Source organism: Mus caroli, unplaced genomic scaffold, assembly GCF_978045245.1.
Source record: "Mus caroli unplaced genomic scaffold, Mus_caroli_1 scaffold_6, whole genome shotgun sequence".
Lineage (NCBI taxonomy): Eukaryota > Metazoa > Chordata > Mammalia > Rodentia > Muridae > Mus > Mus caroli.
This window is the reverse complement of record NW_028227261.1, coordinates 122,529,447-122,601,535: the sequence shown is the minus strand read 5'-3', so window position 1 is coordinate 122,601,535 and position 72,089 is coordinate 122,529,447. Positions and strand designations below refer to the sequence as shown.

Genomic DNA, 72,089 nt, shown 5'->3' with positions numbered 1-72,089 from the left:
ACCAGGGATGCAATTCCCAAAGTAAGATTTGGACAAGAATGCACGAGTCAGATCTGCTGCAGTCCTGGTTAGGGGCTATGGATTTTAGATTTCAAGTCTTCTGAGTGCCATCTGGCCCAGAATTGGGGTATCAAGCCTTCCACAGAACACATATACAAGGATATTAGTCCTCAAAGTTATGGTGTGTGTGTGTGTGTGTGTGTGTGTGTGTGTGTGTGTGTGTGTGTGTGTGTTGCTCACTCTGTTCCACAGGTTTGCAGGAGCTCAATATATATCCATGGAATGAAGAGTCTGTCTCCCAAGAAAATAGTTACCCCCCATGACTGTAGACTTAGCTAATGCTTACACATTCCTAGCTGTGCTTTCATCTAAATGGGGATTCACAACATAGGACATTTTTGCCCCACAGCAAGGAAAAGTGCAAATGCCTCATGTGTGAGCCTGAAGGTTCTTAAAAGAGAAGTCCACTTCTATAGGAGTCTTGAGGAGGGAGAGAGAACAATGGAAAGTCCAATCTCTATAAGACAGGTAGGAGACCTTGATTTCACATGAAAGAAAGCAAACTATTAAGGGGTTGTATTGCTAATTTTATACCACACCCGACAGGATACAGGCAGAAGCAACCCCGGGGATGGGGGTGAAGTGATGTTGGTTCATAGTCTCAGATGGTCTCAGTTCATCACAGTGAGCAAGGCAAGGCAGAGTCCATGACAGGAGTGTGCTGGGGATGGTTATCAAATCATGGAAGTCCAAAAAGAGCAGAGTAGAACCAGGGGCCAAGCTAAAGCCTTTAAGGACTTTCAGAAGCTCAATCTCACCTCTGAAAGGTTCCACAATCCCCCACAATCGTGTCACCAGTTGAAAGGAACAAGTGCTCAAAGCATGAGTTTGGGGGTGGTAAAGATTTTAGAGTCACAACGTAACAGGAGAGTATTGGTAGAGCAGCTAGACCTTAAAAGGCTCAAATGAAAACGGGAAGCTCATTGGTTAGGATCAGTTGCCACTTTTGCAAAGAGTTAGTTAGGGTCAAGTTGCCAAAACCATATGGGGGCTCACAACCACCTGCAACATCAGTTCTGGGAGATCTGATCCCCTCTTATAAAGTCAGTGGACATCAGGCCCGAACACAGTGCACATACATAGAAGCAGACAAAACATACAAACACATGAAATTAAATAAAATGGAATTACCTCAGACAATTGAAAGCTCATAGAAGGGTATAGAGTGGCCGCCTAGCAGCGCTGGACCCATGTGCTCAGGCTTTGATGCTGCACTCTGTCCCTATCCGTGTACAAACTCCCTTTATGTGCTTTGTTCTCCAGCAAGCTCTCCCCACGTAGTCCCAGACATGACTATGATTATCCTTACCGTACAGATTTCCTACTGATCCTAGCAGGAATAAAATGCCTTTCCACAGAGTTCTAGCCAAAGCCTATCGGCTCTAATGGGCTTGCCTTGGCTTACGCCAGGCAGGGCTTCTTAAACTTTTTCTTCTCACAACCTCTTTTCACCCAAGAAATTTTTATGTGACCCCAGTTATACACGTATATAAAAATAGGAATCTAGACTCAAATTTTTGCTGATAGAAAACTATAAAGAAGTTTATCCAAAGACAATGCTTTGATATGTTCAGAATCCAGTCAAAATGAGTGAACATGCAACAAGGGGACAGTGCTGCCACTATTGTCTTAGATTCATCTATTCTTCTGAATTTCAACCACATCATGATTACTGTGCACTGAGAGATCATTCATGCTTTCTAAATGCTTTGCTGCTCCCACATTCAACTATGAAATGCTGGGGTCATGACACACGGCTTAAGAACATGTAAACACACTGGTTTACATGTGTACTTCTGAACAGCCAGCAAAGAAATGATGGCAGACACATGCTACTTCCTGCCTTGATTGCTGTCAGAAGACACTGAAGGGCAGCAAGCTTCTCCTGACACCTAAGCACTAAAGTGGCTTAATAAAAACAGTAATAACAGTAATATTATTCCTACTTACGCAGTAAAAATAGTAGTAACTTACCTTTAAAAAATGAGGTTTTGGTCCAGACGGGTTATTTTCTTTTTACTTAATAAAAATAATTTACATTGTTACTCATTGTGTGTGTGTGTGTGTGTGTGTGTGTGTGTGTGCACCTGCCTACACAGGTACGTGTCATGGTGCAAAGGTGGAGGTCATAGTACAACTTACAGAAGTCAGTCTTTCCACCATTTGGGTTGGAAGATCAAGCTCAGGTGAGGTTAGGTGGCAGTGATTCTACCCACTAGGCCTCCTCACCTGCTCCCCCTTATTTTCTTAATAAAAAAAATATTTAGTTTTGGACACATTTTGTACTTAAAGCATTTTATACTTAATTTTATACTAAGAAACTCCCCTGAGTCAAGTATGAAATGTTAAGAAATGCTGTTCTTGATGAGACATTAGAAAAGTAACAAGACAGAACTTAAAACACAATTCTACAGCTCAAGGTCCTTCTTGAACAATGATGGAGAGGGGAAAAGCCATCGAAGTGGACATAGCAGACGTGCCATGAGGCTACAGTCATTACAGAGAAGAATAGCAGAGACAGTGCCTTTCCACTCTGAGTTTACAGCACAAAACCCAGGGGAGCAAACACAGTAAGCACACTCCAGGGTCTCTTCCTAACAACTGGGCCACTTAGTGTTTTGTAGCTTGTCTCTAGCTTGGGTCATCTGGGAAGAGGTCACTTCAATTGAGAAAATGCTGTAGACAAGTCGGCTGGGCATTTTATTAATGATTAATGTGGAAGGGTCTGGCCCATGGTGGGTGGAATCACCACAGGCAGGTAGATCCTGGGGTTATAAAAAACAGCAAGCTAAGCATGCCACTGAGCAGAGAGCCAGTGAACAGAACTCCTCCACGGGCTCTGCGTCAGGTCCTGCCTTGAGTTGCCAGCATGACAGACTGACTTATAAGCTGTAAATGGAAATGAATCCTTTCTTCCTCAAACTGCTTCCTGGTTATGGTGTTTAATCACAGCAATAGAAACCTAACCAAGGCAACCAGTAAGATCTGTAAAAGATGTTGCAACAACAACATAACTTTGCAAGAATACCATGTAAATATATCTGGGCACAGCAAAATCAGCTCAATTTAAACTTCCACAAAGGCCAAGACTTTAAGCGACCAATTATTACTCTTTGCCACTGTTGTGTGTCTAAAGGCTAACACAGTACCTGGGACATTACAGTCATTCAGCAAGGTTTGTTCAAATAAGAACGGCACATAAATCACTTCATTCAGTTCTTTCTGAGCCAGTTTGCTATGCGTCCCAGACTGGGCTGCAGGTTCTTCTATAGCTCCCAGCCCTTCTGCTTCAGTCTTCTGACTACCAGAAATAGAGTGGTGTACCACCATATCCCATATTTCATCAAACTAGAACTGATCCTTTGGGGGATGTTTAGTGATGTCAAAGTAAAATCAATCAATCAAACACCAAAGTCACATGAATGTAAACTGTGTACACATGACTTTAATATACCAACATTTACTTACCGACAATCTGAAATCTATTATTTCACTCATGGAGTCCTTACTCCATGTAAGGACTTGGCCTAAAAGTGAAACAGCATTCCTACCCACTGTCTAGATTTGGTAGAGCTGTGTGGATACAAAACTTCTACCTGGAATATCTGTACAACACAAAACTCCTACGTGTTTTTCCTAGAAACAATCCCTGAGGCATGGATTGCAGAAAAATATAGACAGAGAACACAGGAGGAATTTTTAAGTCGACTACCCCCAGGAGATATAACAGATCTGTACAATTATTCTGGCAAGGGAAGCAAAAATTTGGGAATTCTTTAAACTTTTATACCGCAGGCCACTGGCTTAAGGCATCATCTGGGGAACACGCATTCCAATGGCCTGCCTATGTTATAGGTAGAAAGTGGATTTTGGTAACACAAAGATAGCACTCATAAATACATAGTTGATATCTCTGTGTGTTAGGGCTTCCAATACCGTGATGAAAAAACATGGCCAAGACAACTTGTAAGGAAAGGGTCTATTTCAGCTTACACTTCAGGATGACAGTCCATCACTGAGGGAAGTCAAGGCAGGAATTCAAAAAGTGCAGGAACCTGGAGACAGGAGCTGATGCAGAGGCCATGGAGGGGTGCTGCTTACTGGCTTGCTCCCTCTGGGTTGCTCAGCCTGCTTTCTTAAAGAACCCAGAACCACCAGTCCAGGATGACCCACCACAAGAGGCTGGGGTCTCCCCCATCAGTCACTAAGTAAGAACATGCTCGCTCTGGCACACAGACCGATTTTACGGAGGCATTTTCTCAATGGAGGTTTCCTCCTCTCAGATGGCTACAGTTTGTGTCAAGTTGATATAAATGTGGCCAGCATACTGGCCTAGACAGTCAAACCAACATGTAAAAATAAAAACAGAATCTGCAGACATAAATGTTGAACACTTGGTTGTCTCCTAGAGCAGACAAGTCATGACAATTATCATGTCATTATATCAGGGACTATGTCTTAAAGTAAAACCAGAAAATCTGAGAAAATGTAACTGCTAACTTCTTTTTAGTGCCAGGCTGAATAACTCATATTTAAGAAGACTACTGTATGCTAACTATTACTGTGTATATACAGCAAATGATGCCTGCTGAAGGAATAAATACATGACTTAGGACTGAGCTGTTCAGAAACAGACACATGAGAACAGCCACAGCAGCCCCCTTGAGTTCTGCACAGGATTATATTTCTTAAAGTTTATTTTGATGAAGTCGCTTTAATGCAGGACTTTTCTCTGTAAGAGGCATACAGTCACAAACGTCATTTTCTTAGCTCTAAAGGATCAGAATAAAAAGAATTCTTAGCCATAACAGTTTTGTTTAATACAAAGTTAAACAGCCAATTAAAATGTAAAGCAGAAAAACACCTCAAAGCTTCAAAGCAGAGGCGTCTTTCTCGTTTTGCCTGCTGAATCTTTCACATTCTTGGATTGAACGGCATCTCAAGGCTAAGGTGTCTGCTGAGTCTATGTCCTATTACAGTCCCGCGGCTAAATTGTGCTGGTTTCAGAAATATTTCTTGGACCAGCTCAATATGTTTCAGTGGAGGAGAATTCTCAATTCTGATACTATCTATTTCTCTACAAATTAAGTTGGAGACCTAGGATATAATATATTCTTCGTTTTCCAAAATGGATCAATTCCTGGCTTATTAAAGTTGATAATGAGTCCTTTAGAAAAGGCAGAAATCAATTCTATGCAGCAGATTTAGTTAAGCAACCTCATTAAGACCAAAGGCAACTCTATTTTTGTTAGTTTAATAAAGATCATATGTCAATTAAAATATGCTATTGTTTTTCTTTAATAGAGATGGCTTATATTGACTGATAAACTTTTGGATTCTGAATGTACTTGTAGAACTTACTGAAATTGATTACGAATTGCTTAATTTAATCTCAAATTTAAATTTGCCTTTAGGCTGTGAACGTCATCCAACTTTGATTAAGATAATAACTTACTAACCTTAAGCAGTCATCATTTATCAAGAAGCCAGAAAGGTGTATGTATTAGAATAGTCAAGAAATGAAAAGATTCAAACTTTGAAGGCAAAATGAGTGATGCTAGCATTTGTAGGCTCCTCTCCCCAGGCTACCTATGCCTGCCAATGGCAATGCATTTGAGCTACTCATTGCAGCAAGCATCACCTTGCTAAACCTTCCTGAGTCATCACCAGATATTAGTGAGACTGCAATCGCTAACAAATTTCACTTTGCTTCTGTTTCAACTTTGATCCCTTCCCCCAAACCAAAGTTTCTCTCCACTTTATTCTACAAGGTTCAAGTACACTTGGTTGACAAATTAGTGAATGATCATAATAAATACTAAAAGTAATTCAAAGTATATTATCCCCTAAAATAAGTCAATGCTTTTTCCTAGGGAAGAATCATACTCAACATAACATTCTTCAAACAACAACAGAAGGTTTACAATCAGTCATTTGCCTTAAGGGAAGCCAACAGACCTCCAAAGATACCATCGATAGCTCAGTTGAAGACTACAACTGTCTACAACCTATCTCTCCGACACTTTAAAAAGTCAGTCTGGAGATTGAGAAAAACCTGAGAGGATTAAAATGAAATATCTTCCTATGTATATCAAGGTAGTTGATATCTTTCAGCAATCCGGTTAATCTGATTCGATGCTTTTCTAGGACAGTGAGTCCATCCATACCTTTACCGGGGTCTTGATATGCAGATCTTACTTCAAGCCTTTTTTTCTTCAGCAGCCTAGTTATTTATAACTCTCTCCAGATTACGGGAATTCCTTTCTGCAGCTTAGGGGCTAGAAAGATGGCTCACTAAGTAGAGGGCCTTGCCACCAAGCTCAGTGACTCGGGTTTGATGCTCAGCCCCACATGGTGGATGGAAGGAATCAACTTTAGAGTTGTTCTTTAGCTACAACGCATGCACACTGGGCACACACAGAGACAGGCAGGCAAGCAGGCAGGCAGGCAGAAAGATGTCATTTAAATTCCTCAACAAAAGATTGGTACTGACTCTGTACTTCATATGATCAGTAGTTGTCTGGGCAAGAAGGAATTAAAAGCCAAACCATTCTTTAAACAAATCAATAGAACTAAGCCACTAAAATTAGAAAACAGAAGACTGCAGCCAAAAGAGAGTGTCCATAGCAAAGTCCTATGGAGCCAACTGGAAATAAGTTTTAAACTTTAATACAAAGAAACATATTACAAATCAAAACAAAGTTGCTAATGCCAGATTTTTTCTTCTTTCAGGAAAAAGGAAAATAGACCCAAGATTAAAATGTAATCAGCAAAATTTTGTTCTTCAAAATGATAAGTCAACTTATTTAATAAAATAAATGTTATGGCTGTCCTGGCTGCTATGTGACCTCAAGAGTTAGCATTGACTAAACTAGAACATCTAAACAAAGACTGCCTGAGACTTAGAGGATGAGAGTCTGTAAGAATACTAACTCACTGATAGGATTTGGCCAGCTTTTGTGTTGAGTTCTGTTACCTGTTTCTGCTTCTCTATAGAGAACAGCATGTTAAGATTTTCGAATGTCATATAAAATTTCTGACACTAACTTCACATACCACCTCTTATATATTAAAAGATTTAGAGACAGACATTTAATATTTAGCATAATTGCTACAATGCCTACTGATTCCTGTCAGTCCCACTAAGAAACATTTTAATACCGATAGGAATAAGCAGAGTTCATGTAGTGTTGATTCTTAAAGTTAACATAGTTACTCTGGCTTCAAATATCAAAAGTATAGCTTCTGTTTCAATCATAGGTTCGATGTAAAGCTGCATGGCTTTAATAATCCATATTGAGATTGTCTTCTGCACTTTCGTTAGGTTAGTAATGTCATTAAGGAATGCATGATACAATTCCATTTCTTGACTTTCTTCTTCCACTTCTAATTCTTCTGTAAGCATCTGGATACTAGTATTTCTTCCCTAAACTCATCAAGTGTGAAAGAAGAAGTAGGTACTGAAGATGGAAATAAGACACTGCTCAGGGCTGATTCTCCCATTAGAGTATTTCCTTTAACTACTTGACTGCCTCTGGGCATAATTAAAAGACTCTGTTACTTTGCCTATATTGCGTGTGGAGTGTGTTACATAATTGAGTTGATTAACAGTCAGATAGCTCCTTTCCCTCTTAGAGCATGTTGGGCTCCCAGAGATGACTCTCAAATGGGAATGTCTCACTCTGTGGAGCCTCTCACTAAGAGAGCAGCTCTGTGGGGTGCTGGGGAAGCAGAGGTGGGAAGTGGGCTGCTTAGGAACAAGAATGCAAAGTGGGCCTCTCTGTCTCCAGCACTCCAATCCCTTACCCTGACTGTGTGACTTTGGCGGGTTGGGGGGAAGTGGTGTTTGTTGAAATAATGAATGGTAGATGATGTGGTTAAAATGGAGAGTTTTAATCTGTGATTCCCCGAGGCTATGGGAGATGAAACACCCTTATTTATCTCTGAAAACAGCCAGCTTGCTTCCAGAATCTCTTCCAAGAAAGATCATCTAAAACATTTACCTGACATATTAGCCTGTGAAATAAGGTTGATGCCCCACCATAGGGGAATGCTAGGGCAGGGCAGTGAGGCAGGATTTAGGTAGGTGGGTGGGAGAGCACCCTCATAGGAGCAGGGGTGGGGGCTGGGAAAGGGGGGTTGTGGAGGGGAAACCAGGAAGGGGGATAACATTTGAAATGTAAATAAATAAAATAACCAATAAAAAATGTTAAAAAGAAAAGAAGGCATTTACTTAATCAATGCATTTTTAACAAAGAACACAATTTCCATGAAGACCCTTTTCCTTTCTAAAGCAAGTTCTTATCTGTGTAGCTTCCCACCTTTAAAGATAACAGAGATGTTCATCCACAGGGTGATGCCTCAACCTGCCTGGGAGGCTCAGAAACTTAACGTGTTAGTAAAAACACCAGGCATTTCTGAAAACAACAATTAATGTCACAATACTAGGAAATTTTAGCAAGCAATCTATCAAACCAGGCTAAATAGTATTAGTATTTGAAAAGAAGGTTTAACTTTGGAAACTAGGAAGACATAGTCCCCTAAACTGGCCACTGGATGCTAAAAGAGGAAGCATTTTTAAAACTCAAATAGATTAAAAGCAAACCATTTTAAACTACTGGTATGCTAACCACACATCCATTTTATCTACTTATTAAGTAAATAATACTTCTCCCAGTGATGTCCTAGAAAATAATCAACCTTTACATGTGAAATTAACACAGTATTTATTAGGAATTATACGCCTTCACTTTCTTCGTGTTTACTGCACTTCAGGTACTGCTCTAAACCCTGATCAGCAGGTGTTCTAGTCTTCCCTTTTGTGGCTGGGATAGGACAGTTGGATCAAAAGCGATTTAGGGGAGGGCAGAGTTTTTATTTAGCCTATACTTCCAGGTCACAATGCATCATTGAGGGAAGTCAGGGCAGGAATCCCAACAGGAAACAGAGAAATCCTGCTTCTGCCTAGCTTTGGTATCTGGCTCCGACTTAGCTAGCTTTCCTCGGCAGCTCAGGACCACTGCGAGGCAGTGGCACTACCCACAGCAGGCGGGGCTCTCCTATATCAACCATTCGACAATTCGATGAAGGCAGCTACTCAATGCAGACATTCTCTAGGTGATTACAGACTGTTGAGTTGACAGTTAATGCTAACTAGGACAGTAAGGTTGAGAAAAGAAACCAGGAACAAAGTAATTGAAGATGGCAGGTGTAGAATTAAAACAGTAATGGAAAGAAAGTGAAAGGGTAGGGTAGTAAGGAAATGCAACATCATTATCTCCAAAGTCGTGATTGGGCAGAGCTCCAAGTGACAGACATTCCTGGGGAATTCACAAAACAGGAAATCCAAGTTATGAATATCTGACTTATAACCTGCCAGCACATAGGAACAGAAATCTCTCTCTCTCTTTCTCTCTCTCTCACACACACACACACACACACACACACTCACTCACATTCACACTAGACAAAAACCAGACCTAATATTTGAGGGCGCCAGATCACAAGCAGAGGCCAATATACTAAATGTCTAAACACACATTCCAAATCAAGATAACAAAGTGTTCAAAGAAATATATTACATGTATTCCATCCTACCTTGATAACAGACGTCACCAGAATATGGTAGTCTGAGCAAAGCTAGCCTAGGTTCAAACTACACAAGGGACTTACACATCCCCACATACGAGCACCCCAAACTGTTCATCCCAGCTCATCCGTATGCATCTTTTTCAACCACTTACCAACCTAAGCCAGACTCCACTTTCAAGTGCAAGCCAGTCAGCAGCTAAGTATTTCTGTGACAACAGAATCTCCTGGTCACTAGGACCTAGTGTCTGTGGTAGATTGTTTTTCTCAGCCCTGCTTCAATATTCACCGTTTCCCTACTCATAGGGACCTGACTCTTGTGGTCACAACCAGTGTGAAGAAAATAGACTCTGGGCTTCAGGGAGGAAGGTCTTTTAATGGGAGGGACAAAGGCTTTTTAAACCTTTGGGGTAAGTGTACATCCTTGGCCAGGGACAGGGTGCAGGAGGTGCCTCATTTGCATAAGGAAGAATTCCAGGTGCTGCTGGTCATGACCTTATAAGGAAAGAAGAAATGTAACCTGGCTACTGGATTCCATGATCTTCTCTGGTGGGGGAAAGGTGGGGGCACAGGGCTATGTGCACAGACATATGGAGGCCTGGGGCAGATGGGAAAGAGTCCCACCCCCACCAATCTCAGGATGAGATTTCTGGAATCTGGACATGCCTTGACCCACTCGTGTTCCAGGCCTGCTCCCTACAGCTCCCCCAGCGCCACAGTGGATAACTGTTTCCTCCATTATCATACCCAAGGAAGGAAAACAGTAAACTAATAATTATTTCAGAGTTCATTAATTTTATTTATCAGTCACTCATCTAAATTTTTTCATAATCCATTGAGGTTAGTATTAGGGAGACATTAAAGTTGAGAGTTTAATTTATTCAAGAGATTATAGCAGAATTGGAACAGGAAATTATAACAGAATTCTAAAACCTGTGCTTTTAAAAGACATACATCCTAACAGCAATTAGTTAGCACATTTTTTTAAAAGCTCAAGCAAACTAAAAATATCCCAGAGAAAGTAATTTGAAAATCAGAAAAGTTTTTGCCCAACAATATCCTAACTTTAGATTTAAGTATATGATGTTCATCTCAGTAATATTTATTACTAGATAAGAGAAACAGCAGATAAATGAATAATGCCCTCTCAAATATGCCTTGTCAATTCCCAGATTCTCAGTTCCAAAGGCCTAACTTTCTTTGTCTCAAAATCATAAACCAGATCAGAGTCTCACCAGAAACTTCATCACCTGTGAAACAGGAGATTCAAATACGAGACAGGCTTTCTCTGTGTAGCCCTGGCTGTCCTGGAACTCACTCTGTAGACCAGGCTGGCCTCGAACTCAGAAATACACCTGTCTCTGCCTCCCAAGTGCTAGGATTAAAGGCGTGTGCCACCACTGCCTGCATGATTCAAATATTTTAATCCTGAATCCCAACCCATACCCACCCAGCCAACCCAGAAAGTTTCATCCCAGGCATTCATAAGCCTCATGGTGAATTACCACTCTGATATTCGAGCTTAGGCATTTATATTCCATCTTTTGATAGCTACAGGTGCCCAACAGGTCCAAAACTCGGTAAAAATTTAGTATTCAGGATACATCAGAAATCATTGTTGTAACAGTGATGCTGAAGGCCAAGACCCTGGGTAAAACTGCCTAGAAAGTGTGTGCAGCAGGAAGAAACTATTCTTTGTCACTGTGACTATGACTTAAAAAGTGAGAATGGTAGCTCACAGTAGCTTCCTGTCAAATACAATGATCTACTTGCAAACATGTTCAATTTACTTTTTTTTTTTTACATTATCCTAGGTTGTTGGTCTATGAGAAAGCTCCCGTGTAGTGAAAATGGGATTCCCCCTCTCTCCCCTACTTTCAGCCCGTTAGGAAGCGCAGGACTTGACATTCTCAAGAGCGCATCCTTGGTCACTAAATGTAACTCCAATGGTTCCATTGGTTTCCAGTCAAATCAACTAAAACTCATCACCTAGCTTAAATTTAAAATCGTGTTGGTCATACAACATGGACAATACCTGCCATCTTGGGGTTCTCTGACCTAACTTGTGACACTCAAACTTGAATTGCCATGCTACTGCTGAGTACTTAGTAAGCATACAGCACTAGCATTAAAGGCAGGAAAGGAAGTTATGAGACCATAAAAAGGGAAAGGTGCCCCTTATTCGAAGTTGAAACTCCTCATCAGGTTAAAATAAATAATCCCAGTACAACTAACATTTGCTATAAACTCATCAGGTTAAAATAAATAATCCAGTACAACTAACATTTGCTGTGAAGACTGCCGACACAAAGGCAACAAACATTCCTTCCTATAAAGGTATCTTAGGTTAAACTAGCAGTGGATCTTTGCCTAAGGTTCAAGCCTGTGCCCTTCGTCCTTTCCTAGACATTAGACTATTAACTTTGTTTCTAATTAAGTTATCTTAACTCTAGTAACCCCGGAATATGGGGCTTTACCGTATCAATCCTAATCTTGTTGGGTAGTCTTCAGGAACCACCCTATGATCTCCCTTAAACTCAACAATCCTTCAGAGACATATTAGTCCCTCAAAGACAATGTCTTCAAAGATCGCCAAAATGCTGTACATAAACATTAAGGACAATGAAGCGTGACTCTCCTTCCAGCTCTGAGGCATACAGGCTCCTCTTAAAAATCCGTCGTCTTGGTGTGTCCTCGGATTCTCAAAACAAACCCTCGGGGCTGTTGTGGACGACAGCCTCAAGAACGTGACAAAGTGAAGCCATCTGAACTGCCTTAGGAAGTGTGTAAAACGCCACTGGTGTCTCACCACGATGCTAACGTCCATTAGTGAGCGCTCACGCATCACGGTGCTACCCCTGATGGCGCGCGCTAACCGCTGCTCCCGAACCCCCTCGCCAGCTCGGGGTTCCGCTTAAAAAAGTAACGGGCTCACGGCTGAAACCCGACATGAAGATGCGCCCAAAGAGCACAAGCCAAACCCTAGGCCGCCTGACCGCAGGCCGCCCAGGACAGAGCAGGGGAAGGCACGACGCGGCTCAAAAGAAACAGGCAGAAAGCGACGGAGTTCATCTTTCCCGCTGGATCCCGCAGGACCAACCGGACGGCCTTCGGGCTCGCTCAGCGCCAGTTCCGATAGCGCACATTTACTACGTCACGGCGCCCGGTCTCGCGGTATCCTCCTGCCGCCGAGGCCCTTTCGCAAAAGTCTCGCGAAGCCTGCTCCTCGGGCCCACGGCTCCGCGCTCGTCCTCCTCCACGCCGCCCCTACCCCGGCTTCTCCCTCTCTCGCTCCCCGGGTCGGGAAATTCCCCGCTCGGGTCCCTCAGGCGCGCCTCCTCCCTCCCAGTTCCGAGTTCAAACCGGAACTGGAAGTGTAGTGGGCGGGGCCCGGCGACGGAAAGCGCTGAGGAGCGGAAGCCGGGACTCGGCGGTGGCCCGGGTCGGTCCCGCGCCACGGAGCGCCGGGCGGCGGGGCTGCGGGGCTCCGGGCTGAAGGGCGCTGCGCGGGCCGGAGGGCGGGCGCGGCCCCCCGGGCGCCGCGGGGGATCATGTCGACAGCCTCCGCCGCCTCGTCCTCCTCCTCGTCTTCTGCCAGTGAGATGATCGAAGCGCCGTCGCAGGTCCTGAACTTCGAAGAGATCGACTACAAGGAGATCGAGGTGGAAGAGGTGAGCGAGGCCGAGCCCTGCTGCCCCGCGCCGCCTGGGATCCCGGGTGGGAGGCGGCTTCCCGATGGGCTTCGTGGGTTGAGTCTGGATCTGTGATTCTCTACCTGATTCATATGTGGTCGGCAGTTCAATTATCCGTAAATAAATTGAGCAAAGTTTGGTGGCTGCGGGAATTCAGCTCGCTGGTAGTGGTGTTAGAGTCCAGGATATTTTGTGTGTGTGACTGTCTGTGTGTGTGTGTGTGTGTGTGTCTGTCTGTGTCTGTCTGTCTGTGTGACTTCTAGCGCGGTGTGTGACACGAAAGGATGCTCGGGACAGGCTGGTAAAGAGAACGTCGAACGCCTCACGGTGCTTCTCCTGGTCCCGGATTCTTCTTTCTCTGATACCGTAGGTAGTTCTGCCTTCTATTGCGCTAATGTAGATGAATTTCAATCTCTAGTAACGTTAAGTCTGTTATGAAAACATGTTTCAAGTAGCATAGTCTGAAAAGGCAAGTAGTGATTGTGGTGACAGTCAGAATATTACGCTACACCAGAAATCGCTGTTAGAAAAACCGAATAAATTCAATGTTCAGGTGGAAGGGTGTCTTCTTCATCGCCTATTTTTAGATTCACAGTGGGGCCAGTGACTTCTAAGAGTCTTAATATTTACTAAAGAGAAAAAAATCTGTACATATATTCAAAATGCCGTTTAGAACTCGTTGAAGCTTTGGTTAGAAACGCGTTCACGCAGTTTCTATGAGTTTAACCGCTTTTTAAGAGCACTGCATTTTCTGTACCTTGATGTGTGGGTTTTTGATAGCTAGACTGAATTGTCTTTTCATTTTTAAAGCATTGTAGTAAGGAGTTAAAAGATGCAAGCAAATTAACACTCAATAAATACATCTTTACCTTAGAGGACTACTAAGTCATATCTTTGTATCACAAAAACTAACCAGAGATGGGTGTGTTCATTGAGAGCATGATTGTCTTAGAAAAAGTGTGCTGGATAGGGGAAGGTTTGAGACAGAGGAAGACGCTTCAGAGATAGACAGAGCACTGTGGGACTTGGTTTCTTACTGCTTTCTGTGTGTTCATTTCCTTAACTGTAAGATGGGAGTGATTGCTACTTTATCAGTGTGACAAATCCAGTTAAGCAGTGTGTGCAGAAAATCCAATATAGTGCCTGACATATTGTTAGGAAGCAAAGTTCCAGACAGGAAGGGTGACCTGCTTTAAGGTCATATGCTAAAAGAAGGCCTGTTTTTTAAGAGGAAAACATTTTATATGCCCCCCCACCCCCATTGAAGCTAAGATAAATTCCTTTTTTCAGAAGCGGGTAGTTGGTCCAGCTTTCATGGATAACATTCTTTTTTAAGACTAAAACTTCAGTGAGTCAGTATACAAGAATCGCAGCTTTTAAATAAGCATTTACGTGTACTCTCATGAATTGCTGTCCTTGTAGACTACTAATTGTTATATAATAATAACTTGTACTTCATGGTCTACCACATGTTTCCGTGAGCTTACTTTGTTTGGTTTTGCAGCCTTAGTTTTTTGCACACAACTTTTTAAAGTTTTCACATTCTTGCCTCATTGGGGCCTTCCAGTTGCTAAGGGAGACAATAATCAATTTGAAGCCCTCAATCCAAAGCTGGTACATTTTTGAAATTTGTTTCGTCTTAGAACCTAGTTTATTTTTATAGTCCCGATTTAATTCAGGCCTTTCTGATGTCAAAACCATTACATAATTTCCATTATAGTCTTCATGTGAGCATATTAAACAGATTGTACAGTCAGCGATGCATCATGGGCACTCAAGCTATTTCAACTTACATTCCATCTCTAGTTTAAATCATAAATAGGAAAACAGAAAGATGACCCAACATGAAAACTATCTTACATGCCTTCAGTGTTTTATATGGACAAGTATATCACCCTATAAATTAAGAAAAGAATGGCTTGGTGTATAACTCAGTATTGAAGTTCTTGCCCTTTGTGCTTGAGGCTCTGGCTTCAATCCTAGCACCACAGAAAGCAAAACAGTAAGTTGAGAAAACCACATTTTTTATTTCTCAGCCCATAATATAATGGACTCAGTGCTACACAAAGATAATTAGAAGCTGTGGCGGGAAGACATCTAGCTCCAGGCAGATGGGGAATCATTTCGTAGATACACATTTCTAAGACAGTAGGTGTTTCTGTCATTGCAGTATCAGGGTACTGTGGCTCTTCACTTTCATGTCAGATTATATCAGTTTTCTGCCTAAGAAATCTACATGGGTACTTAACTTTTTATAAGTCACTCAGTTTTTAACCTTCAGGATTGGATGGTTTGGTGGAAAATGTACTCAGATTTAGAAAATTAGATGCTGTATTGTGTCAGAATATATGGAGGCAGGTCATTCAATTTGGAGACCTGTGATTTCTCTCTTAAATTGATAGATTAGACAAAATTATTAGAAATCTATTCCTGTTGTAAAAATAAATACCTCGTTTCCAACATGAACTATCTTGTTCTCCACAGTAAGTTTGGGCATTCTTAGACCGTAGTCATAATCTCCCAGGAAATGTAGTTGGGTAGACAGACAAATGATATCCCCATTTTATAGATACTGACAACTGGTCACGGAGTTTGGTTTGCCAAAAGCCTCTTGTCTCAGTCAGTGGTAGAGCTGGAATTTGAACTTCCTCTCTCATGAGTCTGCGTCCTGTAGGTATATGTGCAGTGTCACTGCAGTAGTCTACAGTGGAACCTAATTCTAGGAAGGAAGGCTCAGAACACTCCTTTCCTTCCTAGAGGTTGGGCCTACACATTTCACATTTCTTCTCTGTACAGTACAGCTCAATGCAAGAATCCGAAGATTGGTTACTTTCTCAGAGTCACAATGTTAAACCTGTAAGTAAGTAGAGACAGGATTGCAGCTACATACCAAATAAATTTATCTCATTGGCTCAAAATATCACTAGTGAATAATTGCCTTGCACGTGTTCTTCTGCCTTTGTGCTCTTCCTCCAAAATATCACGTGACTAGTTCCTTCTCACCATTCAAGTCCCTCCACAAATGTCCCTTCCTAAGAGAAGCTTTTCCCAAGGAACTTGGGGCATAGTATTTCTATTGTCCTCATGGCTCCTAACTGAATTGTGTACCCATCTCAGCCAGATGTAAAGTAACTTATTTACATTTCTAATCAAAGTGCATAGCACCTAAAAGTTCTCTAAATATTTGTTAAACCAGTAAATAAAATGATCACAGCATAATTATGAGAATTGGATGCACGTCTGATTTTCTAATATTTGGTAAGCCAGGGTTATTTTACATAATTTGACTAAGCCAGAATTTACACTGGAAATGAGATCTGGTTCTTCCCAGTCTTGATCCCTTCTATTCCATTATATTTAATAAATATTTGTGTCTAGCAGGAGTCACTTAAGTACATAGACTGTATCTATAGGGATTACTTTGTAAAAGAGTCCCAGAATGCCGACCACAGCTAAGCATATTGGCATGTACAGCTACTCTTTGTACATGTCTGTTTATGTTTTATTGAAGAGGCATGGAAAAGATTTTGTTTTTAAAGCTAAAATATACTAGGATGGGACTAGGTAGAAAGAAATTTAACAGTGACTATAAACTATTAAGTAGCTTATACTAGAAGAGGGCCTGAAGTTATAGGGCCTGAATAAATGAGTCTATGGGATTGTTAGTTATGAATATCCAAAAGTAACCAGTGAGTTCTTCTATGTGAAATTGGTGGCCACTGATCTCAGTAGACATCTGGAATGGTTGCAGTAAAGAGATGGCTACAGAGATTATTTATGTGTCATGAGCATGTAGGGTGACACATAATCCGACGTACATTTAAAGGAAAGGCTAGTTAAGTGAGTCAGGTGAGGTATTAGTTGTCTTTACCAATGATAAAATATGACCAAAAACAACTGACGGAGGAGTTGATGGTGCCTTACAGTTCTAGAGAGTTAGATGTCGGTGGCAAAGATGTTTTGTGGGAGGCTTTAAAAGCCTGTAGTAAAGCGAAACCCGGAGCTTTGCTTGTGTGTTATCAAGTCTGTCTTGTCAGCACTTCTACTCTGACAGTTTATTAATAGATATTGAAGCTCTGAATAGTTGGAGACGCCACATCCTAGCTAATGACTTTAGGGTCTATGCTTTTCTGTTATGTTCCAGATTTCTATGATGGCAGCATAGCTGGGGGTCCATTTACACAGTGCCTAGAGCAGAGCTATACTAAGTCGACAGCCATAGCCACTGAACTAAATAAAGTGAGTTGGAGACAATTAACATGAATCATTTAATAGTAAATTAAGAACACGCTCGGTACAGCTGTTTCCATATGTTAGTTGCTGTTTGTTTGTTTGTTTGTTTTTAATTTTATTCACATGAAGGGAAGGAGTAATATTTAGTCCTTAAGGAATTAGGCTGCCTGTGTGCATGTTAACCTCTGTGTAAGTGCACCTGTACACCCGTTTGTGGAATCCAGAAGTCAGATAACCCACTGTGTTCTTCCTTGAGTGCCAGCAGCTCTCTTGCTGGCTTGAAACATACACGTGGGCTAGCTAGCTTAACTGACCAGGGATCTGCCCATCTCTGCCTCCCTAGTGCTGGAATTATAAATGTGTTCCACTTCACCAAATGTTTGAACTTGAGTCCTCTTGTTTGTGGAGCAAACATATTACCAGCTTAAACTAGAAATGAGGTAGCAAATAAAGTATAACTTATTTCATTATTTTGTAATTGTCTCTGCCAGTTCGTAAATTCTTACAGTTGTGGAAATTACCTCCATCAGGAAAGTGTTGTTTTACATTCTGAGCCTGAGAGACAGAGACAAGGTGGGCCTTTTGTTATTACTTTTATACCATTTTAGGAGTATGAGTGTTTTGCCTGCATATATGTCTGTGTACTGTGTCTGTTGAGGGCATCAGTTCCTGGGACAAGAGTTATTAGATGGTTGTGAGCCTCTCTAGAGGTGCAAGGAACAAAGCCTAAGCTCTTTGAAAAAGCAGCCAGTACTGATCACTGCTGAGCCGCCTCTCCGTCCCTAGAAATAGACTTTCTTAACCAATGAGTCCTATAATGGCAATAGTCTACGTTGTTTGGTCATCTCGTTGGAGTGAAGTACAGCTCGTTCTGGTGTGTGTATACTGTGGTGTGTGGCCCATTAGAGAGCATGTGAAGATACGGTGTGCTATACAGCGAAAGATACAGTAACACCTGAACTGAACTTCCAGCTCTTTACTAGCATCTGAGGATGGCTCAAGTTGTAATAAATTCTCTCCAAATAAAGTTTCTCCAGAATGTGAGGGTTGGATAAATTAGAAAAATAACACAATTTGCAAATCTTAATAAGGTCAAAGGAAATGTGATCCTCTGAAAGTAAGGGGAATGGAGTCGGTGTTTAAATATTTATTTATTTATTTGCCCACAAGTGCACACATTTTCACCACAAACACCTGACAACTTTCAGGAATCAGTTCTTGCCTTCCATTTTATTTGCGACTGTCTCTATTTCTATCTCTGTTGCTATGTTGCATACTTCCAGGCAGTTATCTTCTTTCTGTTTCCCATCTCACTGGATGGGAAGTGCTAGATAGACATGCCACTGCATGTATAGACATGCCACTGCATCTTGCTTTTTGTAGGGGTTCCGGGATTGAACTTGGGCTGGCCAGAGAGACGGCTTATTGGGTAAAGCACTAGCCATGCAAGCTTCAAATTGGTATTTAACATTTATTAGTTGGTGAAGAAGACCAAGATGGAATTATTCTTAATTTGTCTTCTAATGATTAACACTGGTTTCTAATTCGTAGTTACTATAGACACACACTTCTTTTCATACCTGTCTGTTTCTTTGAATTCATTCCAGAAGTCCATGTAGTGATAGGTTATTTCTTCACTGAGGAAATGAGCCAACTCAAGCCAGATTAGATTATATATAGGCAGGCTTATTGGGAAGCTGCTCTCAGACAAGTTCACTGGCCCCAAGGAACTAGGCCAGGGAAGTCACCATGGGAAGAGAGAAGGATAGAGGGAAGAGCTCAAGGAGGAGGGCAGAGTATGCCAGGCAGGGACTGAGAGTTGCTGGGAGAACCTGGAGGCCAGGTCTGCTTTGATATGTAAAATAGGCACCTCAGTCCCTTGCCCCTGGGTGGAAACCAAACAAGTGCCTTGATACATATTACCATCACATGGAACAGAGGCATCCAAGGTTGCTTCTTCATGCCTGACAGAATAGTGTCTCTGTCTGCTTGGTCATCAGTTATACTCAGCAAATGCCCAATCATCCTCCATGAGGCCTTTCCGTAGCAAGTGGGCCTTTATCTCATGATGTTGGGTTCTAAGAGGAAGAAAATAGAAATTGCTAAAGCTTCTTGAGCCCTGATTTTGAAGTTCCAGGAAGTTCACTATACTACTGATAAAAGCAATTCTTGACCAACTTGACTCAAGGGGGAAAGCCATGAACTCCTCAGTAGAGTAATGGTAAAGACAGACAAGGATGGAAAAGATTGAGGGCAGCTGTCTTTGGAGACTCCCCCTCACCCCCTTTATGTGCAAGCTTCTATCATCCCACTCACTCCTGTTTCTGAAAGGGTGAAAACCTTTTATAAATCCCTTCTCCAACAGTTAACCTGTTGAATATGATGCTTTGAGAAATAGATGGTTGTGAGCCATAGCTTATTTTCTATTTCTGAGGCTCCTCCACTTTGGTACTGTCAGTTTAGCTAAAGAACATTCAGTCCCTCAGAAACAGCAGCTGGATGTACTAGGTACTCAAATATTTCAGGGTTAAAGAAATGCAGTTTGCAGTTCAGTTGTATCACTGAAGAAAGACCTTCTTCATGCTTCCTGACTTGGCTTTCCCTTTGGCTGTCATCAATCCTCAGAAAGTCACTTTAAGCACTTTGCATTAAGGTCTGTGTTTGAGCAGCTATGAATCCATTTCAGGTCTCAACCCTCCCCACAGTAGCCTCCTCCCTGTGGTCAGACTTTAATTTCACTTACTCCTTTTGCAAGATTTTTTCTGAATCATTGTCATGTTCAACTGGGTCCAAGGTAGCCTGGGGTAAAGCCTGCTGTGTGTTCTTTATCAGTGTTCTTATGCCTCTGTAGCTGCCCATGTTTATAGAGCACAGTCTGCCAGGCTGTCTGCCTCTGCTAATCAAAGGAAAAAGTGGGGGTGGGAGAAAGTTTGAACTGCTTTCTACCATTGAATCTCCAAGCCTGTTGGGGAAAGAGAGGCTGCTGAGGTCTTTAGTGTATTGTGAATGCTTGCCTTTGGCATTCTGAAGTGTTAAAAAAAAGTGTTAGAAAAAAAAAATCTAAGTAGTCTTGTTGTATAGCCTTGGATTTCTTCCCTGTCTCATTTTCATCTCACAAAAAGTCAGTTTTTGCTTTTTACTTCTAACAGCTAATATTTTACTCCTAATAATGCCATATGTAAAAAAAGAAGTCTTTATGATCTAAAGAAATATAATTCTTTAAGCACTGGCTCCATGCTATTAAACTGACTCCTGTAAAACTATGACGGTTATTTCTATCAGACATTTCAGCAACTTCGACAACTTGCCTTCTTGTGTTATCATTTAGGATCTGTTAACCTCAGTGTGTTTATGAAGTAACTTATGACTCAAATGAGAATGGAGATTTCTTGAGGCCATGGGTTCTCAGATAGGAATGTGACCATTTTTATTTCAGATTATTTTGTGAAATTGATTTCTCACAGCAAAAGAGAGTTTATCGTGTATTTATTTGCTCACATTTAGTTCCCCTGGTTTGAAGTTGAAAACTCAGGGTGAGTCGTCATTTCATCACTAGATGGCACCTGTGGATCACAGATGGTCATGCTTACTCGGCATAGTTATGACAAGTACAGAATCCACAAATACAAATAACACTCAGAGCAGACGTTCTTAATAATGCTAAGTACTGCTTGCCCTGATTAATCTGTGGGCACATGATTGAAGTGTATCGAATGTCTTAATACTTTATCATCATTCCTTCATAGTTAGTGATAATGTCTATAGGCAGACTGATCTGTGTGTATCGTCTAAGTTGATTATGACCATGAAGTTGAAATCTTGTAGGATCTGTTTGCTGCTAATTTCCTGTGAGAAAAATGAGTGCTCTGGCTCCTTGTATTAATTCAAACCCAACTCTGGGCGTTGTTTTATAATGTTTATGGAAGAGCCTGATTCTATAACCCCCTATTAGATACTCTTATCTCCATAGATATGAAGGGAAATAACTTAGGAACCCTATAGACACTCAGTAAGGAAAATAACTTAGGAACTTTATAGATACTCACTAAAGAAAATATAAACATCTATGCTTTACTGTCAAAAAAGAAAAGGAAAAAAAGCTCAGATGTTAATTTACCTAACAGTGAGCAGGACGCCTAACTGTAAGCTTGATTATAAAGACTGACATGTTCAAACCAAAGCCAATTCCTAAATCTTCTTAAAGTAACTGGATGCTGAGTGTAAATCACCAGTGCTGGGTTCTTTTTGAGGCTTGGAAAACAAGATGGTCTCTGAATGGCCAAGACCAGGAAATGGAAAAAGTCTCCAAAAGAGCCAGGCTTACTTGGGACTTTGCATATAAGCAGCCTTGTTACCTTTAAGCTGAGTATGAATTACCATAGCGCATGCTGGTAATTCTAAGCTGTAGGTTTCGGATCCTGCCTCAAAATACTTTCTTACTGTGTAATGTGTAATTGCATCCCTATGACTGCTTACCTTTAAAATGGAAATGGATTACTTGTGCTAATCTGGGGGGAAAACACCACCAAAATGTGCTCATCTTGTTGTGAGCACTGAATATGAGAAGTAGTTATACGGCTTTACACAGCCTATGAAGTAGAACTGGAACCTGACTAGCTAGTTCACGTGCCCCAGGTTACAGCTCCGGCCCTAGTGTATTCTCCTGCTCCCTTTGTGAAGGGATCGATCGATCCAGTGTAGATTTTGAAGAACAACTATTTGATCACTAGCTACGCCCAACTTTGATGTTGAGTTTTATATAAGTTGTCTTAAGTGGACTCACACCAAAGGAGCACATAACTGATCCTAATATATAAAGTGTGCCATACATGTTAGAGCCTCTGGTATTCTAGTGCTGGGCTGCCTACCATTAACTGACTGTCCTGTACTGCTTGTTACCTGTGTAGAGCTGAGTGAGTTGGCACGTTTAAAACCATGTGCTTTATGTGTAACATGAGGAGAACACTAGCACCTCCTTGTGAGGCTTTATAAAGAGGGATGTGGGCAGAGCACTCTCTCAATGCCCACTAGTTAACAGTCTATAAAGATGTATTGAGTGGGGTGAACCTTTCCTTGAGGAAAGGACCTTGCCATAGCATTTAGCTACATAGAAGGTACGAGATTGGAGATGAAGGTGCGAACCTAGTGCCCTTCACAGTAACAGTCTAACGGTTTTGATCTGACAGATACCACGCTAATTTTCATTTTTGTTTTTTAATACTTTTAAAAATACTTGGATTTTTCCAAGTATTTTTTTTAAATAGAGGAACTTGACAGAGCAGTGTGCCCATGTGATAGCCATTAGTTTTAGCAATAATGTGGCATGTGGTTGGTCTGTATTTTTATAACTTTTTAAAAGTAATAAGCTAATTACCTATCATAAGGCTTACCCATGTGAAGTGTGATTTATTGACTTTTGTGAATTTACCCAGTTGTCAGCCAGCACAGTCAACTTTCAAACACATCACCACCTTGGCAGGATACCGTTTACATTAATTCCATTTTGATCCTTATCTCAAGGCAATCACTGACCTGCTTGCTGTCCCTAGATTTCTCCTGGGCATTTTATAAATGGGCATTGTAATATGAGGTATTGGGGTGGGGGTCATTGTGTAGACAGTAACACATTTTGCGTGTCCTTCATAGTGGGCCTTTTATATATATCTTTAGCCCTTTTCCTTCCATTTCCTACCCCCAATTAGAGTTATTTGAAAGCTGATTTTATTTTCTTTAAATAGTATATGTTCTTTTTCATTTTTATTTTTCTGAACCACTTCTCAATCATCTTGACTTTAATTTTCTACTGTGATTAAAAATTGCCTTATGTCCTCCGTGTATTTTTTTGTTTCTGCTTTAGAATTAAGAGGTTCATTTCAAAGATTAAAACTGCATTTTATCTTCAGTTTAATGAAAAACTCATTCTTAGCAAATTTTGATAATGGTGGTTTCTAAACCTTTGATGAGACTTAAAAACTGACTCTATCATATTAAACTCTGCTTCTGATTTTTGGGGGTTTTCTGTTTGTTTGTTTGTTAACTCAGGTTGTCGGAAGAGGAGCTTTTGGAGTAGTTTGCAAAGCTAAGTGGAGAGCAAAAGATGTTGCTATTAAACAGATAGAAAGTGAATCTGAGAGGAAGGCTTTCATTGTGGAGGTAAGCTGAGCTGTTATTTGTATCCACTAATTCTTCACCAGAGATGCTCTGGTTTTAAGACTATATAAAACACAGTGTTTCTCACCTTTCTCTTCTCTGTGTGCATGGGCATTAGCAGTTGACTGCACTGAAGCAGTGCCTTCCTAGGAATGTCTTTCATTTTTTTGCTTTAAATTCTGGTTAAAAGTTACTAGGGGAGAGTATAGTTACGTGAGTCGCTCCAGGAATTCAAGCGCACTTACCCACGGGTCCAGATGTATCTCAGGGTTGCCTATCTTAACTTTAAAGTGGTATTATTCCTCCCAATACCTAAAGTTAAGAATTTCTTAGAATGTTGTAGAAATAATACACCTTTCTAGTGAGAAACTACTCCACATACTTAGATTAATAAGGAAAAGCTCTTTACTGAAAGTGTGGCCAGCTGTGGCTAGCACCCAAAGAGGGACCAACCTCAAATAAAAGAGTCTTAATTCACTTAAGACTTATGCATTCCACAGATTCTGTCATCCTTAAATCTCTTCTAGGTCCTGGCCCCGGGTTACACTTTAAAAAATGTAACAGTCAGGAGACTGTAAGTCTGGCCACTTACACAGATGAGAGATTTGCATAGCACCAGAATTATTATAATAACCAGGATTTTTCTTTTCAAATGGTTGTTATCTAGGGTCTTCTTGCCCATCTGGCAGACTTATGTTTTTCTCAAGAAGAAAACAGGGGGCTTTAAGGCAGCCCAGGACTTAACTTTAGTTGTGACCTTGAGCTGCCCCTTAAGCAGCCAGTTAGAGGCCTGTTCTTTGGGGGTGGCCAGTGAATCCTGGTGAGCAGACATTTACATGATAACAAAGTAGTTTTGCTCATCACTTTCTGTCTGGTTAGCATACTACTTAGCTTTGGGGTAGTTTGAAGGCAGCAATGCCTTAGTTAAAGTTTAGTCTGTGTGGTTGCTGTCTCCTAGGAAAATCTGTTAGTGAGCCCTTTATAACATCAGCTTTATAACTTTTGAGTTTCTTCTACATAATAGATTTTATGAAATTAATCATGTTGCTTCACTTGTTTTCATTGCTTGGTTCTAGGTCTGCTGGGTCAGTTATTACTCATCACTAGCTTGTCAACTTCCAAATGGTATACTATTACCTCCTTGCAGAGTCTCTTCATCCTTCTGAGTTTATACCTGACACACAACAACAAAAACCTCACCTATTTATGAGACTCAGAGAAAACAGAAATATGTGCTTGAATAATGTGCTATGTGAAGTTAATGATGAGTTTTGCCAAGATGGAATGTTGACAGATAATAAATACATAATAGTAAAAAGTTACATGAAATAACATTTTAAAAAAGAGTCAGCTAATTTTCTAAGGATGAAAAAAGTCCATGAATATCAACTGTAAAGAAAACTGTCCAGTGGCATATGATAAAAAAGAGGTTAAGTTATGGCACTGTGGAGAAAAGCAGGAGAGAGCAGGGGAAAGACAGGGGGGACAAGGGAGAGAGAAGGAGCAGCATGATGTTGTAGGAGAAAGACAGTGCAGAAACTTGAAACCTTACACTGGGGACCAGCCTCAGTGTAATTCCTGGCTTGGGGAAGGTTGAGACAGGAAGTTGGAGTGTCAGTCTTCTCTCCTACCCCTGAAGCTCCGCTCCACTTTTTTATACTGGGGATCGACTTGGGATATATGGTGGACTGGAGCTAAAGCCTAAGGCGTACTTGTCAAATGCTCTACAACTGAATGATCCCCCCACACATACACACCACACACACACCAAGCTCTTTGCAGTAACTACAAGACAGGAAATGGAATTAGAGGCAACTAACCATTCAGAAAGAGCATGTATTTCATGACAGGTAAACAGAAGTTCAAATCTGACTATAGACTCTTTAACAGCTGCTTTATCCTCTCTGGAACTTAACCTCAAGGTCTCATATTAAAATGGAAGTAATAGTTCCTATCTTTCAGAGTCTGGACGCATCAGGAATCGATACAGAATAAGTAAATTGATACCTGTAGGAAAGTACCACACTTGTGGTGTGGGTGGCTCAGTCAGTACCATAACTGAGATGGTGCCTTGACTTTTGGCAGCTGGTTTCCTCAGTTTACCCTGCCTTGTTCTTAACCCCATTACAGCACTTTGTGCATGGTTTAATGACCTCTCTGTCTTCATATATTTGATTATGTCTGTGACCCCACTTGAACTGTAGGATGGGGATTCTACAGGCACTGGGGATGGCCACTGCCTGTGGCCATCATGGGAACAGAGCATACCTGGTATGATTTAAACAAATGTTCTATATGACAGTAAGATTTGAACAGCATGGGTACATAAGCACCTGAAAACCTAGCACTTCTGAAGGATCCATAATTTGTTACAGCTCCGGCAGTTGTCACGTGTGAACCATCCTAATATTGTGAAGTTGTATGGAGCCTGCCTGAATCCAGTAAGTCTCCCTCTCCATCTCCCTATAGGAAACAGTGGCAAGTGTATCAGTTTATATGATTTATAAGGCTGTTTTCATCTGTTCCATTGTAGTTTTATTTCTGAAAATATTTTCTGCATTTCGTTTGCTTCAAGCCCTAACAAGACAGTATGTTGGTGTTGCCATCTCAGGTACCTATTAGCCTCGGCCACACCAATTTATAATGCTCCTTTATCTTGAGTAAACAATTATTCTCAAAATATTTTAAATTCCAGAAAAAATGTAATTTGTTCTTCTAAATTTTTACCTTCCCCACTGATGGACCGTGTAATTGTTGGCCAAGACAGATCACCTGACATTCCCATGTTCCCACTCATCTGTCTTCCTTAACTAACCTAACAGTGGTCAGTGAGGGGGCCAACAAAGGGGAACTTGTCAGTCCTTTCCTTTTCCTCTTTTCTGCCCTGTAACTGCCTACCTGTAAGCAGTCAGTGGGTTCTGCTTCTTCTACTATAGCCCATCTGAGTAAAACCTGTGCTGTCGTGGAGTAGTGCATACCCCTGCCTGTCCATTCTCCTCACTAACCGAGGTAAATCCATAACTCACCTCGTTATAAGACTTGATGTTCTAGAACATAGCTTTATTAGCACTGGTCCTCAAAAGGTCTTATAATTCTATTTTTTCCCCAAAATTTTGTGATCTATTTTATATATTAATATTCATTATAATATACTATATCATATATAACTATATATTATTACATTATAATATATATGAGTTTTATATAATTATAGTAATATATAACATTATTGTATTTTTATATTATAATAGATATTAATTTAGTGATAATATGTAATGTATAGTAATATTATGCTAATCTGAGCAGGCACCTTGAAGACAAGTTCTTTGATCACAGATACCTGTTCCTTCTGTTAGTGTCATTCACAGAGTAGGAGCCAAAAGAATAATTTTCAGGACAGTTAGGCGGTTGAACTAAGTTATCAGAGGGAGGGCCCAACAATGTTGCCACTCCAGTAAATTCTGGCATATATTTTCTTTAGGTATGTCTTGTGATGGAATATGCAGAGGGGGGCTCATTGTATAATGGTGAGTATTTGCTAACCCTGCTTTACCTAGGAGACTGAAGCAATTGGAAGGCTTTTAAGAACAACTCAATCACCTATTGTTGTCACAGTTTACCTTCAGAGCTCTCAGAGGAAGTCATTGTGCTTTCTGGGTTTGTTCATTTGTTTGTTTTTGGTTCTGTTTTCACTGCTAAGGACTTAGGGCGAGAAAGAGGTATGACATTTATATAAATTTTTAAGTTAACAATATACTATGTTCAAAGTTTGTGAAGTAACAGTTGTTTTTAAATACATGTGTGTAGACTTTTTCCCACTCTTCTGTTTTTTAGTTTGAAGCCTTCATTTTAGAACTCTTGGCTATATTTCATATTACCGTGCTTTATAACACTTCCTTTTCAAAACATAAAGTGGCGAGAACAAACGTCACAGAACATTTTAGATTTTTACTTTCCTATCGTGACCATGACCAAGGCAACTCAATAAGAGTTTAATCGGGTGTATGGTTTCAGAGGGTGGGGCTTTGTAGCAGCAAGCATGTGAGCTGCAGCAGTTGAGAGCTTACATCTCTATCCAAAAGCAGGAGGCAGTGAGCACACTGGGCATGGCTGAGTCTTGAAATCTCAAAGCCCACCTCCACTGACCTGCTTTCTCTAGCAAGGCCACACCGCCCAGTCCTTCCCAAACAGTTCCATCATATGGAGGCCAAGTTTCCACACCTGAGTCCATTGGGCCATTCTCATTCAAACTACCAGTGCTAACACACAAAAACCTTTTGTACTGCTGCTATTACCACTGTGGAACAAAGCTCTCACCTTAAAAATACCAACTTCACGTATGTGTGAGTTGTCCCTGAAAGCTTTATAAAACCAGTAGCATTTACTTTTAAGTTACCGTTATTTTACATACACGTTTAGCTATACCCACTGTCTTTGTTGTTGACTTGTGTCTACTGCTCTCATTTTATTTGCAAGAACTGCTACTTTCTTAGCTACAATACACAGGGTAGTTGTAAGCATCTTATATGGCCATCTTGTCTCACTATTGTTCTCCGACTCAACCTCATAATGAACAGGATTGCTTATAATTTATGTGATTATGTGAAAGGTAATATCAATTTTAAGAAGTGTGATAGTATTACTGATTTTATTTGAATGACCATATGGAGTTATTTACTAAAATTTCTTAAATATTATTGTTTTTTTTTTTTAATCTCAAAAAGGCTTAAAAGTGGGACTGGAGTATTTGTAAAAGAATACTTGTTTGGGTGTTTTGATGCATTTATATTGTTTCATATTAGAAGCAGTAAAGTTCTTTTTAGTTTGTCGTGCCTTTCTCTTACAGTGCTGCATGGTGCTGAGCCATTGCCTTACTACACTGCTGCTCACGCCATGAGCTGGTGTTTACAGTGTTCCCAAGGAGTGGCTTACCTGCACAGCATGCAGCCCAAAGCGCTGATTCACAGGGACCTCAAGCCTCCAAAGTAAGTTCTAGCAGGGTGGCACTGGCTTCTCGCCTTCTCTGCCTGGTTCAAGGTAACTGTTGCTCTTGCCTTTCCCTTTCTCTTCCCTTCTTGCTTACAGTATTATTTTTTACTTTTATCATCTAACTGTTTATCTAAACTTATTATTGTAGAATGTTGTCTATGGGAGATATTTTTAAAGCTTTTTTTTTTTTTGGTTTTTCGAGCCAGGGTTTCTCTGTGTAGCCCTGGCTGTCCTGGCACTCACTTTGTAGACCAGGCTGGCCTCGAACTCAGAAATCCGCTTGCCTCTGCCTCCCAAGTGCTGGGATTAAAGGCGTGCGCCACCACGCCCGGCTGGGAGATATTTTTATTAATGCCAACTTTACATTGTAATAATTAGAATCTGGTAGCCCATTTTGTACCTTCAGTATATAAAATTGTTCTTGCATAGTTTTCGAAGAGCAGAGACAAGTCTGAAGACTGTTCCTGCTTCATTCCTAATAGGAGCAGGGTCTGCACATGGTAAGCACAGTGCAGAGCTGTGCCAGTGGCCTTGCTGCATTCCTAAGAGGAACAGGGTCTACATATGGTAGACATGGTGGAGAACTGTACCAGTGGGGTGCTTGCTTTTCTTAGAGGGAATAAAAGCATTTCTGAATCTGAGTACAGGTGTAAACAGCCCAGATTTCTCCATAGTCGCTGAGAATCCTGACCCTTCAAAAGAACCTTTAAAATGGTTGAGTAACAGGAATGTGAACAGGAACAGTGAGATGATGGCAATCTTGTTGTTGATGTGCATACTTAGAAGAGTTGAAATACAACAGGAGTGTTTGGTAGTATAACATGATGAACAGGGGCTTATCTGCTCATTATAATTGCATTGAATTAAAGAATTAGTTCTCCAGTTAGAGTTTAAGTAGAACCTTACATACAATAAGTTAATAAGATATCTAATAGTGAGTTTTTATTTACTTCTTTTGACTGCGACTATGGTGTGGTTATGCACATTTTATAACCCATCTGCATTTCTGTTTATTGTCAAAAGTACAGCTTTGTGGTAAAAGGTTGCTAGTTAGTAATTGTAGTTGAGTCATAGCACCTAGTATGTTGAAGTCCTGAGACATTCCTAGCATCTAGAGACTGTCTTAACTATAGGAGATTCATACCCTCCCCCACATACACACACATTCGAAATTCAGAAACAGTTTTGAAATTAAACATTGAGACATATCTTCAAAATTAACACATAAAATAAGAAGCATTGGTCTGCAGCTATAACTGAGTGATAGAACATTTGTCTGGCATACACAAGACCCATGATTCAATCTCCTATACTGCAGAAACAGACCAGTGCTATTGCTTCCCATCTGTGTTGATGTATCTTACTTTATCTTCAGTTAGGTTATTTGTCCCATTGAGTAGTGTAAATGTTTGTGATCAGACTCTCACTTCAGCACCCCAGTGCTACACTGCAGAAACCTCAGAGCTCAGCCATAGGAACATTTGGTCAGGAACTGTCATGGAACTAGAGATGAAGACATCAAAATATGAATATGATGGTCTCCCTCAATTATGAGTAAAAGGTTGTGGCCTTTTAATTTTTGCTGATATTCCTACAGATATAAGTCTTGTATAGTGACCAAGTAATGTTTTATAAAGTTTAATAATTGTGTTTCTTTAACTTAGCTTTTTTCCAGTTCCATAATTATTTTTTGTTTTCTTGTAAAATCAAGTACTGACTGTGAATTTTGAACTTTTTATAATAGCTTGCTGCTGGTTGCAGGAGGGACAGTTCTAAAAATCTGCGATTTTGGTACAGCTTGTGACATCCAGACACACATGACCAATAACAAAGGGAGTGCTGCTTGGATGGCGCCCGAAGTGTTTGAAGGTACAGTCCGAGAAGCATGGAATGGTCGGTAATGTGCCCCAGAGCTTCTAAATCCAGGATGCACTCTAACACTGCACATCGTGTCGCTTCTGAAGAGTACAGAAAAAGGTCTCCCTGAGTATATAGTCTGAGAGCCCATTTTTTTTTTTTTTTTTTTTGGTTTTTCGAGACAGGGTTTCTCTGTGTAGCCCTGGCTGTCCCGGCACTCACTTTGTAGGCCAGGCTGGCCTCGAACTCAGAAATCCGCCTGCCTCTGCCTCCGGAGTGCTGGGATTAAAGGCGTGCGCCACCACGCCCGGCGAGAGCCCAAATTTTATGGCAGAATTTAAATTGACATTTTCTGTGCAGATTCTCAAACATGGATAGCCAATCCTCACTATTCACAGGTTGCATAATTGAGAACCTGTCTGCCTGATCACCTTTGCTTGAGATGCTTTCAAAACTGTTTAGAAAAAGGAGCTCATATGTACCGCAGTACACATTTTGTAAGGTAAACAACTTATCCAGAGCAGTGCTTTCCCTTTTCAGGGATGGTCATGGTGGCTTCGCTGCTTAAGTAGAGCTGCCTGAGTACAGGAAGGCTTTGAACATGTGAGAAGCGTGAAAGTACGTGTTAGAGTATTCTCTCAGCGTGCTCTAGAGTGCCGTGAGGGGGGACGAGTTAACCAGTCAAGTGTTAGGTGAAGAGTCCTTTAACCACACAGAGAACCAGGTGAGATACTGATTAGCTGACAAGTGTTCCTGAACAAAGGCACAGAGCAATAGCTCTGTATTCCCCCTAGGTCAGAGACTATGGAGACTTCTGTATACACCCAAAATAAGGAGAAAGCTGTGCCTTTGCTCTCATCTGCTATCAGTTAAAAAGAGAGCGAAGGCTTAAATCAGCATGCCTTAAAAAGACCACATGCCACTGAGTACAGATAAGGTACAGTAAAGGATATGCTAACAGTTGCTTTCTTTTACTACATGGTGGCTCACAACCATCTGTAATAGGATCCATAGCTCACTCAGAATTTATAAGATTAGTCTGTATATTTAAGTTTCTATATGAAATGTCAAATTATTTTTTAAGTAAGAGACACTGAGATAAAGAAATGGGCCTTGTGTGAATGTCCATTTGTGTGAATGTGCAAAGTGCATTCAAGAATCAGGCTTGGCTTGGCTTGCTTGCTTGCTTGCTTTCTTCCTTTTTTAATGTATGTGAGTACACTGTAGCTGTCTTTGGACACACCAGAAGAGGGCGTCAGATCCCATTACAGGTGGTTGTGAGCCACAGTGTGGTTGCTGGGAATTGAACTTGGGACCTCTGGAAGAGCAGTCAGTGCTGTTAACCAGCCTGGTTGTTGGTGAATTTTAAACATTTTTATTGTTTTGTGTTTCGCCATCCCAGAGAAAGAGGGAAATGCTATGCAACTTGTCACTTGACTTAAAGAATATTGTTCCCTCAAGTCTAATTACAAAGACTTGGCAGAGACAGGCAGATTTTTTTGAGTTTGAGGCCAGCCTCATCCACTACATCATAATAAGTTTTAGGACAGAAAGGGCTATGCAGAAAGAAAAAAAATACAAAAACAAAATGTCAGACTAAAGCTATTTTACATAAAATTAAATAATGTCTTCTCTTTCATCTGGATAATACAGGTGCCTATTCTAATAATTCAGTCACTTATTTAATGTCACTTTCTGTGCATTACAGTGGTGCACTATTGTTGTAGTAAATAATCAAAGAGGTTTGTTTGTTATAAAAAGTACTCAATCATTTCCAGACTATTAGGTTATATAAATTTCTAAATTTCTGAAAGGTATCAGCAGGCAGCAGCTGTAGCCAAAATTCGATTGCTATTGATACATTCTATATTATTATATACTATTTTGCTTAGGAATCTATCATAATAATTGGGATGTACATTTTTTATTGGTGGTAGTAGTTTTGGATATATATATTGTTGGTGTGTTCTTCATCTTACTAGTACAATTTTGTTCATAATCTGCTTAGTTTTTATTTGTTTCTCATAATTTTAATCACTTAAGTTTTCTTTGTAGTTTTTAAATTAAGAATTTTAACTATATATTAAACCACTAAATTAAAACAGTGCTTTATTCTGATAGCAAAGAATGCTGTTAGCCACAGAGCAGGAAACCTATTAAAGTAACAAATTACAGGAGCTGAGGATAGAGTTCAGTCATAGAACATATGCTTTGTATGAAAAAGTCCCTGAGTTCCATCCCCAAATGAGTGCTTCCAAAAGAAATTGAGCAGCAGGAGCAGTGGCTCAGAGGTAAAGAACACTTGCTGCTTTTACAGAGGATCCAGACTCAAACCCCAGCACCCACCTGGAGGCTCACAAAGGTCTGTAACTCCAGATTCCTGGTGCCCAATGACTTCTTCTGGCCTCCATGGCCATTGCTACATATGGTACAGAGACATACATAGGGAAAAACATCATTAATACACAAAAAATAAAAATAAAATACCTTCTTCTAAAAGACAAGTTGAAAAATTACAGAAAAAAATATATGGGTGTTCAAACTGTGCCTACATGTGTATGGATTAGTCTATACAGAGAAGCAGAAAGACCAGTGCATCTTGTTGAAAAAGTAGGCAATAACTGACTTTCTCACATAGATTTTGAGTATATTATTAATATTTATTTAACTCAGTAAAAATATTTGTTGACAGTATTAAAGAAAGTAATTGTTTAAGTAATTGTGGCAGTCTCTTCTCCAAAATTCCCATTCTTTTAAAATTTATAAAACTGGTTGTTCTGTAATTCCTGTGGATCAGGTCTCAAGATGACCCTGCCTTTTTTGTAGGTAGCAATTACAGTGAAAAGTGTGATGTCTTCAGCTGGGGTATTATCCTCTGGGAAGTGATAACACGCCGGAAACCCTTCGATGAGATCGGTGGCCCAGCTTTCAGAATCATGTGGGCTGTTCATAATGGTTTGTCAAAAGAAATTCTTCTTTAATAGACTTTGTATATTTCATCTTTGGAAAACTGTTCCTATCCTCTTCCTCAGAGACCATGTGTATCTGATACTGAAATACAGTTGTTACCAGACCACCTTCCTTTCTGTACCTTTGTCTCTGGTTCCTGTGGGGAGAACTTAGACTCCTCCACACAGGGCCAAGACTGGCAGCTGCTCTGGTTAGGGAAAGACACAGTAGTCCTTGGCCAATGCCACAGTCTATCTCAGAGATAGAGAAACACTGGGGGAAAGTACAGAAAGAAAGGCTCATATTGATTCCCACCTGTCTATAGTTGGGGAGCTTTCGTAGGAAACAAGTCTCTCTCTCATCAAGAGAGAAAGCAAAGCTACTGGTAAGAGTTGTGACTTAAGCCCCAAAAGGCACAGCATACAGTGTTTCACATGTGTGGTATTTATATTCTCAACCATACTTACATACACTAATATCACAAGGAGACAGTGATGGAGCTACCACCCAAATCCAGGCCCTCTGACTCAAGGAAGTGCTCTTTTCATCATAGTGACTTCATGGGCTCAGTTCTTATGTCTGGTCACATACTTCCAGTGATGCTTCTGTCTGTAAATGTGTGTTAGGATGTCTCCTTCACTAATAGACACTTCACAGTTTCTCGGGGAAAGTCTCAGTGAAGGAGCTGCAGTGCCATGTTACTTCATGTGCCTCTAATCACTCTGATGAGTACATGTTTGTATGCTCGTCCTCAGGTGATCGAAGAACAAGCACTAACTCTTCAGAGCACTTGTAGACTGGCCAAACCAAAACGTCATCAAAGTCATCTTAGCTGCTTTGTCAGTCTCCTCTACCAACTTTAATGTTACATCCTAGTGTTGGTATAGAAACTGTAAGAGCCTTGACCAAGACAGTGTGCTTCCTCTATCAGTTTTCAGTAAAGGATTGTCAGTGAAGCACAGAGTAAAAGAACTAGCTTGTTAATTGAATAAACTACAAAGATTGTAATATATATGAAGCTACCCTGGTGTGGGAGACTTAGTAAGACCACCACAGGCTTTAAAAACTGTAAGACAGTTGACAGTTTTCAGCTTGTGAAGTGGTAACTGCAACTGGTGCGTGTGACACCACAGCTGGGGAAGTCAGTGAGTGTGATACCACAGATGGGGAAGTAAGTGAGTGTGACACCACAGCTGAGGGGAGTCAGTGAGTGTGACACCACAGCTGAGGGAAGTCAGTGAGTGTGACACCACAGCTGAGGGGAGTCAGTGAGTGTGACACCACAGCTGGGGAAGTCAGTGAGTGTGACACCACAGCAGAGGGGAGTCAGTGAGTGTGACACCACAGCAGAGGGGAGTCAGTGAGTGTGACACCACAGCAGAGGGGAGTCAGTGAGTGTGACACCACAGATGGGGAAGTCAGTGAGTGTGACACCACAGCTGAGGAAGTCAGTGACTGTGACACCACAGCTAAGGAAGTCAGTGACTGTGACACCACAGCTGAGGGGAGTCAGTGAGTGTGACACCACAGCAGAGGAAGTCAGTGACTGTGACACCACAGCTGAGGAAGTCAGTGACTGTGACACCACAGATGGGGAAGTCAGTGAGTGTGACAATACAGCTGAGGAAGTCAGTGAGTGTGACACCACAGATGGGGAAGTCAGTGAATGTGACACCACAGCTGAGGGGAGTCAGTGAGTGCAACAACATGATTGAGGGAAGAGAAGGAGTGTGACACCACAGCTAAGGGTAGTCAGTGAATGTGACACTGGTTGGCCACTTTGTATAAATGGAAGATTTTTTTTTCAAACACATTTGAATTTTTTGTAGTCTAAAAATTCATCTTTCCTCAAGTCAGCTACTGTTTTTCTCAATGCATAGCCTTTGCTGCTTGTTGAAAGAATATTTGAGACAGTCTCACTGGCAGTCCTGGCTGAACGAGACCTATGGCTTCACCAGCCTCTGCCTCATAAGTTCTAGGGTTAAAGGTGTGCAATTAGCCCAAGTAAAACAGTCTTAGTTCTTACTGTTATTATCACCATGTGCTACAGACTGCAGTGTAAGTTATCCTGTAGTTTGCCCTTTGTGGAAAAAAAATAGGCACAACAAATAAAGAGAGAAAGATGCATGCATACAAACAAACAGCAAATGGTAAACTAAAAGATGAAAATGCTAATTCCAATATTGTTAGAAGTAAACTTTAAAAATCTTGTACTGCCCTTTAGGTAGCTAATTCTTTTCTTTCTCTAATTTTCAATTATAGGCACTCGACCACCACTGATCAAAAATTTACCTAAGCCCATTGAGAGCTTGATGACACGCTGTTGGTCTAAGGACCCTTCTCAGCGCCCTTCAATGGAGGAAATTGTGAAAATAATGACTCACTTGATGCGGGTATAATCCTTCTTTTGAGGGGCTTTGGGTAGGGGGACTTTAATATATGCCAGCTTTTAGTGGGCGTTTAAAGTGAAGGAATGGCAACAGTTTCCTGTATTCTACTTTCCAGTGCTACTCAAGTTAGAGTAGGCGTTTATTACTCACATAGTTAGAAGAGAAAGCATTATTGTCAGACAATATCTAGCTCTCTCTAATGGCAAGAGAGTTAGACTAGGTGTCGGACTTGCTGTCCTATACTAATGTTTGTGCCAGGGACAGAGCCTATGAGAGAGGATGGGAGAGGGTGTCTAAAGCTTTGCAGTGCCTACAAATATATGTAATTGATAACATGCTGAACTAAACTCAGCTTGTCAGATTTTCATCAAAACACATTCACTTATACAGTGTACTGTATCTTAAGAGACATGTAACTGAGGAATGTTAATTTTTGCTGTTTGGACTTTATATTGTGTGTTTTCAGATGCCAATAAAAACTATACTTTTTTTTCTAGGCCTTATAGAATCCTAATTTAGGAAACCTTTTAGATAACCAAATTCCCTACTCTACAAATCTAAACACTTTAGAGTCATTTCAAATATTTTAGATTTTTTTTCTTTTATTGAAAATAGATTTTTTTTTTCCAACAAGAACTGTAAGTGGTAACTGTGACTTAAGTTCATACACCTAAACTTTAAGATGTATAAGTAAAATGATAACTGTTCCATCGTGTCTAATTTGGAAAAAAAACTTCATTGTTCAGTAAATATTTTAATATTATGTCCCCAGTTCTTAAGAGGGCTTCCATAAGGTATGTTCTTAATGTTTAAAATGTGAGTTCTAAAGCTGGCTCAGAAGTGTTCATTCCCAGTTGTCAGACTAATAGTCTTTGCAACAGTTTGTCAATATATGTCACTCTTGCAAGTCTGGTACGCTATGAACAGTGACCCTGCTATTCCCCTCGAGAGCTTCTCTTTGCTGTTATCTCAGTGCTTGTGTGGGCACATGACATTGTCTGCTGCTAAATTTTCCAAAAGGAGCACATATCATCATCTTTGATCAGAAAACAGATGCTGCTCCACAGTCAGTACACGCCTGAGGGGAAACTGAGCTACATCCACCTCGGGTGCACCCTAAACTACAACAGTGACGCAGATGCTCTTGAACTCATGTCATGTAACAGGCTCTACTCTGTACTAAAGGCATTTTAAATTGTGACTTGCTTTTATACAGTACTTCCCAGGAGCGGATGAGCCTTTACAGTATCCTTGTCAGTACTCTGATGAAGGGCAGAGCAACTCAGCCACCAGCACAGGTAAGCAGATGGAGTCAGAGCAGCCGCAGGATTCCCTCCATCCCATGACATTTGTCATGAAGAAAGGAATGATGTCTGTGCTTGCATTTTAGTTCCTCATTTCTCAGGACTCACTCACTGCAGTTTAAGTTTCCAGGGGCCTTGCTCTATGAAGGCCCTGAGGTTAAGCTTCTGTGGCTGCTGTTACTGTTTAGCTAAGTCTAAAAGATGAATATTATATTGCTGTGAATGCTATTCTTACATTGTTTCTTAGTTTCATCTTTTTGTGATAAGGTCTCACTTTGTATTCAGGCTAGCCCAGAACTCACTGTATGATTCAAGATAGCATCCATCAAATTCATACATAGTCCTGCCTCAAAAACCTCAGGAGTTCTCTGACTAAGATGCATGCCCCACACCCAACTATTTCTCTGTGGGCACTGCTGGCCCAAACTACTGCAGATTATTGTGAATGTTGGATTCCTTTACTAGTTCTGTTCTGCTTTTTGGGGGTTTGGTTTGGTTTTTTTCTAAAGAGACTTACACAAGAAACTGGTCTGTTGGAGACCATCCTTAGCTTGTTCCTGACAGGGTCTTGGTTTTGTTTTGCTAGTTGTTCCTGAGCTCTAAGTACTGGAGTGCCAAGGGTTTGGCCATTAATCGCCATGTCCTTGGTTACCTCTTCAAATACCTCTTCGTTTGCTTTCATCTCTATCTTTTTAAACAGATCTTACCTCAAGTTTACTTACAAAAACTGTATAGGTCACTGGTCATCTGCAAACAGTGTGTAAGTAGGTGTGTCCCAGCAGTCCATCTGACTTCATGTTGGCAGGAGCCTTTTCTCTGAGGCCTTCACTGGGACCAGGCACCTTTGGGAGCCTGAGCTGGAGCTGAAGCTGGGCCTTAGCTGGAGCTGGAGCCTCTGTCTTGGTTTGATCCTTGGGCTTTGATTGGCAGAGCCTATGGTCCTTGGTCGTGTAGCTTCAAATCTAGTTCCCAAGCTTGGGGTGAGCAGGGAAAGCCAGGCGGCTGAGGTTGTGGTGAGGCCTCTGGCACACCCGGCTTAACCATCTTAGGCTTCACACGGCCTTGATGGCCTCTGCTCATCCACTCGTTGTGTTTGCAATGTTGGCACCTTCCTCGGGCCTTGCTGTTGTGCTTCTTGGCAAAGTGCATGTTCCTCAGGAGCTTGGGGTCAACTCCTTAAGAGATTTGTGTGTTTGTAACTGTGCCATTTGGGGGGTTGGTTGTGAGTGGTGTGGTTCTTGGACTTGGCTGTGTCTGCACAGTAACCCACGCCTCCTGAGTGCCTGGGACTGGAAGAGAAAGAGCATCTGTTTTCATGTTATACCTGAATTCCATCCTCAGAGATCCAGAACCTGATGTCTGATAGGGACAGACACAATGCTTTCCAGACTGAGTTCTGGTTCTTCGTCAAACTCACTCATCGTCCGGGCTTGCCATCTCTGCAAATAACCCTCAGTTCTACTTCAGGGTTAACCCCTTGGGTTATTGTTATTTACGGCTATGTAGAAGACTGGTTGGCTTTTTATTGTGCTGTCTGTAACTTTGATTTAAAATGGGTTGTTAGTGTGTTTTCACTGGTGTGGAAGTCTTACTTTTACGTATGTCTTGTCCATTATTGAATAAGGCATTCATATTATTCCCAGCCTGTAGTCTGAAATGTGTCTGCTTTTCTAGGCTCATTCATGGACATTGCTTCTACAAATACCAGTAATAAAAGTGACACAAATATGGAACAGGTTCCTGCCACAAACGACACTATTAAACGCTTGGAGTCAAAACTGTTGAAAAACCAGGCAAAGCAACAGGTTTGTTATTAAAAGTAAAATTGTATGTTTTCTTTACTAATAGTCACAACATTATGCTAAAGTTATAGATTATTTGTAATCTTCTGATATGTAACAATCCTGAGTTTTCTTTCTGTACCAGACAAATAAGCTTATGGTAAGAGACATGAAATTTTGCTGTCATTTCTTACCAAACAAGTTGTTTTCCTTTCTCCTGTCTGTTGCTGTTGTCAGCCCTGCCCCTTCCTCCCGGTGACCCATCTCTAACTAAGGGTCCTACAAACAGTGTGAAATGTATTTAGGTTCTGTGGACCAGTTAGAAGTTCTCACAAGGCTGTCTTTTCATCCTGTTTGGTTGTATTACGGCTGTTGTTGGCAATAAGTGATTGCTTTGAGCCGTGTATATCTGAGCCTACTGTGCTTTACTAGGTCCCTCCTCCGTTCTAAGATTCCCTGCTTCAGAACAGCACCATCTGCATCCTGGGCTGCCCAGGATCTCTACAGGAAAAGATCCTCAGTAATTTGAGATTGACCTGTAATCCTAACAGAGTGAATCTGGACGCCTGAGCTTGGGAGCCTCTCGTGGGAGCAGTGTGGAGAGCTTGCCCCCCACTTCCGAGGGCAAGAGGATGAGTGCTGACATGTCTGAAATAGAAGCCAGGATCGTGGCAACTGCAGGTAAAGGGGCTGCAAGCCCAAAGAGAAAAATGCCTATGGCTTTACATGGTACTCACGGTTGTAGTCAATAGGGCCAATGGGTTGTGTCTTATATCTGCTTTCTAAAAACAGATGGTGGGTTCACGGTGTTTTCTAAGCTTTCAGCAGTAAAGGTTTTGGTTCAAATTTTAAATAGACAAGTATGGCTTAAAATATATTTGGATTATAAAATACACCTTCCTAGTTACAGACTTTCAAATATAACAAATATATCAAATATATTTTCTCCTCAAACTAGCTTCAGAAATCAAACTTTCCATACCAGAGTATTTTCTATGGCTGAGTAATTCCAGTGTTTTTATGCTGAGCCCAAGAAATGAAACATGATTGGCCGGAAATTGTGCTCCAGGAGCTGTTGTCCTGCTCTTCCTGCCAGCGGCCAGAGTCGCCCAGCTAGCTGTTTGCTTACCTGATGATAGAATAGATAGTAGTAGTTTTATCAGACATTGGTTTTGATAGTGTTTAAATTTCATTTTGTCAGCTCTTAAAATGTACAATAGACAATGTAGCCAGAATTAAAAAGATTGGCACCTTTTCTAAACCGGGTTTCACTTTAGTGGTGCCAATTTAATTTGCGTCTTATTTTGTTATTTCTGATCTTTCAAGGTTAGACAAGAGTGAATTGTAAAAATGAACATTGTATTGGAGCATGTAAAAGTGTAAAACAAATAACAGTAAAAACTTACAAATCCTCCTCTTCGGAGGATAGTTTCCATGTATCTACATATCTTTTAATTATATATACAGACTTTTAAAAAACTGTAAACGGAGTTGTTTTCTAAGTAAACTGTTCTGATTCTGTGTGTTCTCTTTGTAGAAAGTGGCATCCAGATGAACTGTTCTGTACTTGTCTAAACTAATCACAGTCACTGATTTATCAGCCTGCACTAAAAGCCTTTAGATAGGAAGGACTATCTGAAGAGACAGTGTTTAAACACATAAGCTATTGAGCCCACAGAGACAAGTCTAGATTCGCCTTGTGGTCTTTAGGCACTGGTTTTCTGTCTCTGTGTCACAATCTCTGTTGTTTAACTTCTGTCCTCAAGGTTACCTTGTGGTCCAAAATGGTTGTGACAGCTCAAGCCGTCACTTCACTGCTCAGGTAGCAGGAAAGAAAAGGAAACAGAAGTGGGGAAGCTTTTGAAACCGATTTCTGCAGCTTCCACACTCATTCCACAAGGGGTCTGAGCCATAGCTGAAATTGCTGCATTAGTAAAATCAGAGCCCATGCTAAGGAAAAGAAAAGACTAGAAATGAGTGGGGAAATAGCTGTCTCTACCTCAGGTAAATCCTCAGAAAATGTCAGGTTCAGTAGAGGTCAGTCCCCATCATTGGTCTGCTGGTCTCCATGAAGCACAGATGTCTGTAGACAGAGACATACTGCCAGCATTGTTGGGGGTCCACTTCAGTTCACAGTTATCATTCAGAATACACACATAATGTTGATTCTGCCCCAAAAGGGGAAGTAATGTTATCATATTAGTTTATGATTTTGCTAAGCCTGTTTTTCTAATCAGATACAGATTTGTAATTACATATTATAGGAATGACATTTTTCCAGTTTAAGGATAATCATACATAAAATTACTTTGTCCTCTCTACCTAAATGTAAGACAGTACATCCTTTGAATTTTAAATAATTTGAATTTTTAATGAATTATCTTACTTTGAAAGGTTCATATTCCAGCTTTGACAGCCTTCCTGTTTAACAGTTATATACTCTAAATGTTTAAAATTGTAATAAATATTCAGTTTATTAGAAACACTGTAGATAAACTTAGGGAAATATGTTTTAATGCTTTGCTATGACAACTGTTGATAATCACGGAATTTGATTTATAGCACACTCCAGGAAGCACCTAACTTAGGATCTTCCTGCTCCTGTTTGTGCCGTAAGCACAAACATGGCAGCTTGTCTCACTAACTCCTGCACCTCCTGTCCTGACCTCCCTACCTTCACCTCATACCAGTGATTTTACTTAGGTACACTATTTCTAAGAACACATTGGAAATTTAGCTTCTTCATTGTCCTGCAGCTTTGTCTCTCTTTATTTGTTGTTGGGTTGTTGTTTTTTTTTTTTTCCTGCTAATTAAAACCAGTGTGTAAAACTTCTGAAACTGTTTGCTCTTTAACATCACCTCCCTAAGCATGGACGAAGAGTTAGATAGTTCTGCATGCCCTTTTGCATGAGATGAATTCACACAACTATTTCAGAACTGTTCTGTTGTGCAGTCATTTCCTGTGTTACTGTGTGTGGTTGTTTGCATGTATACTGTACATGTGTGTTTTTTCAGCCTATTCCAAGCCTAAACGGGGCCACCGTAAAACCGCTTCATTTGGCAACATTCTGGATGTCCCTGAGATCGTCATATCAGGTACCATAGACCACCTGTGTTGGTGTAACGGCTGTGGAACTGGATTAATGATCCCGGTACTTTTAAATGCTTTTTGCTCCAATTTGCATAGGATATGATACCTCTCATGCTGTACCCAGGGAGATGGAGAGAAAACTGTAGATTGCCACACAAAAACCAATTTGCAAACATATCTTCACATCTCCAGCAATAAGAATCAGGTGAAAGGAAAATAACAGAAGGGAGGACAGACACTACCTGCACATTTCCCTGTTCTTCTGTTGGACGTGAGAGAGAAGCTACACTTGGGTGTGTTTTAGTAGAGGGTACCACTCTCTGAAACTTCCCTCCCTCCCTGTCCAGCCTGGCTACGGGGAGCCGTGGGCAGGCAGCTGCACAGTGTTACTAACTAACTGCAGAGCAGAAAGCTGAAGCCAGGCCAGCCTTGCCAATTTTTATTTTATTTATTTATTTTTTTAGTGCACCTTGCCAGAACCCAAACTACTCAGACAGCTAGTTAGCTCTGCTGCTAGTTTATGAAGAGGAAGGTCTACAAGCTATGTTTTATACCCGATTCAGTGTATCAGTTGGCAAATGCTTTTATATCTTATGGAGGTAAATTCATAGATGGATAAAAACCACCTTTTTTAATAAAAAACTTAAATGGCATAAGAGCCCTATATATATTTAAATAATCATTTAGGCCACTGAGATCCCTTCAGCCTGAGGACCTAAGGCTAATCCCTAGGGCCCTTATGTTGGAAAAAGAGAACAGACTCACAAAAGCTCTTCTCTGTTCTCCAGACACACCTCACACATACATATACACACACAGGTGGGCAACATAAATGAAATAAAGGTAGATCTTTTAAAAAAAATGATTATTTACCCTTATGTTAAAAAAATTAAAAATTTTTCCTTTTGTTGCCTGACTCCCAAGATTTTGATGGAGAACATATTTCTCACATGTGTGATTTGGGTGGATTCTTTGGCATTCTCTACTTTTGCCCATGATAATACTTATTTAACATTTCATTTAAATTGTAGTTGAGTGGTTTTGTTAATTATTAAAGAGATATTCTGTTTTATAACATTGTCACCACTTCAAATATTAGCTCATTTCTAATGCACTAGTTTTTATTTATTCAAATAAAGAATTTTTGAGAAATTAGCAAAATATTTGGAATTATTTTATTTCACTGATAGGTATAACATACAGGGATGATATACTGTCCCAAAAATGGCAGACTTTAAATTTACATAGAGCTCTAATAACCTTGAATACATTACAGAATCAGAAAAATATTTAGACAAATAGTAATTTAATCTTAAATTAGATTTATAATTCTAAAAGGCAGGCAAGAAAGAAGAAATAGTAATAGTTTAGAGGGGCAGGAGCTAGTGCTGCACAGTGACCAGAGGGCAGATGCACCTGACAAGCTATAATAGCCCTGGGCAGCCTGCTGGAGAGCTAACCTGAAAGACTTGTAGCGCTGAAGCTGGGAACTCCTGGGATGACAGGGTTGGTTGGTTGGTTGGTTGGTTTTTGCTAGAGTAGTCATCTTAATGGACTTTCTTATCATGCTTGTACCTAGATTGAAAGTGTAGCCGTATCATAGATGATGGATTAAAACCTGATGGTACATGATTCTCCTAGACAGGATCTTCTGACTCTCCAGTCACGCGTTTTTACTCTTTTGTTGAAGTCACAGGAGACAGAGCATTCCATGCCTCCCTAGTGCTTACATTGTGGGTAAGCTTCACTTAGGAGGACTAGGACATTGGGTCTTTTTAAGATACACGTACCTTAATTCTGCTATTTATTGCTAGGGCATCAGTGCTATTTGAGTGAATTAATCAGCAATAAATTGTTTTAAATATTCTTGTTAGGTCTTTCCAGATATCCAAACACTAAGCAAATTTGCCTTTAATTAAAAAGAATACAAGATCTGGAATTGAAACTGATAGGCTTTAAAGCCAAACACTATTGTATCTCTAAGTTATATCTTAAAATTAAATTTAGTAATAGAGCCTACTCTTTAGGAATATCTCATTTTCTGTAGCCATTTTATAAATAGCATTTATTTTCCCAAATTCGTTAACACTAACAGAATTTCTTTTCCATCAATTAGATTTCTCTCAAATGCTCTGTCTAGATATTTCTTGTTATGTCTGAACTCCTGTTTACCAGCACTGAAACCCAGCTGTTTTACGGTTACAGATAAATAGTCCCAGGAATCCTTCACTTTGGATGAGTGCAGTAGGTTGAGTCCATTGTACTGGTTGGCATGAACCCCCCTCTCAGTAACAGCTCTGCTTCAAGCTCACACAGACTTGATAGGAACACATTTGTCCTTTCATTGCTATTTCCATACGTGTAGAGAGTGGATTTTGTTCATTTTTACCCCATCCCCTGTCATCTCCCTCTTCTTGCTGAATCCCTCCTTCCAAACAAATCCCCTTCCTATTTTGGTTTGACATGCATGACTTCATCTTGATGAGGTAGTAGAATGGCTGGCACAGGTCCAGACAAACCGAGAAATCCCAGTCTTCCCCTACTCAGTCTATGCTTTTCAAAAACATATATATTTGCATCATCTACAACTCAGATTCACCTGCCTTTACATCCTGAGTGCTGGGATTAAAGGCGTTGCCACCACTGTTGGCTGCCAGTAACTTCTAATAGATTCTTTTGAGAAATAGAAATGAGAGAGGCATTATTAGATTGCTTTAAGTAAAACCTTGGGGCAGAACAAAGATATATCTTACTGATTTTATTAAAGTAGTGGAAGGAATATTTGTCTTAATTATAGTGCTTGATTCCATGTTAAGCCACTTGAATATCCTCGGATCCATTGTAGATATACAGGGCCTTAAAATACTGCCACTTGAGGGCAGGAACAGTGCAGCTCGACTGTACCTTTGTGGTTTCTGAGTTTGTGATAACATGGGCTGGTATGCAGAAGGATAGAATACCTTCACCAAAAATGACATTCCATCTTAGCTATTTTTCTTTATGTAATAATACTTTATAAGCCATTCTTAACTGACATAAAATATTTTGCCCAGTTCCCTAAACACCCTGAGTTTATCTGATGTTACTGTTTATAGTGTCATTTTTGAAGTTGGAAACAAACCTTAAATCTATTAAATTTAGGTCTGTTAACTGTATTTAAGGCCTCTTAGATGCCAATATGTGTGTGTGTGTGTGTGTGTGTGTGTGTATGTGTGTGTGTATGTATATGTATATGTGTGTGTATGTATGTTTGTATGTATGTATTTCCACAGTTTTATAAGATATTGGCTATGTTGTGTATTTACTTTTATAGCAGAAGTGTGAGGAAGAGAGAGGTGGAAAGGGCAGATAAGCAACAGCATGGGGTTCCTTGCTGCCTTTTGTGTGTGGGCATTGATGATCATAGTAAGGGGGAAGGGTGACTTGGAGGCAGGGACAGTCTTGCGAGACCAAGACATTGTTTTGCCTTCTTCACTAGTTTGAGGATAAAACATAGACACTGATGTTTCTAATTACTTCTTCAAGTAGAATTATATAAATTATTAAACATTTCCCATGTGAAAAAAACAGTATAATGGGATTTGAGGTTTTCTACAGTAAAAAGGCCCCTACCTGGCGCAGATAATCTCATTAACAATCATAAGCCTTTAATGAGTAATGGGGAGGGGGCCTTGATAAGATACTCCTGTTCCCATCCAATAGAATTTTGTATCTGTGACTAACTAAATAGAGTTAATCTAACTGTATAGTAAATACCCAGGGGTTCTCTCCATCATATTTTAAGTTTTAAATTAGAAATAAACACGCCTCGGATAAGCCTCATTGGCTACTATACTGCCACTGCGCAAAGCTTCCGTCATGTTTTAAATGACCAGGGTTACATTTTATAATCTAGAAACTGAACTAGTATTGAGGTCTAGTTGCACTTGTCCTTAGTCCTAGCACTCAGGAGACAGAAACTTGTGAATCTCTCTGAGTTCAAAGCCAGACTTGGGAGTTGCAAGGTGAAACCCATGTCCAAAAGAAATGACTTTTTTTTTTTTTTTTAAGAAAAAAGAAAACAGGTTAAGCTTCAAATTCTAATCTAATAAAGCTTATAATTCCAAAGCAGAAATCATCAATCTCTAGTAATTGCTTTGAAAACACTTATCTGGTGTCCTTCCAAGGAAATGGGCATAATTTGTAGAAACTAGTAACAGATTCTTGGCAACCTAATGAGCACACATTTTTAAACTACGCCATCAGTTTACCACTAAGCAGTAATTGAATGCTTACATATATAATGTTATACAATGTTTCAATCCTACTCTATGGGTGAGTAGTTTTTATTATTTAGAACTTAAAAACCGCACATTTTCCAATAAGTTGGGCAAGAGGGGTCTCCAGGATAATAGTTTGCTTTCAAGTGAAGACAAGAGTCTGTGTGAGCTTTGAAATTGTAATGAATCAGTAGTGAAATCTGTGGACTGATGTAGACCATGAGAGAGCGAAGGGGTGGACTGTGTGAGACCTCAGGAGTCATGTCTGACCGAGTTCTGCAGCGACGACGGGCACACTTGCTTAGGAACTCACCCGTAGCTAACAGAGCAGCTTTTAAAGAGTTGGATTGTGTCTGTGACAGCCTTGAAGGAGCACTGAGCTGGGGCAGCACTCTCTGGTGGTACTGCCTGCCTTTTTACCATGATGCCTAGAGGGGGCTGCATAGCGTGAGCTGGCAATGAGAGCTTTAAAAAATGTTCTTAAAGTTGTGGTTTTTCTCTGACAAATCATAGATGTGTAGCACTGTTTTGTTGTTGTTCCTTTTTTGAGACAGGGTCTAGAGCCCTGGCTGTCCTGAAACTCCCTATATAGACCAGACTGACATGAACTCACAGATACACCCCTGCCTCTGCCTCCTAAGTGCTGGAATCAAATGTGTGCTCCACCAAGCCCAGCAGCAGTTGAGGATTGTTTACAGTGCAGTGTTCAGGGTGTCATTCACAGACTGCTGGTCACTGCTTATATCAATCTTGCTGCCTCAGGCTTTTCTGCCTTTCTGTTTACTAGAGCACACATAATGCAGGTGTGCATGTATCAGATAACTTTAAACAGGGCCACCGAGATGGCCCAGCAGGCACAGACAGGGACTTGGTGCCAGGCCTGACAGGGTGGAGGAAGAGGACTGCCTCTCACAAGTTGTCCTCTAACCTCCGCACCCATGCTGTAGTAGGCACACACACACACACACACACACATCAGACATATTTGCAGTATAAAATGAGTACATTTCTAAATTAGTATTCAGTGCAAACAATTGGGAATTCAGATTTTCTAAGGACACACGCAGTAATTTTCATCTGCAACACTAGGAGCTTGAGTTATTTCATATTCACATTTCTAAATTATGGCTTTTAAACTTAATATTGGAGCAACAAGTATTTGTTGATTGCAATCCTCTTTTGCTTTTGTCTGAGCTGTTTGCCAGGTGGTTTCTGACATGGTCATGCTCATTAAAATGTACTGCCTAATACTGCTTGCTTCCACTCATGCTATAGCATGAAAGCTCTCATCTTCTAGCATTTGTTACCTGTCAGCCCTTCTTTATCCTATCTCCTTACAGTTTCCCTTCCCCTCTCCCTGTCCCTCAGCTAGGCTTGACCTCATGTTTGGGGAAACTGATGGCGGTGTCATGGCATATAGACACATGCTGGGTCGTTCCTCAGATTCACAGATGTTGCTGATCTGAAAAGAGAGTTCCAGACACTTTTATAGTCTGTCCCATCTGTGCTAATTTTAGAATGAGGGTGTTAAATGAAATGTGCCTAAAATTGCTCATTAGTCATAGTAGTATCCTTTTTGTTTGGGGGAAACAGAAATAGTTAAAGTATTCGTGAAACTGTCTGATTCAGTAAATGCAGTTTGTTGTTTTACTTTGTGATGAAAATTTGGAACATTACAGAATAAATTGAAATTTGAAATAAATTTGAATTCAGAGTATGCAAAGAATTTTAAGGCCGTCTAAAATGGGCAGTTACGAGCTATACTTTCAAGAGTGACTGAATTTGAGTTTTATATTTTACTACATGAATTATTTCATAAAACATTCTTAATTCTATTTGAAGTTCATTTAGTTTATATGTAAAACAATAACAAGGGCGCCTGAATTAAGATATTAAACGAGCTAATTGGTTTAAGATACAATTTTTTTATATCCAAGATGATGAAGTATGAAAAAATATAAATGATTTATTGCTCATCTGAATATAACTGCTAGGGTGTGAGTTCTGAGTGCTGCCTGCTAATTGCAGAATTACATGGTGCCACTGTCGGGGTCAAAGGAGATGTGACTAGTGTACCAGCTGTTTCTCAGAGTGTTTCCTTTGTAACAGCTGAACTCTCGTTGTAAAGCTACTTTGAAAGCAAACCTGCTCCCAAGGAGAGGTGCTGCGGGAACCTGTTGTTTAGGTCATTCTGTTCTGCTGAAGACTTGCTTAGAGAATTTCTTTTTATTGAGTTAAAAACTGTTGCTAACATAGTTGTTCATAATAGCCCATCTCAGCAAGCTATATATATTTGAGCATAGAGTAAACCTTGTCTCCAAGGGGAAACTGAGCTGTTACTGATGGTGAATTACTGCATTCTGACATTCTAATGAATGTCAGAATCCGACAATTCTAATGGGATTAATGTGACTCAGTACAATAATTTAAACCTGAGCATCCTCTTAGACACTGCTGCCAGCTAAAGTCAGCTGTGTCCTATAACCTGCTAGCTGTCTTGCTGTGAAACTGTAACGTAAGGCCCTTGAAATAGATGCCGTCATCAGCCCCAGCCTTCAGGCAGCCATCTATTTAAACACATGACAGAAGATGGTGGAAGCTGACAGTTGAGCTGCTCTTCATTCGGTAGGAGTGTCACTGTATGGGACATACTCTGTTGTGGGCCAGCAGCTTTTGAGTTAATGCACTAGAGTTCTCTCTGTCTCTTTCTTTCTCAGTTTTTGGGTTGGTGGGTTTTCACATGAAATTTACTCATTCTTTTTCCTGCAGCGAACTGCATAGATCCCAGGAGCAGCAGATTGCACTTCCTTTGCAGCAGTTGCACCTTCTTGCTTGTTTGGCTAGGTTGAAGTTTTACTTTTGTTGTTTTGTTTGAAGGTAACGGGCAACCAAGGCGTAGATCCATCCAAGACTTGACTGTTACTGGGACAGAACCTGGCCAGGTAAGATGTAACATTCAAATTGTCTGTCTGTGAAGAACTAGGATAGACAGAGATCAAGAACGAACCGTAATCTCCTCTGCAAAAGTAGTTAGCCTGAAAAGTGGCGGAGAGTTCATTGCTACTGAGAACATCAGTCCGTAAGGAAGACGGAAAACACTCATGCTCCTAATTCAGTTTGATCTGCACGAGAAAGCATGTTGTTGAGCAGTGCGTCATGTGTACAGCATGCTCTAAGAAAACAACTTAATAAAGCATTGTTATCATTGTCCTCTAAAGTGAATAATCAGTATTAATACCTTTTACTAATGAGAAAATACCTCCCTAATAAGATGCTCTCCTGAGGCCACCTGGAGAATATTAACATCTTTTAATATGATATATCCCATTGGAGTTATATTTTTCTTAAATATCCTTTGAAAATATTTACTAAGCTGATAGCTAAATGTAAGAAAACTTCTGGTTATTATAGATTTTTCAATGCCCTTGTAAATTCCCCTGTCTCTGGTTTATTATAGCATCTTTGAAAATAGTCTAGATAATGCTATAATATAAACCATAGAACTCTTCTGTAGAGTTCTAATCAGTCAGATGTAAAAGTAGCTGAGTCATTAAGGGGGTTTTTCTGTTAATTAGTTAAAATTCATGCATGTGACATACATTTTTATCATGTTTTCTAACATGAATGAGGACTAAGTATAAAGTATTTTGTTCTTTTGTTTTCATGTGAGTACAGTATTCATATGTAATAAAGTTATGGTATAATGTATGGTTCATGTATACATGTAAAATATCAGTGTAATTTACTTTGAGAAAATATACATTTTAATCATAGAAAGTTTCATTATTTCATCTTTATAAGAATTTATGAAATTCTTTGTAGTTTCTAATAAAATAATGTTTTATACTTCCCTATAATATATAAACATAAAAAGTATCTTGATAGGCTGGGCACAATGTTGCACACCTTTAATCCCAGCACCTGAGAGGCAGAGAGATGTCTGTGAGTTTGAGGCCAGCCTGATCTGCATAGCAAATTCCAGGACAGTTAGTATTATTACATGCCTTATGTGAATAAAAGAAGAAAAATAATGCCTTGACTTTATTTAAATCTGGTAATATTTTATGACAGTTCATACGATATATATCCATACTGTATATACATATAATCCTGACATATAGAAATATAGATACATGCATTACTATATATTTTAGAGTCATCAATAAATGTAAACCTTGTCAGACTTACTCAATGATGGTTTTTTCCAGTGTATTGTATACCCCAGAACTTTCTATTTGACAAGTTTCCCCCTTTTTCCTCACTGATATTTAAAGGCTTTTAGTCAGCCCTTTTAATTAACATCTGGTATTTGCTTTGAGTCTGTGGTCTTGATGAACACAAGCTTTTAAGCTCTGTTTGCTATTGCCATCAATATTTCCAGTTATTTGAGCTCTAGCCCAGTGTTCTCTGACAGTGAGCCTTTCCTCTAAGACACAGTAGCAGCTAGTTTAAGAGCTTCTGTCTGAATACTCATATACCAAGCCTTGCTTATTTCCCCACTGCACATACTCAGCTTAGATGTGGCTATTAACCCTTTAATGTACAATACTTCAAAGTAGGAAAACTTGGGGATTGAAGCAGACTGTGGCTATGGGACAATCATTGGTATGAACTGTCTGCCATACAGCATTCCAGAAGATAAGGGGGGAAAGAGAAGGTTTGATTTGGCAGTAACACTGCTCTAAAATAGTTGGCATAACTAGTGTTTAAATTGCATCCTCTTTCAAGTTTATTGACGTATTATAACCTCAGTGTGCCACTTTAGGATAAGGGTGACAGAGAATAATCATAGTATACTCTGAAAGCATTTCACCAGGAATGTGCCTGGGTGACCATTGGGTTGGAGCCCTCCTCATGAGGCTAGCAGTCAGTCTGTGGGAGGAGCATGCCCACAGCCTGGGTTTCCATAGCTGTACAGTGCACAGCTCTCCAGAATTGCTCAGGGGCAGTTCTTCTGGTTATAATTTTATTTTGAGTCTCCCCCCTCAATGCCTCCAGCATTGAAATTGGGAAAGAGCCTGACCAAAAAATCGAACCCAGGCAGTACAGTTGTCCTGAAAAGGAAGAGTTTATTAATGAAGCTTAGCATTACATCTCAAAAGAAAAAAAAGAAAATGAACCGACCATTTGTGTATACTTGGGCTTGTGACTTGAAAAATAATCTCAATAAAATTACTTTTACCTATAAATTAAAATGTAGGGCTTTTTTGGTACTTCCCTTTCTATTGAAAGAAGAGCAAACTTAATTACACATAACAATGTAAATATGTAAAAGACTTTCTTCACCACTTAAAGTTTACATGGTTTATAGTTAATGTGGGACACTTAGGAAGTACTCAAAATTTACCTGGCCTTTTAGAATATTTGAGGGGAAAAAAACAACCCTATTTACTAGCTATATCAAAAATGATTGTGCTCAGACCCTGGAAAAATAAGACAAAGCAAGTCCCCTTAATGTACAAGGGTCATTGCCACCCCAAACATAAAAACACATTGCCCTTCCCTACAGATGAGAAAGGCAAGAGATGCTTTCCCACATACAGCGCTCTCCTGTCCATCTGCCTCTCTGTAGAACTGCCCCTGCTGGGCAGCAGGCAATCAAGAGTGGACCTCTCCTCCCCCAAATCAAACATCAAAGTCTGAATTTCCTTCTAAAGCACTCTTACAGAAATGCTCTGTAGAGCCCAATAGAGAACCTTCAGCACCCCAGTAGGAAACCCAACTTTCTTGTACCAGTGTGTTGCTAGCAGTCATTGGCTGAGACTGACTGCACCCAGACTTCATGCAAGGTCTAATATAGCTCTAGCCGGCCTCAAACTATGTAGCAAAAGATAACCTTGACCTCTTGATTCTCCAGCCCCTACCCCCCAGGAGCTTATAGGTGTCCACCACCACATCCTGTCTATATGTAGCATTGATATCAGACCGAGGACTTTCTTTGTGCTAGGCAAGCACCACCCCCAACCCGGTACCAAGTCCTTTTTAATCAGACCATACTTACTTGATAATTTTTCTTACAGTTGGAGAACACTACTGATAATACTGCTGTTTGTTATGCACTGAATTTGGTACTAGGCAGGCCCTTAATAGACACTACCTGTGTCTACCCTAGACACTGAATCCTTTTTTGGCAGATGGGTCACCCAAGAATTAGAGAATAACCCGAACCTTAGTCTCTGTCTCTTCCATGTTTTCAGTTCCTCTTAAGGGATTTTGAATGCAAGTCAGATTCAGTGGCACACTGTAAACTTTATTGTTCTGTCTTACATTACAGGAGTGGGGATTAGCTTAGATTAGGTAGAGTGCTTGCCTGGGCTTTATTCTCAGCACACAGAGAAATAGCTGTGGGGATGACCCAGTGCTTGGGAGGCGGAGGTAGCAGCAGGGTTATATATCCAAGCTCATCTTTTGTTTGTCTGCAAGATGAATTTGAGACCAGCATCTCAAAAAACAAACAGAATAATCAAAAAGCTACATGTAATTTGTACTGAAGTGATCAAAGTGAATGCTAAGTGCTATGGTTTCTAATTGTCTGTAATTTTCCAGTAATGATTAACTATTGTGTCACTGAGCCAAGTTAACCCATACTAAATATCATAATAGTGAATCTAGACAGGTGACTAGATACATTTACTTGTTAAACATATAGGTGAGCCTTCCTGTTTCACTGAAATGATGTAATGTAGGCCTCATACCCCTTTTGGGATTCTATCCAGTATGCAACTACCATTCCACAGCAACACAGTTACCATTATCTAGAGAATCAGACACACAGTGTGAACCCAACCTGCTCCTTAGTTATCCTGAGCTTCAACAGTCTATGCAGCTAGGCACTGTAACACCTGTTAGGGAGTTTGTACTGAATATGAGAGTACAGACGTACAGTAGGAGCTGATGTGTTATAGGCCTTCTACCATGCAGGTGAGGATGTGCCTGCCAGTGCTCTTGGTAATACTTCATTGTCTTCGTGATAGTATTCTTGCTGTCCAGATATGAAATGAAGATAGCACTGGGGAAGAAGTTAAATCTTACATTCTGTTCTTTCTGTCGGGGGAGGGAGGGGCGAGCTCGGGGGATAAGAGCTCCTGATGCCCTTGTGAGTTCAAGGCTAGTACTATATAGTGAGGTCTTGACTCACAAAGTAAAAAGCTATAATGGAGCAAATCTCAGACTGGGATTGGATGTATTTGGACTTAAGAGCTTTCAGGAGTACCTGGGACTGCCATAGAGAAGTACCCATTTAAATCTGCTACATCTGTGCTTTAAAGTTTATAAGATAAACAACAGCCCTAGTCCATTTTGTGCTTCTGTGACTTCAGTAATTCTAAAAGGTACGAAAGGCTTTCAGATGTGTGTGATAGAACTGAGTATGAAAGTTCTTGATTTAATAAGAATTATTTTCTGGTCTTCTAGATGAGCCATTAAAACATAAACTTTTCTTTTTGTCTGTAAAGTCACTTTCCATCCCTGTTCATAAATACAGAGGTAAGATTCCAGCCAAAGGCCAGTTGCAGTCTGTGTCTCCTGCCGGCAGCTCACGCCAGGAGTTTATATTTGACTTACATTCTTTTGCTGCCCCAAGTTGCCATGTGGCATTTCTGTCAGTTGTTGCTCTGCATCTTTGAACTCTAGTTTATGTAAGAAGAGGGTAAACTGGGAATGTCTTCCGGAAGAAGCAGCTCGAAAAGCTGTAATAGTTGGGGAGCATTTAGGGCCATCAGAATTCTACCAGCAAAATTTGAAGAACAGATCCTAAAAGCAGTGGTTTCCATGATTGTTTGGGAGCTATAATGTAAGTGAGCCACAAGCTAATTTTTAATGTCAAATGTCACTTAATTTTCTTACTTATGCCTTATATTTTTTCAGATACTTTTAAGGAGCACAGTTAATGTTGTTTTTGAGAACTTTAGATTTTCATACTAGTTTTTCTCTGTCTTTGAGAAGTTAATTTGTAAAGGAATCTTTGATAATAATACAAAGCATATCAGGCCCAAGTTTATGTAGGAACTGAGTATAAATAACCAAAATGTCAAGGAATTTTTCCTTGGAAAACATCCTTGTGGTGCCTTATAGACCTGGTTTTGAACTAGGGAGGGACCAGTTAGTGCTGTGCACCACTGCATGATCTCAACTGTGTTTACTCAGCTGTGTCACTCAGCTTCTAGCCACAGCTTAAAGAGCATTGTTCTTTGGTCAAGGCCTTTAATGTGCCCTCGTTTGATTGTTGTGTCTTGGAACTTACTTAAAGCTGTGGGACTAATAAATGGTGGGGCAGAAGCTGAGACTGAGTGGGCAGAGACACGGCTCTCACTGCTGCCTTCAGCAGCCTGAAGAATTACTTCCTCTAGACTTTAGGGACATCAGCATGGGCCAAACCAGGAATTAGAGTTTTGATGCTGGAAAACTTGTAGTGCTAGCTCTCAGGAATAAAAAACCCACGAGCTTCTCAGAGTGCTGCCGAGTAAGCTCCTCAGGTGTACCTGGGGCTTCTCCAGGGACAGTTTCAGTTGTCTTAGCATTAGCCCTATGGACCATTTGGTTACTCTCAAGTTAACAGCTCAGGGTTGGAAGGAATCCTTTCTGTTTCTTTGTTTCTCTTTGGATAAGCAAGATTATACAGTAGAATTAGAGGTGCCTTAGATGAACCCCAAGCTCCTGGTGTGTAGAAGGAAATTGGTATACATCTTTTTCTGTAAGTGAAGTTTCAGGCAAAATGCCTAGGAAACTTAGGGCAGGGAAGGGAGAAGGGCCTTCCATTGCTGACTGTTTGAATGCTTGCTTCTTTGCTGGTGAGCGGCTCCTGCTGGATTTCAGGGTTAGGGCTCCTCACCCTTTTACATCCCCAAGATTTTCCATGTCGTAGAACACCTCACATCAGTGCTTCTTAGTTTGGTTTTAAAATATATTTTCTAACATTAATATTCTATTAACATAACCTAGAGTGCTTTTTTACATGGTTTATCTTTTCTATTTAACTTCATTTTTTTCTAATGGTTCACATTTTTGTTGTTGTTTTAATGGGAGGTGTGGATGTGCAGGAGCGTGCAGGCACCAGAGGAGGCTGGGTGTGTCAGATCTCCGGAGCTGGAGTTTCAGGCACATGAGAGTCATCTGATGTAGGTGCTGAGAACCTGGCCTGGGCTCTGTAGGAGAGCAGGGATGCTCCTAACAACCCTCATCTCTCCAGCCTCTGTTTTAACTTCTGTAAATTAGATTCATCTCTTAGGATCACATTTAATTCATCCTGACTGTTGGATTGGGACTTTAATTTTTTTTTCACTTATGTTATGTGTTTGTCTCTGTGTATGTGCACATATGCATGCTACATTTGTGTGGTCCCCAAAAAAGGCCAGAATAGAACATCAGATTTCCTGGTGCTAGAGCTGTGAACCTCCTCAGCCCTCTGGAAAGTCAGTCCTGTAGAAACAGGAAGCACTTTTAACCACCAAGCCATCTCTACCCCAGGGTTGGGGATTTTGCTTTGTTTCATTTTGTGCTTTAATGTTTTAGTTTGTATTTGTTCCTTTTCCTGGTAAGCTGGTCCATCTTTATTTTAGACTCTTCTTTATCCTCTTACCATCTTTGAGGTGGAATAGGTACCTTTCTCATTTCTCATCCCCTTTGCCTTTCTAGGTTAAGAGTTAGACTGTGCCACTTTTAGTAAATACCCTTGCGATTTTAACATTTGTACCAAGCCTGCTTTTCCTGAATAACCCAGGAATTTTAAAAGCAATGTTCTTGCTTATCCTGGTTTTATGATGCTGTAGATCATATTTCTGTGTTGTTTGGTAGTTTTGTAAGTTCATTACTGTTTTCTTACCTACGGTTTTCAGCATGGAGAAGACTAGTACCCATTCTTATCAGGATTTTCTTCAAGGTAATTGAATTTTAGCCTTTGGTCCAGGAAAAAAAAATTCTTGTTAAGTAAAGTTCCTGCTTAGACATTCCTGTTGTAGGAGTTTGTGTGGTAGGTAAGGTGGGGGTTATCATTTCAGATGCTGTTCTAAGCACATTCTTCACTGTTCCAGGCTGCGGGCAGTCTTGTGCCAGCATTCTCTAGCTTCCGTGGTGGCTGTAGCTCATGGTTTGTGAGTGTGTGTTGAATATTTCTTCTGAAAAGCATGAAATGGGTTGTGTTTCTGACTTTGAGGGGTTTTCTTCCAGATTTTGAAATATACGCATGTATGTGATGGGACACCTGGCTCATAAGACCCAGGCCTGAACTTGCATTGCATTTGCTTTCTCTGCACAATATGCATCGCCTGCAGGTCACTTAAATGATGGCTTCAGTGTACTTGTGTCACATGAGGTGTTTGTTAGGTACACAGTTTCTACTTGTGGCATCTTGTGAGCACTGGAAGTTTCAGGTTTCAAAGCATTTCTAATTTCAGATCTGTTGACTTAGGGACACTTCACCTGTAGCTGCCATTTCCCTCGGGAGGCCACTTCTATTTTTTGCTTGTCTGTTTTCTGGAATTTGACCATATCTGACCATGTGAAACACGGGACATGCGTCTGTCTCATTTCTCATACTTGTCGTGTACGAATGCTCAGTTCTGTCTTCCTTCATGTGGTGTCCCTGTACAAGGGACTTTCATGTTCCTCCTGCTTCTGCCTCCAAGTGCTGATCACAGCTGTCTGCCACCATGCTGGGCTTGCCAACTGCTTTTATTGGAAGGTTTTTCATTTTTTGCTAGTTTTCTCTTTCCCACAGAACAAAGCATTCCTGAGCCTTGGCTTGAAGCGGGGATTAAGCAGGCCTTCTCATCCTACAGAGAATTGGTGGCTCTATTACTAGTTCCTCTCAACATAACAGACGATCCAGGGTTATAAAGTCTTAGCATTGGCAGCTTTTGTTTTGTGGGCTTTATTTCTCTATAAGTTTGGACGAGATGCTATGTATGAATGCATAGTGAATTTGATTTACATTGACTATATACTTAGAATGCTGCTTTCAAGAGTCTTAGGCATCTACTAGTAAAGATGGAAAGTTTTTGCCTCTTACTGGACATGAAGATGTATCTTGTAATTCTTTGTTTAAAAAAGAAAGAAGTGACAGCTTTTCCTCCTGCCGTTTCTTCACAGGTGAGCAGTCGGTCATCCAGCCCTAGTGTCAGAATGATCACTACCTCAGGACCAACCTCAGAGAAGCCAGCTCGCAGTCACCCGTGGACCCCTGATGATTCCACAGGTGACCAGTCTCGTTCCTTGTAATACAAAATGGAGTGACTTGAGGCATTAATCTTTACAAAGACAAGCATGATGTCATTATTTAGATCTTCATGTTTATAAAATCAACCACTTGGCAGTAGCTTTAGAAATGCCCTTGGAGTGTTATGGCAGAGACTAACTGCTTTACCCTGTGTGTGTTTTTCCCTCCCACATACTAAACACGTATATTAAAAATAGTCAGATTTTTCCAGTTCGGAAACGTGTTCTTGTACTTCACTATGTGATATTTGTATCATGATTGTTCTTGTTGGACCTTTTCAGTAATTACAATTCCCATATTGCTAACAGTGACCACCAGCATCTTTACTTGACTTTCTACTTTTTATTATTAATGTTTTATACATGAATACAGTATATTTAGACCATATCGAACCCTACTCCAACTCCTCCCAAATACGGCTCAGTTCTGCGTGTAGTCTCCATTGTGTGTATTCTCCATTGTGTGTATTCCTGATACATGATACATGACTAATGACATCATTAGTCTGCATACTGATTTTCTTCAGGGTTTTTTTTTTTTTTGCTCTTTGTTCTTTTATTTTTATTATAAATATACATACACAGCCATGAAAGATTTCCCCCCCACACACACACACTCTATAGACTGTATTTAACTTGTTAGTAGTTGGTTGCTTGGTTTGTAGGAGGAGCAGGATCTCACAGCGTGTATATTACTGCTGGTCTCAAAACTTACTATGGTAGACCCTGTGGGCTTCAAAGTCACAGATAATTGCCTGTCTCTGCCTTACAAGTGCTGGGATTAAAGGCCACCACGACCAGCTTAGATGTTTCTTTTGCTGCGAAGAAGCTTTGGAAGTTCATGAGATCCCTTTTGTTAACTGTTGTGTTATTTCCTGAGTGTCAGCCTCTGGTTTTTAAAAACACAGAATATGTGTCCAAGTGAGAAATCTATTTGGCAACTTTTCATAGCTCATGAGAGACTTTATTTCAAATGCATAGACATTTGAAAGCCTTTTAGTTTATTAAAACTCCAGTGTAAATAGCTCAGTTTGTCATAATGGCGGATTAAAAATACCTGTGCAAAGGGAGAGATAGAGTTTCCTCATGAGTGCACAGTACTGTGATGTCTTCACACACGTAAGCACTGTATCTAAGGAAGATCTTGTTCTGTGTTTTAGTACAACAGAAGGGAAGGAAGGTGGTCTTATAAACCTTGGAAAATGAAGTTGTTTGAAATTAAGCAGGTTGTTGTACCACACACCTTTAATCCCAGCACTCAGGAGGCAGAGGCAGGCAGATCTCTGTGACATCAAGGCCAGACTGGTCTACAAAGAGAGTTCCAGGGTAGTCAAGGCTACACAAAGAAACCCCTGTCAAAAACAAAAAGAAAAAAAAAAGTACCAATAAAACTGAAATTTTGAAGTTAGTTTACTGTCTTCACAAACTGTGCTTTCAGTATTTATAGATACCTGGTGTGTCCTAGTCAAGTTTATAGTTTCATTTTAAAAATTAAATGAGCAGCTTTTCCCTGTGTCATATGATTTAGAACTAGGTTTAGCGAGGGGTGTGTCCTGTCTACTTTGGGTGAGTTAAACACTAACAGTAGCAAAACCTCACCCAGATTCCTGTCCGGTGGTGCATAGTGAAGTGTTCCAGCCATCGGGGTGACAGCAGCTGCTGCTGCTGTTGTTGGGCTGTTGTTATTGAGCTGTTGTTGTTGAACTGTTGTTGTTGATGATGATGATGATGACAACCCCCCTAAACTAAGGGACTATTCTCCCTAGCATTGCCTTAGAGGGTTTCCTAATTTCAGCCTAGATTCGTACATGGGAATCAACAGTGTGGCACAGGAGAAAATCAGAGCTCTTTAGATGTCTGCTATCCGCTGTTTTCTACGCATGTAAACCCAGGTATCCTTCTCCTCGACCCGAGTGGTACAGGTTATGCTGCAGCCTCTCAATCACTAAATGTTTTACCTGGGCCCAGGCTGCAGTGCCCGCTAAATTTTGTCTTTGCATTGAAATAATTGCAGCTGTGTCACTACATAGGATAGGTTATACAGAACAGATGAGGAAAGCCTTCCTCTTCCTCCTCCTCCTCCTCCTCCTTCTACTACTACTTCTTCTTCTTCTTCTTCTTCTTCTTCTTCTTCTTCTTCTTCTTCTTCTTCTTCTTCTTCTTCTTTTTCTTCTTCTTCTTCTTCTTCTTCTTCTTCTTCTTCTTCTTCTTCTTGACCCAGGAAATAACCGGAAGTGTAAACATAAGATCAAATAGCATAACTATTAAATTGTTCTGTATTCTTCCAGAGAAAATCTAAAGAATATAATTTAAAATCTTAGCAGATAAATACTCTCCTGTTTCAGTTTACACTGTTATGGTTGTAAAGTGAGACACATACTCCCCCAGGGCCTAGAAACAGCAATATCTAGACACAACTTAGGAATTTACAGAGACACAGACCCACTTTCTTCTATGCTTAGAACCTAGCAAAGATAAGTATGAGACTTAGCCCATTCGTGGTGACCATGCCTAGAGTTGTGATACACGGTAAACAGTGAACTTGCCACATGGCATGGTAAGCTGCTGACTTTATAGTTAAGCTAAATGTTTTAGTAATTAGGACACAGATTAGTTAAGTAAAACCCAGTGATCTCCATGGCTGTTCATACTTTCAGTCACATATCAGAGAGAAAAGAAAACATCCACAAGTGTGTCATAGTTACTTTCCTATTGCTGTGATAAAGAATAGGAAATCCTTGCATAGCCAAGGCATCTTATTGGGGGTTTACAGTTTCAGAGTATTAGAGTCCATCACCATCGTGGCAGAGAACATGGTGGCAGGCAGGCAGCCAACCATATGCTAAAGCAGCAGTTGACAGCTCATATTCTGAGCCACAAATAGGAGCCAGAGAGAGACAGACCCTGGAAATGGCACAAGTCTTGAAACCTCAGAGGCCACCCCCAGTGACATGCCTCCTCCACCAGACTACATCTCCTAGTTCTCCCCAAACAGTCCAGTGTATAGTTCAAGTGTCTGAGCCATGGGGGCCGTTCTCATTCAAACCACCACTAAGGGAATGCACCTGTAAAGAAATGATGGTGCTAACATTTGTTGTGTTTGAAAGAACAGAAATTTTGCCTAACTCAAATTAACCAAAACAAGTGTGAGTTTTAGTATTTCATGAAAAGAGGTCATGTTTAATTAGTAAATATAAAAATAAATTTTCATGCTGTAACTATGCTATCTTGTGACCAGGTGTTTATATTAGGAACTAGAAGCTGTAATCCAACTCAGGCAGAAAAGAGAAAGTGAAATGCCATGCGTGCTACTTGTTGGTTTTAGAGAACAAAGATGAAATCCAATAAAGGACCTTAACTAATTGTCCCTTCATGAACCAACAGAGTGCTTCTGAAATCTCGGCAAGTTCTCCTTCCTTCTCAAGTACCCCTGAGAGAACGTGCTGGAGCAGTGTGGGGAGAGTAGCCGTGGTTTAGGGGAAGAGCGTGGGAGACAGCTCATTGTCCTCTTAGTTAGGGTCTATCACTTCTTCTCATTTTTGTCTCATGGAAAGCAGGGTTCGAGTGGGTCAGCGCCTTTCCTTAGCTTTCTTCATTGGACTCTGTGTGGGTTCCCCATTGTCATCACATGTGACTTGCACCCCAGTGGGAGGGCAGTTGTCCTTTGAATGCTTTGATAAGATTGGCTGGCGGCTTGAATTCACTAGTGTAACTGTTTGGAACGTGGTGATAATTCAGAGTTCTGAATGCCTTTTGTCCTCTGTTGTTTGTGTCGTATATTCTCCCCAGTAGTGTCTGATGAGGGACAGGCAGGAGGTGTCACATCCCCATCTGCATCAACTGAAAAGAACCTCTGGAGAGTCTAGAACACTTGCTCTTCCCTTCCTTGTGTACACTGGTGCTGACAGTTGACCCAGCCCCCTGGTGAACAGAACACGAGGAAAGGAATGTTGGCCTGTGTGGCTAGGATCAGCCAGGCCTCCCAACTTAATTGTAGACCATGCTTGTGTTTTAATATACGAGATCATGTGTTCCCCTTCTTTCCTTCAGAATTCAGAAGCATACCCTGTCCATCACCCATAACAGTAACTTTTATTTAATAATATTCAGGGAGAGGGATGACATCTCATGCTTTTTCCTACTTAGTATCATTCAGTAAGTGAATAATTATGAATTAGTAAATGAACTGTATGCTTTCCTTCCAGATACCAATGGCTCAGATAACTCCATCCCAATGGCGTATCTTACACTGGATCACCAGCTACAGGTAAAGAAGCACTCTCTCTCCTCCCTCCGCCAGGGCTTCATGACATTCGCAGTGGTTTCCTGTCTACGTAGTTCTGCTTTCAGTTGCCCACCTTCAGCTTTAAAGTCTTTGCCAGACATGGTGCTCGCATCTCTAATCCTACCTAGTACTTGGGAAGCAGAAGCAAGAGAGCCCGGGTTTCAAGGTCAGCTTCAGCTACAAAACAAGGTTGAGGTCAGTCATCCTGAGCCACAAGAGAGCCTATCTGAAAACCTATCTTTCTTTTTCCTTATTTTAAAGTTAACTGGTTTAGGGCAGATATAACTCTACGTTCGTATCCTAACAGTCCTCTTAAAATCCCTCCCTCTCTGTTGTCGGGCTGCCACATATAGAATTTGCACTCCTGGATTTTAAGTGTACTATGATATAAAGCTCATGAGCTCCTCCCTGTTTAAGACATTGTGTGCTGCATCCTTAGGGTCATGATGACTGAAAGTATGTGTAACGTGTCTTCACGCTTTTCTATGAGTAGAGAATTGTAAGCATCTTGAGAGCCAGGCCACATGGAAGGACAGAAAATTGCAGATCTGCCTGGACAACACAGCCCAGTCCCTTAACAGAAGGGGCTTCAGTGTGTTCCAGCTCTGTAGCAGGGCATGCCATGCTCTCCTCAGCCGTTCTGAGCTGCTGATAAGGAGCACAGAGGTCACCAGGATACAGCAGAACACTTAGAAAACAACTTCCAGTGAATTTGTTCTTGGGCAGTTTGTGAATGGCTGAAGTGCATCCTGATCACCCTAACCCACTCACCTCTGGTCACTCCGACCTCTTCACCCTGCTACCGCTCCCCCATCAGTCCCTTTCTGACACCCATATGTTTTGTTTCATTTTGTTCACAAGGTCTGCCCTAGCTCATTGTGTAGCCGAGGGGTTGGCACTGTCCGCTGGCCCCGGGGGGGGGGGGGGGGGGCCAGGGCTCGTCTGCTCACTTACTGTCACTTACATTACTGACATTCTTAGAGCTCTAAGAATGTCAGTAACCGCCTCTGCCTTGGCCGTCCTCTTAGGTAGACACCAAGGTTTAACCTTAATAGTTCTGCTTTCTTTCCAGCCTCTAGCGCCGTGCCCAAACTCCAAAGAATCCATGGCAGTGTTCGAACAACATTGTAAAATGGCACAGGAGTATATGAAAGTTCAAACTGAAATCGCATTGTTACTACAGAGAAAGTAAGTGTCCCTCCCCCTCTTTTTTTTTTACAAATAAACCCTAAAATACTTTTTAAAAAATAAGTTAAAATAAAATACTGGTATTTTGGATTTAAAATGTATTGAAATAGGAGCATTATTTTAAAAGACTTTAAGAAATTTTTATCTTAAAAGTCCTAGAATTAGTCATTAAACATAATTCTAGGGGCTAAAAGATGTCTCAGCAAACTAAGAGCACATATGTTGCTCTTACAGAGGAGCACGCCTATCTTGGACAGCTCAGTCATCTGGAACTACTGCACCAGGGTATTCATCCGATGCCTCCTTCCAGCCTCTAGGGCACCGAACTCATTGTGCATATAGCCACACACGCATAGACATATACAAAATGCAAAATAAATCTTTAGGCTGCTGTGGTGACACATGTCTTTAGTTTTAACACATGGGAGGTAGAGGCTGGCAGAGCTTTGTAAATTCGAGGCAATCCTAAGCTACACAGTGAGACTCTTCTCAAAAAATAATTAAGTTAATGAATAAATCCAAACCTTTAAAAGTATTTCCATGTAGGTGTGTGTTAAACTGTAAGCACCCTTTAACTGATTTCATCCAGAACTCAGCCTTTTGATAGCAGCATCATATAGTGGTAAGGAAAAGAAGCTGGCTGCATACCCACATCTGGATTGTCAGAGGCTAGAGTTAGCACTACAATAGCAATAGGTTCTCCCTCCACTAAAGGTAAGGTAACATGTTTTCCTAGCACTCAGTTGAATTTGATCTTTGAGGCGTTTTGTCTGCACGGTCTTGTGTGTTGAATAAAGCAAGGTTACTTGTGACAGGGCTACTGTTTTGTATCTATGACTGTTTTGGAGGTAATGTTATAGTTACCTGTATCTCTGTTTTTCAGAGAGCCGTAGAAACTGCCTGCCTTCTGCTTTTAAAATCTCCTGGCTTATTTTTAAATAGGTGGTTTGGTTTGGTTTATGTAAGAGGTTAGCATTCACTTTTCATAAGCATGACCCTTGTAAAATTTTAGACTTGTGAAGAATGCCAACTAAAATGTTGTAGGGAAAAATACGATAAATAAATGTATATATGGAAGTAGGATTCTTAACAGTAACTGGCACTGAAGTAAAATGTCTTGTGTTTCACAGTAACTTGTGCTGTGCTTCAGAAAGGGAGACTAGGTCAGTGAGGTGGCTGTGGGTAGAGGCACTTGTGACCAAACTGACATCTCCAGAGCCCACTGATGAGAGAAGAGGCCCATCTCCCCAGTTTGTCCTCTCACCTCCACACACCATGCGTGCACGAGCATGCATGTGCAATAAATAATATAAACATAATAATAAAAGAATAACTTTGGAAAAGAGGAAAATAGTATAGTAATGTAAATGATTGTATCTTAAAGTTACCATAAGTAGGAAGTTGAATATTATGGTCTGAAAGCTGGAGAAGTAGCTGTGGACCTCCTGGCACTTTTTATTTGGAGAGGAGGCCTGCTATAATATTTCCGTATTTAATCTGCCTTGTCGTATAAGTGTGTGAAGGAAGAGTTCTCTGCTAAAAAAATAGAAATGTTGGATATAGGTGGATGTAACACTTGTTTGTTCTAAGTACTTGCTTTGACTTTTTTTAAGTAGTTGTTTATTATGTGTGCTGTGTTATTATGTGCGCTGTGGATGTAGACATGGCATGGCATGCATGTGTGTGCCTGTCACAGACAGCTGCTGGCGGGAGTCTTCTCTCCGTCCACTGTGTGAGCTCATGAGACCGAGATCAGCATCAGGCATGGTGGCAAGGCCTTGCCACTCACCAGTCACCCGCCTCAGTACTTACTTTAAATGGTAACTACTGAGAAGTTCCTTTTGATAAGATGTTATTATTTATCTACACCCAGTACTCTCACTCTAGGGCTAATATTTAATGTTCTCAAAGTAAAGGGACTTGAAGCTTACCTGCCTGTAAGGATGAGGACCTCCCCTTTGCAAATGCTATTCTTGCTGTTCCATTAGAGCTGCAGTTAAGTAGCCCTGTGACTGCAGAGTAAGGATCAGAGGACCCTGGTGTATAGCCGTGAAGTAGGAACTGTGACACAATGCTGTCTCTGGAACTGAGCCCCCTTTTCTTCCTTCCTACCAAGAGAGGAGGGCACCAGATGAAATCCCCTCAAACTTAGTGCAGTGTTTCTCTGATTTACTGACTGCTTGAGTACTTAGTGAAGGGCTGTATCTTGTGGGTCTACAATAGATGAGTGGGAGGTGGTCTCTATTCTGTCCTAGGATCATATTGGAGTAATATACTTAAGCTGCAGAATGATAGGGAGAAAGGTTCTAATTAGCTGAATTTCCTTCATCAGCTTCCAGTGTGCATCTTCCCGTCGGGTGTAATGTCTGTTGTGTAATTTGTTTATAGGCAAGAACTAGTTGCAGAATTGGACCAGGATGAAAAGGACCAGCAAAATACATCTCGTCTGGTACAGGAACATAAAAAGCTTTTAGATGAAAACAAAAGCCTTTCTACTTATTACCAGCAATGCAAAAAACAACTAGAGGTCATCAGAAGCCAACAGCAGAAACGACAAGGCACTTCATGATTCTCTGGGACCGTTACGTTTTAAAATATGCAAAGACCTTTTTTTAAGAGAAGACAAACCATTATAACAGTTCATGAGTGTTAGCTTTTTGGCGTGTTCTGAATGCCAAATGCCTCTCCTTGCTGCATTTGTTATGTCAGTTACTTTTCTTCTTCTGGTGGATATAAAATCCACTGTCCTGTTGCATCAGATGATGGCACCTGTGGCTTGGGAAGGCGAGCGTTCTCTGCTTCAGAGCGCATAAAGTGAACCTGGCTGTATGTGCATGCTCCTGGAGTGAGCTACCTAACAGGAGGGGGTAGCACACTGGCTACTGCTTGCAGGCATCATCCTTTCTCTGTAGTAAAAGGTGGGACCTCAAGAATTTTCTTCAAAGTGCTCATCTCAAAAATCTGATTTTTTTTTCCCCAGTAGATGGTATGCTCCAATGTAAAGACAGGGTATTAATAACTGCTGGTACATTACAGAGGGACAGAATGTTGAGGCTGAGTTCAAAGACAGGGTTTTGTGCCAACACATCCTGGATCAATACTAACTGTAGTCCCACCTGTTAATATTAAAGGTGAGTGGTGGCAGCTGTGCTTAAGGAGAGCCACTTTACTGACTTTCGTGAGGTTGAGCATCGTCAGTGAGGTATGAGTGACATGCTCTTTTTACACCCTATGGATTTTCAATTCTGTGTGAAAACAGAAGCCTTTCTGACTTTTAATATTAGTAGCAGATGAAATTGAAAGATGATGATGTAGCTTAAATGATCCTTCTTGTAACCATTACTGAGTTGTTTTATGATATATTTGAAGAAAATTGAAAAATAATAGAGACACAAATCATTGGCCCAGCTAAAGGAGGCTTGAGCTGAGCTATCGGTCTGTTATACCAAATAAGGAATACAGCAGGCAAATCAGGAGGCCCGAGTAAGGAAGGCAAAGGAGGAAAATTAAACCCACTTTCGTAGCTACTCAGAGGACTTGATTCCTCTGAAGTCCTTTCCTGAGTCTGTTGCCTTCCCATGCTTTTAAGAGAATTTGAACACTTACAAAGAGAATATTTATATTGCTAACAATAAGTTTACTACCAACCTTCAAAGTAACTTAAAGGTAATAATAAAATGCCATTAAAAAAATAAATCCCTAAGATCTATTTTTTCAGTCCATGTTAACACATTTTGATACCAGTGCATGAATGTCTTTTAAATTAGATGCCATCAGCTTCGCTTTTATAGTGTTCATGTTTATAAAGAGAACATTTGGAACAGAAAGATGATCGCCGTGGTACTTAGATGTACATCTAGCATGCTCCTGCTCTGTTCCAGATGAGCACGAGAAGCTAGCGAAGGTGTTCTTTAAGGCTAAGACAGATAACCTTTTTCCTGTTATTTTTTCCTCTCCGAGTTTTATAATGAATCCCTTCTGTATACAGTGAAGGTAAGGGAGAGTTTATAGCAAGATGTGCCTTCCTCAAAACCTGTTAGTAGAAAGCTCCTGGGAGCTAAGTTTCTTCTTTCACTTAAATAAAAAAGATTATAGCCGAAAACTCTGTTAGGTGACGTGAATGCCGAGCTCAGCGTTAGTAGTGAAATAAAACTGACACAGAAGATAGCTGTAGACTGAGTCCAAGACCAAACACCGCCTGCCACTGCTGCCTGTGCAGACATCTGGCACTCCACAGGAGGGCCATGGTCTCTGCTGTGCAGCATGCGGAAAGCATCTTGACTTCCTGGGAGATTCCACATTACATGGATGCAAGCTCATTTCTAGCCAGTTGTTTTGCAAGGTCTGCATCCTACAACTAAAAGGAAATTTTATTGTCCTGGTCACTTGAAAGTATTCAAACAAGCAAATGGAAGAAAACACTGGATTTGCTCATGGTACCAGTGTTGAAAGATTGTTACGCAGTTGGTTGCTTGTGTATGCCCAGCTCCTTGGGGTTTCCGACACTGTGGTCCTGGGCAGCCTTAAGTAGGTGCACTGGCACACTCACATGCATTTTTAAAGCTCCACTATCGCTGAACGTGAGCACACCATCTTTACTTGAAATCCATACCAGTTTGCTCAATGTCTCAACTTGTAAAACCTTCAAATAACAACATACCAAGGAGCCAGATGGTCAGTAATCCCTGTTCTACAACTTATTCAAGCCTCACTTCTTGGGTGAAGTAGAAAACAGGCAGACAGGTTTATACATTGATGTCCAAGAACCAGACGGTCCTGCACAGACACTAGTGGCATTTTGTTTCCGTTTCCAGGAAAGGAAGCAAGGTTGTGTAATGTGGAGTGAGGTCCTCCTCAGCAGTAAAGCCATGCTCTAGGTTGAGTAAGTCAGTTAAGAGCGCCATACTGCCATACTGAAAACATCTGCTTAGAGTTATTTACAAGTGGTTGGCTATTTTTTGTTGAAGTATTTTTTTGAGTAGCGAATATCTTTTTCCTTCAAATTTCTGTCATGCTCCTAAGGCCCCCTCCTCCTGCAGCCAGAGATTACAGGTGGTTTTGTTTCTCCCTCCTTCCCTGTGTGTGTGTGTGTGTGTGTGTGTGTGTGTGTGTGTGTGTGTGTAGTCAACTCCTCTCTTCACAAGCTAGTAAAGCTATCTATCTACTTTTATTCCTGTCCAAGTATTTCTTGTAAGATGATATAATGCAGAAATTCTTGTGCATACTCTGTAACTGAAGGAAGCTTTTTTGATTTATTTTTGTTTTTAATAAAATTCAGATTGTTATTTCAGGCTGGTATGTAGGAATGGTAGCTGGCTTCTCTACGCGACTGAGCTGTGGGTTTGCCCAGTGGTGTTTACCTCATGCAGACCAATAGCTGAATCACCAGTTTCCTAGCATACTCAGTACGATGTACCATAGTCATGCTAGAGACTGAATCATCGGACTGAGAGTCGGCTTAGCAGTTAAGAGCACTCATTGTGGAGGACTAGGGTTCTGTTCCCAGCACCTGCATGGAGACTCCCTACTCTCTGCAACTCCAGTTCCGGGTGGTCTGACTCCTTATGTTCATGATGGTTCTTGTAAGCACATGGTGCATATATACTCAGGCACGCACACACACACACAAGTGAGAAAAAAAATCCTCTTTATTTTTTCATGGGCCTTCATTTTTATGGAGTACAGCATAAAAGTGACTGACTTCTCATTGCAAACTTCTTAGTGTTTTTTCTAAGCTACGGTAAGCATTTTGCTTTTATATCAAGTAACCCTCCCGCTTATAGATAACCACATATTTTTAATATCTATCCATTAGTTTCCTCGTTGCCTCAGTATTGATAAGCTAAGCTACTGTTACTAATGACAAGTTCATGTCAGCCCCACCGTAGAAGCAGCCCCTCTAAGATGCTGAAGGCTGGGTTCCTAAGGTGAGCGTTGGTCCCTGGATCTGCTCTTCTACCAGCTCCATCTGTGTAGGTGGAGTCAGTTGTGTGAGAGCTGCGCACTCATCAGCAGAGGAAACATTTCTACACGTCCTCAACCCAGATATCTGCTGTGGATGACTGCAGTGTTGTGACCCTGTGACCCTGGAGGGTGCTTCAGTGTTGGCACTCACTCACTTGCAATTCCTTCTTCCGTCTGAGAGACAAAATGCCCAAAATGAAGTACAAGTACTGGGCCAACTGACAGAAGATCCACCCAGCACACAGGAAGTGAGCTCTGGTCTGAACTTCTGTCATCTTTGTGGTGGTGGTATTTTTGTTTCTGTCCACTAGGAAGTCATATTTAATTAAGGCGTAACTTATGTACAATAAACTGCTTCATTTCAAAGTGTACAGTTTACTGAGTTTTGACAGATACCACTTCAGCAGTCAGCATCCTGAATATGTCTACCATATAATCTCCCAGTTGTCCCCTTCAAGACCCCATCTATAGACAGCCCCTGGTCTCTGCTAGCTGTGGAGAGGACTACAGTGCCTGTAGTCTTAAATGAAGTTCTACCCTGTGCATTTCCTCTTTTAAGCTCTCTCCCTTGATCTAAATGGCTTCTTTTTAATTCCTTTGAGAGGCTTTTCTAATTAATTTCTGGTAGTACTTGAAACTCAGTGTTAGATTTTGAAAGAAACTTTAGTTTTCAGGAATGTGTGTTTGGTGTATCCTGTTTCGCTGTACAGGGTCATAGTGTGGAGACACTTTAGGTGATTATTATGGTTTTTATAGAATCTCAATCCCTTGCTTGCAGAATTCCCCTACATCTGTATAAAGTGTGTATTTGTAACTGTATACAGTCATAGGAAATAACATGCTGGTAGGTCCGTGTTACTTTTTAGTATATACTCTTAACAGTTGGTATAACTTTTAAGAATGTTTTTGTTGAATTATAAATACCTCCTGCTCGCTAAAAATCCTAAGAGGGCCCACTAAAAATCCTGAGAGATAGCTCAGCAGTTAAGAGCACTTGTTGCTTTTACAGAGAGGACCCAGGTTCAATTCCCAGCACCCACTTGATGGCTCACAACCCCATAATTCGATTTTCAAGGGGTTATGACACCCTCTCCTGACCTCCATGGGCACCAACCATGCACATGATACACATATATACACTCAGACAAGCATTCATACAAAAAAAGTATAGTAAAAAAAAAACCTTTACCTAGGAAAGACTACATCACAAAACAATGTTTAGAACTGTCCAGTGGCTATACAAAGAGCCTGAGGGTACTTGACATATCTCACACAAGTGTTATCTGTGATTCATGACATGGTACACTAAAGTACAGTTTGCTTTCTTAGCCCATGGGCTGGCCCCAGCCTGCCTTCATGCCTAGCCTCTGCTGTTTCTGCCATGAGCCGGCCATGCAGCCCTGGCAGCATCAAGTTTCTGTTTAAAGCACCTGGCCTTTTCATATCAGTTATTTCGGGCAGCCTTTGAAATCAGTAGCTTTCATGGTATAACCTGAGTCTTGTAAGATTCCAAAGGCTACTTTCCAGGAAGCTTTTTCTAAGAATGAGTAAATGTTTCCTGGTGATTTTAAATTTCCAAGTGTGGAACTTAATTCTTTTGTCCTTATTCAGTGACTAGTGATAACCTCCATATGCCAGAACATAGCCACACTGTTGCACTCAAAACACCAGAAATTACTGAGGGAATGAATGCTAACTGTTTATCTTCTGGGAAGCAAAGGAATTGTCAGAATGTGTTCGTCTTTAGAATTGTACGTATACGACTTATCTTCAAACATGGTTCTTCATAGGAACTGAAAAAGAATCGACTTCATATGGAAAGACAAAAAACTCAGCATAGCTAAAGCAATCTTGAATAATAACTGATTTCAAGTTGTAGTGCAAAGCTGTTTATTGGAAAAAAAAAAACCCAAAAAACAAACAAAACAAAACAAAACACACTGTAGAACTGACAGCAACTTTGATGTTTCTGCTCAGCCTGGATGGCATGGCTGCGTGTAGAAGATTGCAGAATCCATCCATATCTATCATGCTGCTCAAAACTCAATTCCAGATTGATTAAGGACCTTAGCATAAGACCATACACCCTGAATGTGATAGAAAATAGGTGATGGGCTTGAACTTATCAGCACCAGAAAGGAGTTTCTGAAGAGGACGCATAGCCCAGGTACTAAGACCAACAATAAACGGGACCTGATGAAGCTAGAGTTTCTGTACAGCAAAAGACACTATGTGAGTGAATGTTTTTCATGATGTTGTGTTGGGATCTCGGCACCTGTCATTTGAAATGTTCCTTGGTGGTGTTACCTGGCCTTGGCCTTGTTGGGTAAGTGTTCCTTCTTTGGTTGCTACTGCACACTCTGGGTCTTAGGCAAATGTGATCCCTGGTAGAAAGTGGGTGGGCAGGTGTCACAACGGAATTGAGATGGGCTTTAAGGAAAAGCTTAAAAGGGTAATAGTGGGAAAGAGCTAAGGGGAGCCTAGTTCTGCGCCAAGCCATTCCCTTGGGGATAGAGGTGCACTGAGAAGAGGGGCTCCTGCAGACACACTGCAACAGGACTAAAGGTGAATCTGGAGGCGCCAGAATGGACAGCTCTGCCTTTCTGTATGGGTCCAGTGTGACCAGTTGCCTCCAACTCCTGCCACTGTAAATTCGCTGCCATGATGAACTGCCACCTGGAACGTGAAACCAAAAGAAACGCTTCCTTACGTTGCGTTGCTTTCATCAGGGCATTTTGGCACAGCAACAGAAAGAAACGTAATAGTGCTAAGTGTAGACATGTGCCAATAGTCTGAGCACTCTAGAACTAAGGCAGGACAACTACTGTGAGTTTGGGGAGGAGGTATCTTAAGCTAGATAGTGAGGCCTTGCCTCAAGCCAATCGATCAATAAACGATTTGGGAGGTATATAGCAGTCCTTGGCTTATACTCGAAGGTTGCAGTTTCTTACCACAGAGATGATTGCTCAGCTGGCTCCCTTGCCTCTCTATTCACAAAGCTAGGAAATGGAAACATTGTACATGCTAATGAAATACACATACACACAATGCAGTGGTATCCGACTGTAACAGAATGAGATGATAAGGTTTGCAGGTAA

At 40.7% G+C, this 72,089-nt stretch overlaps 1 protein-coding gene and 1 pseudogene across 2 annotated transcripts; one reads left to right on the top strand and one right to left on the bottom strand.

Annotated features, from left to right (window-relative positions):
• The first annotated feature begins 13,059 nt into the window (after positions 1–13,059).
• On the top strand, positions 13,060–69,357 carry Map3k7 (mitogen-activated protein kinase kinase kinase 7). 2 transcript variants are annotated; one of them, XM_021159534.3, is made up of 17 exons: positions 13,060–13,319; positions 23,616–23,726; positions 26,099–26,164; positions 27,205–27,250; positions 28,570–28,708; positions 30,457–30,581; positions 33,396–33,524; positions 35,781–35,911; positions 37,125–37,206; positions 38,887–39,017; positions 39,545–39,674; positions 42,009–42,089; positions 49,221–49,285; positions 57,429–57,534; positions 61,760–61,821; positions 62,912–63,027; positions 65,416–69,357. In XM_021159534.3, the coding sequence occupies exons 1-17, from the start codon at positions 13,200–13,202 to the stop codon at positions 65,594–65,596; spliced, it is 1,821 nt and encodes a 606-aa protein (XP_021015193.1). In that variant the 5' UTR covers positions 13,060–13,199; the 3' UTR covers positions 65,597–69,357. The 2 variants fall into 2 exon arrangements, with proteins under 2 accessions (XP_021015193.1, XP_021015194.1); XM_021159535.3 differs by lacking the exon at positions 42,009–42,089.
• On the bottom strand, positions 45,806–45,936 carry LOC115031062 (U4 spliceosomal RNA; annotated as a pseudogene).
• Positions 69,358–72,089: the final 2,732 nt, after the last annotated feature.

Excerpts from the sequence above, each read along its gene's own strand:
- Map3k7 (XM_021159534.3), top strand. The coding sequence starts at position 13,200 with ATGTCGACAGCCTCCGCCGCCTCGTCCTCCTCCTCGTCTTCTGCCAGT. Across the intron at positions 28,709-30,456 it reads AGGGACCTCAAGCCTCCAAA|CTTGCTGCTGGTTGCAGGAG; the intron begins GTAAGTTCTAGC and ends TTTTTATAATAG. Across the intron at positions 35,912-37,124 it reads TAATGACTCACTTGATGCGG|TACTTCCCAGGAGCGGATGA; the intron begins GTATAATCCTTC and ends GCTTTTATACAG.